We start from the raw sequence: 72,089 nt of genomic DNA on the forward strand, positions 1-72,089 counted from the left end.
ATTTTTAATAATTTATTAAGAAAAAATAATTTTTAGCCACGTGTGGCTGTCTTTACAGGTTAATTTGATGAGAGGCATGTGATTAATCAGCACAAAAGGGTGCAATTAATTGTGATTTAAAAAAATTTAATCTATTGATAGCTCTAGTAAAAATATTTGGATCAAGTAAATGAGGGATTTCTGATGGAATCTGTCTTAAACATCCTGCCATATTGTCCAGTGTAGTTTAGTGAGAGCGTTTATATCAGTGGTCTTAAACTCAGCTTCTGGAGGGCCACGGTTCTGGAGAGTTTAGCTCCATTCAGCTTTAACTCACCTGCCTGAAAGATTCTAGTAACCATGAAGACCTTGGCTGCATCCGAAAACGTAGGTAGCTGTCTTGCTGCCTCGCTGTCTTATAAGAGAATGACTTGTACGGCAGAGTTTGTGCATGAAGGTACCTCACGAAACTGATTTTGGACTGACTTCTGAGGCAGCATAACAGTTTAATGATCTACAGCAAAATAGCGCAAGCTTTGGTGAGATCTATACAAATATTTAATTATTACAGTTGTAATTTCTCGAAATAAATTATATCAAACACAAACTGAGCAGCAAACGCAACTTTCGGACGCCATCTTTATTTTTCTAGCTCAACTGTCACAGAATGGAAAGCACAGGATTGTGGGATATCAAAGGCAGCTAAGGATACATCTATGCTTCCTTCAAAAATCGATCTGAGGAAGGTATCTCATGAGACAGGAAGTGAAGCTAACATTAGATTCGGACATGCCTTGATGCCTTCCTACCTTGAAATGTGTTCTCAGAAGGCAGCATTTTCCAGTTTTCCGACGCAGCCCTTGATTAGCTGGATCAGGTGTGTTTAATTAGGGTTGGAACTAAACTCTGGAGGACATTGGCACTCCAGGAGCAGAGTTTGAGACCACTGGTCTATAGACTATAGTAAGATAATACTTTCTTGGCCATAGACTGTTAAATCCTAATACATGTCCAACACCTTGTAAGAGCATGTAGCTGTGATCAGCATGATTGGGGACGTGCAAACCAACTTAAAGACTCAACTCAAACAAAGACTTTATTAACTACACTAAACAAACTGATCTAAAATAAATATATAAGCATACAGTTTGAGTTTCCTTCAGTCTAAACATTCTTCCTACATCAGAGTAAAGAATAAAAAATGTTAAATGTTATGTCAATTGTCGTTTTAACTATGAACGATTTTACTTCTAGGAACTCCTTTTGGGGGAACTAAAGTAGCTCCAGTACTGTCTAAACCAATACTATAGGAACTATCAGTGACATAAGTGTACGTTGATTGGTCAACCGCATGTGAAACACTGTCATTTTTAAAAAGCTGTGTAAACATATTTACTTCACAAACATGGAAAACAGCAATACTGGCATTTACCTGTTGTGTGCAGGGCAAGGAAACTGTGCCTAGTGTCTGATGCTTTGTGCCATTTAAACTGGGGATAACTTTTGTCTTTTTTTCCTTAGACCTGATGGTGCTGAGTCAAGATCTGAATGACATCAAAGAGAAACAACTGAATGAGAAACAGCGTGATTTCATAACTGAAGAAAAATCTTTTAGTTGCTCACAGACTGAAAAGACTTCCTTCAACCGAAAAGGAGACCGCATGAGAGTTCACACTGGAGAGAGCCTTTATGCCTGCCCACAGTGTGGAATAAATTTTACTCGAAAAGGAAACTTGAAAAGGCACATGGAAATTCACACTAGAGAGAAGTCTTACACCTGCCAACAGTGTGGGAAAGTTTTTAACCTAAAAAGAAGTCTTAATTGCCACATGAGTGTTCATACTGGAGAGAAGCATTTCAGCTGCCCTCAGTGTGGAAAAAGTTTCAAGGGAAAAGGAAAACTTAATTACCACATGAAAATTCACACTGAAGAGAAGCCTTTTACATGCCCTCAGTGTGGAAAAAGTTTCAAACTAAAAGGAACCCTTAAAGACCATATGATAATTCACACAGGAGAGCTCCCTTTCTCCTGCCAACAATGTGGAAAAAGTTTCAAACTAAAAGGACACCTTACAGACCACATGAGAATTCACACAGGAGAGAAACCCTACACATGCCCTCAGTGTGGAAAGAGTTTCAGTCGCAAAGAACAATTTAAAAACCACATAAGAATTCACACTGGAGAGAAGCCTTTCACCTGCCATCAATGTGGAAAAAGTTTCAACCAAAAAGCAATCCTTAACACACACATGAGAATTCACACTGGAGAGAAGCCTTACACCTGCCCTCAGTGTGGAAGGAGTTTCAAACTAAAAGGACACCTTAAAGACCACATGAGAATTCATACAAAAAGTTTCAACCAACCAGGAACCCTTAACATGCACAGAATTCACACTGGAGATAATCCATTCATATGTGATCTATGTGGAAAGAGTTTTAAATATAAAGGAACCTTAAAGTACCACATGAGCCTTCACTCAAGGTTCACATAAGAGTTTTGTTATAGAGAGGTCTTGTACCAGCCCTGAAAGCCCTGATATACTCACTGTAAAGTTCTTTTCCAGTCTTTGCTTAGTGGCAGCGGACTTAATTGAACATCTCAAGTGGCATTTATATGACTATGTAAATGTGTGCTGTGCATTTTCCTTTCAGTAACAAAATAAATGCGAGGGAAAAGGTACTCATTGATTCAATACCATTTTCATTGTATTTGTAATTTTAAAATATAAATTTACTTCAGTTATTTTCATGCTTAATTATGCCTGATAAATGTTTTGTACAAGCTTCTGTTACTTTCACTGTTCATTCTATTGCTCTATCATTCTACTTTCATTTAACTCTTTTCCTGCCATTGACAGAAATCGCTTCCCCGCCATTGGGAATTTCCGACTTACAGTGATTTCACTTTTATTTGATAGGGGGTGTTATTACACATCTTCTTACAAATTACTAAATCTCCTGATCAAAACACAGGTGAAGAAGCAGAAACAAGCAATAGCCTATGTAAGCATATGCATGTAAAATAATGTGATCATCAACATTAAACAGCATATATCAAAACTAATGTTACTGAATGAAATGTCGACCCAGGATGAACTGTGAAGCTTTAGGGGTCTTGATGGACCTGCCGATACCATTTTTTGCCGATTTACATTTTTATTTCTTAAAAATAAGAATTAATAGGAGAATTAATTAAGAATTACTACAGGACTGGAAATAATGAAATGTAAAATAAAGCTGGATGGTCTTCCTTGTAAAAATTAAATACAGATTAATGCTTACAATTTAAGTTACAAAAGTTATTCAGTCAAGAGCAGAGAAAGCGCGTATTAACATTCTCCTCTAAAAGTGATCGGGCAGACCAAACCGTAAGTCGTAAAGACCTGAAACTTTGAGTGCTGGTAGTACTGACACTAGCTACAACGTCATCAAGACTCACCCCGATCGGCCTGACGGGGGCGCTACAGTGGTGAAAAGTATGAAATCGCTCATAACTCTTAGGGAAGGATTTCAGATTGCGCTAGTGCAAACCTCTTTTGGTGTTAAGCTACTGTCAGGATGTACTAAAGACACACAGTACAAAATTAGTGCTTAAAAGGTATGATGATATGAGTTGTTTTTGCAGCTGACCATATTGCATATGCATTTGTAGGAGTTTCACTTTCAGACAAATGAATCACGCAACACAATTCATTAATGTTTGCACAAGTCAATTTACTGGTATTTGCGCCATTATGAGGAGACACCGCAAAGAACAGAGAGCACGTGGTAGAAGGGAGAAAATATTTTCCACTCGTATTAATTTCTTTGGAATGCCAGAGGAAGATGTTATCCGTATATTACATGTAACAAGTTGCGCATGTGTCAACCTGCAATGCTAATTTGCACTGCTCTTGTTAGATTGCATTGATCATTATGTAAATGATCTGACTGCGTCTGTGTTCTTTAAATTGCGCATCAGCAGTAGATTGTGCGCAAAACTTTCCACTCCCATCTGCTCATTTGTGGAATTGTACACTCATGCTAATTTGCCCATTTAGTAAATTTGGCCCTTAAACCATTAGGCGTAGGCTCAAGTGTGTTATATCATTGGAATCCTTGACTCAAGATGGACAAATTTTGTCTGTCATTTGTCCTCAGATTTGATCTCGCTCTGGCGAAATTTTCAGGTATTTGGGATTTTTTGAAAAACCTTTTGCGAACTAGTCTTGGCCCAATCGGAATAGCAAAACATGGGATTTTTCCAAATCCAGATCATTCTGATCCAGATTAAACTTCTTGAACAACTGTACCCAGGAGTCTGAATGTCAATAATTACCAGTAACTTGTGAATGGAAATATTTATTCACCAAACTAGACACACATACAGTGGGTACGGAAAGTATTCAGACCCCCTTCAATTTTTCACTCTTTGTTATATTGCAGCCATTTGCTAAAATCATTTAAGTTCATTTTTTTTCCTCATTAAGGTACACACAGCACCCCATATTGACAGAAAAACACAGGATTGTTGACATTTTTACAGATTCATTAAAAAAGAAAAACTGAAATATCACATGATCCTAAGTATTCAGACTAGAGGTCTACAAAGAAGACCCGAGGACCCGACCCGGGACCCATACGGGTTCGGGACTATATTTTAAATGGTCAGCCGGGTCCGGGTCGGGTCCTAATCTATTACTTCGGTTCCCGGGTCTGATTAACATTGTGTGTATACCCGAGCCGATTTGATTCGGAGATCACCTGGCCGTGTTGGGAGTCAGTCAGCGCTGTGCGTGTTTTGTAACTTGCAAAGTATGAGCCGGGAAATAAGGTGAAAAAACACGAGTGACCCCGGCAGAGCGGGCTGAGTTAATGCAAGCAAACGGTGATCATCGAGTTTTACTATTTCTATCGTGTGCAACAGTAATGCAAACAAACTTCAAATCTCAAGAACTGCTTGTAGCCTTGCACATTCGCATTTAAATAACATAGCCTATTTCAAATCATTAACAAAATATGAACTATCACACGAATGTCGAATCTGTGACGCTTAAAGCTATGTTTCAGGTTACTCCAGCTAACGCGCATGTCTCATGCGAGCGCACTTTCTTTCTCCCGTTTTTATAATAAAATTATGCCGTCTTGTTATATCTAAAGTTTTGGTCAGACTCGGCTCAGAAAGCACAGAAATGAACGCAAATAAGTAATGCTAACGTCAGCGGCCATGTCACTGAACAAGCAATCGTTATTATAGTTCAAAAGGGCAAACAGTCAAAGTTATTTTATTATGTGAGTTGACTCGAGTCTCTAGATACAACGAAATAATGCAATTGTCATCTGCATTTGTCATCGTGACAGCAAGTGAACTTTTAAAGCTGGAATAATGAGTGGATTAAGCATTTCAACCGGCAAGAGAGGAATAACGGATGGACTTTCTTGGCAAGTGCATCACAGTCAGGTAGAAGGGAGAAAGCTATAGCCTACTAATATTAGGTAAGACAACACATTTTATTTTCGCCACTTGTTTATTGACTTATTAATAGCAATTTGCTGTGGAATAGACCTATGTGCCGATCGGGTCCAGACGGGTCCGGTCAGGTTCGGGTCCAGCTTAGACGGGTCCGGGTAGTACATTTATGGCATTTCTCGGTTCTGCACGGGTTCGGGTCCAACTTTCAAAATAATAGTCGGGCCGGGTCGGTTCCGTGTAGCACATTTACGGGTCTCTTCGGGTTCGGGTATGAATTTTTGGACCCGTGAAGACCTCTAATTCAGACCCTTTGGTGCTGTCCATTTCTTCTGATCATCCTTGAGATGGTTCTAAACCTTCATTTGAGTCCAGCTGTGTTTGATTATACTGATTGGACTTGATTAGGAAAGCCACACACCTGTCTATATAAGACCTTACAGCTCACAGTGCATGTCAGAGCAAATGAGAATCATGAGGTCAAAGGAACTGCCTGAAGAGCTCAGAGACAGAATTGTGGCAAGGCACAGATCTGGCCAAGGTTACAAAAAATATTCTGCTGCACTTAAGGTTCCTAAGAGCACAGTGGCCTCCATTATCCTTAAATGGAAAACGTTTGGGATGACCAGAACCCTTCCTAGAGCTGGCCGTCCGGCCAAACTGAGCTATCAGGGGAGAAGAGCCTTGGTGAGAGAGGTAAAGAAGAACCCAAAGATCACTGTGGCTGAGCTTCAGAGATGCAGTCGGGAGATGGGAGAAAGTTAAGAAAGTCAACCATCACTGCAGCCCTCCACCAGTCGGGGCTTTATGGCAGAGTGGCCCGACGGAAGCGTCTCCTCAGTGCAAGACACATGAAAGCCTGCATGGAGTTTGCTAAAAAACACCTGAAGGACTCCAAGATGGTGAGAAATAAGATTCTCTGGTCTGATGAGACCAAGATAGAACTTTTTGGCCTTAATTCTATGCGGTATGTGTGGAGAAAACCAGGCACTGCTCATCACCTGTCAAATACAGTCCCAACAGTGAAGCATGGTGGTGGCAGCATCACGCTGTGGGGGTGTTTTTCAGCTGCAGGGACAGGATGACTGGTTGCAATCAAGGGAAAGATGAATGCGGCCAAGTACAGATATCCTGGACGAAAACCTTCTCCAGAGTGCTCAGGACCTCAGACTGGGCCGAAGGTTAACCTTCCAACAAGACAATGAACCTAAGCACACAGCTAAAATAACGAAGGAGTGGCTTCACAACAACTCCGTAACTGTTCTTGAATGGCTCAAGGTTTAATCTCAGATCTCAGACCAAAATACATGTTTGAGCTGTTTTAACTGAAAGCAACTTGCTCTGACATATCCTAAAATGTGTTGTTTTGTCTCACAATATCTCAAGAGTTACTTAAATGTCCTAATTGAAGTAAGGCCTTCTCCTGGCTTAATCACCTTGTCTGTGAAACCCTAGAGATTGTGTTTCTAATAAACTGCTTATTGCATTTTTATTTAGAAACTTAACACCATTCACTCTTAATAAGTGTAGATGAGGAGTAACAACTGAAGAAACCGGGCTATGACTTTAATGTAGTGAATCATATTCCTTTATACAGCTAAAAATATTTTAAACAAAACTGCTCATTATTAATAAGATCAAAGACGGATCATATGTTCATTTCTATCCAGTCCTTTGTTACTTTTCAGTATATACCTGTTATTGTGGGGAGAAAAAATTATGTTGGTAAATCAATGTCCGACCTTAATCAATGGAAATCTTAGAGCTTAATAGGGAACTTGTTTATATAAAAAAACAACTTTATATACAGCTTTATATATATATATATATATATATATATATATATATATATATATATATATATATATATATATATATATATATATTCACATTTTAGCACAAATTCCAAATCCCTACAATAAATAGTCAAAGGAAATGTAATCTACAGTTAATTACCATTTAGAAGAATTATTTTAACCATTTTAATTTAAGTACTCCATTCAGACAGACTAAATGAGTTATATTAAATACCAAATAAACTAATATTCTGTGGAGAAATTGAGATTGAATAAATGGATATAGTTAATGGATATAGTTATAGTTAGATCTCTCTGCAATCACACATTTAATTTTGATCCTCAAATTCTTAATGAGTTTAACACATTCTAAAGTTCTTTACAATCCTTTGTAATGTGAAGACCAAGAATTTTGACTTTTTGACTTTATTCTTGACTGAGACTTATTGAACTGAGAGCAGTTCACACTTGCTTAGATAAGCCAGAAACTCTTGAAAAACGGTTTGGTATTGATAACTTTTTGGAATCTCTGATTCATCCCATAAATCAACAATATGAATGTTTTTCTGTTTGAAGATTTCTATTAGTTTTAGCGTGCAGACAGGACATTTATTTTGGTGTTGGGGTGTGACGTCAAAAAACTGCGTCGCGCTCCTGCTGCATCTGATGTGATTCGACTGAAGAAAGGCTTGTGTTTGTATTCTTTTAAAGTGATGAATTGAGACAGTTTGTAGACATCTGTTATTATATACACACATACACAAGAATAAACAGTAAAGCGTATACACACATGAATAACTGAAAAGGAGTTTTTGAACCAAATGTAAACAAACAAACATTTGAAATGAATAATATAACTAATTAACTGCTGATGTTAATCTGTGTAATCTGATAAATGTAGTCTATAGAAAATGTAATAATACAAAATATAACTAAATACAGAGTTAGTATAATTTTTGTTCTTTTAATAATTTGTAATTCTAGTTTTGAGTGTTTTAGTCTAATCAGGTCATTTAAGTCCATTAACTCTGACTCTCTTTCCAGTGTGCTGAACTACTGAACTAGATATAATTGAGACACACCCAGAGATTTAGTGTGGATTTATTTTTCTTTGTTTTTTTTTTTTTCTTTTTCTTCTTCTTTCAGAAAAACTCCTGCTGAAGTGACTGAGATCCAGGTGACACTATTATAAAAATTGAGTTTATTAAAGAGAGTGCAGACATAAAGATTGAAGAAACATTCAGTCTGAAACAAGAAGAAACCGAGACACTAACAGGTTGGTTTCACTCTCTTAAAGCTGAACTCAGTCATAAACTCGCACATTAATCATTCGCTTTAGTTGAAACATGACGGCGTTTTATTGGGATAGTTTGTCCTTGTATTTAAATTCCACTGTAGTTAATTTGTGGCTAACTTTTAGCCTATTTTTTCATTTGTTTTTCAAGAATGAATTAATAGCCTAAAATGTTCTCCCATTTTAAGTAGATTGTGATTGGCAAGTTTAAAGTCCCCGTGAACCGTCTAACGAATTAATTAGCTCAAATTATGGGTGAAATCTATCAGTTTTCCTTATCGACTATTATAAAAGGAGATTATTCCTCTGGCCATGAGAAATAATTTCCTATTCTAGCATTAACGTGTAAAGCAGTTTGCAAAATCGAAACGTAGAAGTGACTTGATTTTCTGAATTAGCAACAGAAACAGTCGAGCATGAATATAATGGATTTAATATATGAAACTACGAATACATAGGCTATACGGCTAAATATACCAAAGAATAAACATACAGAAGTAAAAGTAAAGACAGGAAAAGAGAGAAGACAAATGGCAAAACTCACAGACAGTCCCTTAAAAGCCAGCAAAGAATCAGTCTCACTTGGTTAGGTCATGTAATTTATCGCATCTATTTTGAGCTGAAACTTCACAGACACTTTCAGGGGACACCTCAGACTTATATTACATCTTTTAAAAAGACGTTCTACGGCACCTTTAAAGCGGAGGAGAGGATGTTCACATTTGCTCATGCTGCCGCTTCTCTTTAACTGAGGCGCTAAAGCGATCTTCACGTCGCATTAAACAGCGCCAAAACGGTATTTATGTTTCGAATCTCATAATAAGATGGACGTCATTTGAAATCAGAGACTTTGCTTCATATCAAAAGTAACAAAGCACAAAGATTATTGTGATTTATTGGATGGGAGGCGCTACATATTCTGCTCACTCATCAACTGAAAACAGACAAATTTTTTCTTGGGATTTAAGAATCGATATCAGTTCGTAAAAATGAGAATCAATTAAAAAAAAAAATGTACCCAGCCCTATTGAACAGTCAATGTCCAGTGTGGATTTTGAGGAGGGAAAAGTTCTCTTTGTCTTGTCTGGTGGCTCAATTTGCATAATTTATGATGGTTTCAGAATTAGTAACTTTCACTTCAAAATACCTTAGGAATGGACTAATGCATGGTATCGTAACAGAACATACATAGTTATTTAAAGCATCCTGAGAGGGTTAATTTAAGACCAAACATGACAGTGTGAAAAAGACATAAAGACAGAGATACAGTCTTACACTCACATATAAAGGTTTGGGGGTACAACTCACACAACTAAAGTCATAACTAAGCTTATATAATATGGATACATGCATGCACACTTGAATACAACAATGGGTGCACTTTGGCATAATCATATTTTGAGGCTAAATGTAAATACAGTCTCCATACGTGTGTGTGTGTGTGTGTGTGTGTTTGTGATGTGTATTGGGGTTTTGGACAGTGTCTGTGGGTACATGGCCATTAACCCAACATGGGGTGATTTAGGGTGACTGTTTTGAAGTCCCCGGAGCTGGTGAGAATCTCTTCTGCTTAGCTTCAATGAGGCAACAAAGATGACAATGGGGCAATGTGACCCAGACCTGCCGGAGCCATGGTCTGTGAGTTATATGAAGAAGGTCAAACGTTAAAAGCTTTCTTTAATTTAAAGTTGTGTTGATGATCCTGATCCTGTGCAGACGATTTCCAACTTCCTCCACATATCCTTCCAGTGGGCATTCCCTGATGGTCCAATCAGACCCTCATCCAAGGCCTCCCAAAAATAAGTCCTCTAAGAGGTCCAGACGGCCCCAGAAACCAGCCTTCCTCAAGCCCGCTTCAGCCTTCCTCGAGCCCGCTCCGGTCTGTCACGAGCCCACGCCGGCCTTCCACGAGCCGCCAAAAGAGACTGAATGGCTGATAGAGTTTTGGGTGGAACCGGCAGTCCTTCCAGCCTTCCACGAGCCCTCTCCAGTCTTCCACAAAGCCTCTCCAGGTTTCCACAAGCCGCCAAAGGAGGTGGAATGGTTAATAGACTTTTTGGCAGAACCAGTGTTCCCAACCTTCCACGAGCCCACATCAGCCTTCCCCGAGCCTGCTCTAGGCTTCCAAGTGCCCGCTCCAGTCTTTGCCGAGCCCGCTCCAGCTGCCCACGAGCCCGGGGGGATGTGTTGGCAGTCCACTTCACATCCTGGGTAATATGAACTCCCAGGTATTTGAAACACTGCACCACCTTCACTCTCTCACCATTGATGTCTATGGGGCATTGGGCAGAGGGTTTCATTCCTCTGCTCTTCTCTGTCATCTTTGCTGCATTGAGGATCAAATTGTTATTTCAGCTCCAGCTCTCTTAGTTCTTGACCTCTGCTCTGTAGGCTGATTTGTTGTTTTTGCTTATTCTGCCTACAACAATTGTCGTCTGCAAACTTAATGATGGTGTTTGTCTCATAAGAGGATTTGCAGTTGTGTGTTTTAAAATTGCAGATCATACTAAACATGTTATACATGTGATCTTTGTTAACTACAGTAAGCAATTCTAAAACATTATTTCAAAAGAGTGTGAATTAATTCATAGGCAAAAACAATAAAAAAAGAAAATCTAGAGATGGGAAACTTAGATATATTTATCAATTTCTCAACTGTATTTGTCTGTGAAGTGAAGTGAAGTGAAGTGAAGTGAGAGTGCAACTCTCTAAAATTCATTTCGGTCACAGATTCCTTCGGTCTCATCTTGCTGATGTGTTTTTGCTGCTATGGTAACCAGTACTTGGTTTGGGGTTGCAGTTTGGGGATTACGGAGTTAAAGAACTGTAACTCATAGTTTGCTTGTTGAGTGAGGGGTATTAGGGCTGGATGATTTAATCAAATTCAGAACCTCTAACCAACATAATTTTCCCTTGTTGGTTATTTAATCCTGTTAATACTTTCCCCTTAAAACATACTACTACTACTACTAATAATAATGTTTATTTTATATAGCGCCTTTCTACAAACTCAAGGTCGCTGTACAGTATTATAACACAAATGACAACAGACAGGTAAACAATACAAAAGCATCAAAGGCCTCTGAGTGAGGGGGCTGAGATGTAAAATGCCTGACCACCAAATGATGAGTTTGTGATGTGGGATCAACAACAGACCAGTATCAGAAGATCTTAATGTGCGCATAGGAGAGTAGGTTTGAATGAGATCAGAAATATACTGGGGGGCAAGACCATGAAGTGCTTTGAATGTGATGAGGAGTATTTTGTATTGATTTCGGAATCGAACAGGTAGTCAATGGAGTCTGTGTAGAATGGGAGAAATGTGAGAAGATTTCTTTGAGTAAGTGAGAACCCTAGCTGCAGAGTTTTTAATGTATTGGAGCTTATTAATTGTTGTGTTTGGTAAACCATAGAAAAGAGAATTACAATAGTTGATTCTGGAAGTAATGAAGGTGTGAACTAGTGTCCCAGCATCATTGGTATGCAGCATTACGGAGGTGAAAGAAGGCAGACTTAATGAGTAAAGAGATGTGTGAAAGGAAGGAGAGTGATGAGTTGAAGATTATACCCAGGATTTTAACGGAGGTGGAAGGTTGAACCAAGACACCTGCAATGTTAACACTGTCAAGACAGAAATGAGATACAGATTTTGGTGAACCAACAGTTAGTAGATCTGTTTTATCTGTGTTGAGTTTGAGAAAGTTACTGGTCATCCAAGTATTAAAGGTTCCCAAGAACGTTCTTTCACAAGATGTAATATGAGTCTAAGGTGTCTCCTGAACGTGTCTGTGAAGTTTCAGCTCAAAATACCCCATAGATTTTTTTTAAATAAATTTTTTTAACTGCCTATTTTGGGGCACCATTAACAATGCACTGATTTACACTCGGCGCCGCCCCTTTAAGACGCGAGCTTCCTGTCACACGAGCTGCCGACTATATTACAGCGCATTTACAAAGTTCACACAGCTAATATAACCCTCAAATGGATCTTTACAAGATGTTCGTCATGCATGCTGCATGCATGCTTCGAATTATGTGAGTAAAGTATTTATTTGGATGTTAAAAGTTTTATTCTGAGTGAATTTGAGGCTGTCCTCCGTGGCTAACGGCTATTGCTACACTGTTGGAGAGATTTATAAAGAATGAAGTTGTGTTTATGAATTATACAGACTCCCAAGTGTTTAAAAAATGAAAATAGTGACGGCTCTTGTCTCCGTGAATACAGTAAGAAACGATGGTAACTTTAACCTCATGAACAGTACATTAGCAACATGCTAACGAAACTTTTAGAAAGACAATTTACAAATATCAGTAAAAATATCATGCTATCATGGATTATGTCAGTTATTATTGCTCCATCTGCCATTTTTCGCTGTTGTTCTTGCTTACCTAGTCTGATGATTCGGCTGTGTGCAGCTCCAGACGTTAACTGGCTGCCCTTGTGTAATGCCTTTTATAATGTTGGGAGCATCATGGGCTGGCATTATGCAAATATTGGGGGCGTACACCCCAACTGTTACGTAACAGTCGGTGTTATGTTGAGATTCGCCTGTCCTTCTGAGGTCGTTTAAACAAATGAGATTTACATAAGAAGGAGGAAACAGTGGAGTTTGAGACTCACTGTATGTCTTTTCCATGTACTGAACTCTTGTTATTCAACTATGCCAAGATAAATTCAATTTTTGAATCTAGGGCACCTTTAATATCATGAATATTGTTACGTCCCACATAAGTCTATGGGTAAATGTGGACACAACAAAAGTAAAATATTTTAAAGAGCGTTCATCTGAGTCCTGCCATAGCACCACAAGCAATAAATTTTCCAAAAAATACAAAGAAAAGAAAAAGGAAGCAATATCTGCAGGAGAGGGTAAAGCCAAAATAATAAACAAAAATGTAATCTAACTGAAACCTGTAACTAAACTAACAAAGAAAAGAAAAGAAAATAACAGAATTGTATCCTAACTCCCTTCCTGTCCCCAAAACAGGAGAAAATGGGGTTAAACAAAAATGGCGCCCGCCTCCCTACAGCTTCCAAATAAAACAAAAATGAGCAAAACACAAACAAGCAAATATTTAAGTAGCTGCTAAACCGGATGTTAATAGTAGCAGCTATAAACCAAACGATATAACAAACAGATAAAGGTGAAGGATAATATGAATGTTTAACTTTAACTCAAATAGCACCAGTAAGTGTTGGAGAATATCACAATGAGCAAATAAAAGAAAACACTACAATACCAAAGTAGAATATTAAGCAGCCCAACAACCACCAATTGTAACTGCAGCAACCAGCTAGGCAGGACAAAGACAACGCTCTGGAGAAAGCTCTTGGGGGAACGTTTTCTCAAAGTCTAGTAGCTGAAGCTACTAAGAAAAACACCACACATTAAAGAAAACAACTTTTCTAATAGATCAATAAAGACTTTGTCTCTGGACGTAACAATATAAGCAGATATGGAGTTGATGAGAGAAGGAGAATCGTGTTGAAAATTAATATAGAGTTGGGTGTCGTCTGCATAGCAGTGTCGTCTGCATAGCAGTGTAAGTTGAAATCATGATGATGGACAATGTTACCTAATGGGAGCATGTAGATGATGAACAGTAAAGGCCCAAGAACAGAACCCTGGGGAACACCGTGAGAAACAGGGGCAGTAGTGGACAGTGCACAGTTTTTAAGTAAAGCAGTAGGAGCAGGATCAAGACGACAGAAAGATGCATTTGATTTCTTGATTAGCTCAGAGATATAAGCAGGGGTTGGAGGGTTAAAGTCAGTACGAGTACCAGGTACAAAATCAGAGGGGAAGTCATGCAAGGGGTGAGAGGAGTTAGTAGGTGAAAAGAGATCATACATGCAATTTATTTTATTTTGAAAGAAGTGTAAGAATGACTCACAGAGGTCTGCTGAGTTACTCATGACAGGTCCAGGAGTGTTGGTGAGTTTATTGACCACAGAAAACAGTGTTTTGGAACGAGAGGATGCATTAGTAATTTAGTAAAACAGTAGTTTTCAGTTTGCGAAATGCAGGAGTAAACCAGGGAGATGTATGTGTCGAGGGTACAGGTCTACATTTAAGAGAAGCATGTATGTCAAGGGCATTGAAAATATTTTGGGCAAAGATTTCAGGGGCACTACAGTGTACAGTAATATTGGACAGGTGTGTTTGTACAGATTCAGAAAACGTTAATGGATTGATAGAATTGAGGTTACGGTAGGTTATGGTGGTTTTCACCCTAAGGCAGGGAAGAGGCATTACACAGTTTAGTTCAATGAAGAGGAGATCAAAAAGTCCCATTTGAGAGCCAAGCACGTGTACTACCGCGTGTGTAGTCGCATGACTCTGCTCCGTCCAGTCAGCAGCATGGAAGCAACAAGGAGGCAAACACTCAGACAACACACACAGTGTGTGAGAGGCGAGCCCCAAGGTGGGATAAATTTAACTTGCATCTTCACTAAACTTTTTTAACTGTATGTGTTTTAAGGCTTGCCAATTTGGACATTCAAGAGATTTTAGATGAATGATAGCATGTGTATAATTATATTGAGCTACTATGATTTATCAGTAAAGTATCTTTAGTATATTTTTCTAATTTTGAAGTAACTACTTGCAACCCACAGCTTCACAATTAAAACTGTAAAGCCCACTGTTGCAGAATTACAACATCTCTTTAAACAATTTAAAAAGAAGGTTTGGGTTCTATTGTTTGTCCTCACAATGCTATTGAATAGAAGAAGTGTTTATAGTTCCAGTCATCTGGCCATGAACTCACTCTACCTTCAAACTTTGCGTTGAGCTCATCTCCTTTTTTTACATGACTGGATTTGTCAAGATTCAAGTAAGTAAAATTCCTTACATATTTTTTGTGTTTATTACAATGTCTAGAACACATAGATATTTAGTTATTTTGGAAAACATTAATCAAATTTGATTTAAGGTGCGTTCACATTTGTCATGTTTGGTTTGATTAAAACGAACCCTAGTGTGATTGCTCGGTTAGTGCGGTTCATTTGAACACATGTGAACGCTGCCATCCGAACCCTGGTGGGCACTAAACAAGCGGTCCGAGACCGCTGAAAAAGGGTCTTGGTCCACTTCCAAATGAACTCTGGTGCGGTTCGAATGATATATGAACACAACACAGACCAAAGACATGTAAACGAAACAAAAACAGGAAGAGGAGACCCTAAAAAGGACAGAATCCTCACATATATAGTTTTTTTCTCGTACTAGTCGTCAGACGCGCGTCTTCACGCAGCAGATCGTTTGTGTGTGACGGATGGATTCCCGCCACTGTTTTGACTCCTTTACACATTTTATAAGCTCTTCACGAGTTCCCAGCTGGCCAAAATATCATCACATCATATACTTGTTGCATTGTTCAGAGATAGGTGTGAATGGTCTTGAACATGAACTTGTGCTCTGGGGGGATGCATGTGTACCTTTTAGTATGATAAGTAGAGAGAATAATAGGCCAGCCAGACAGTATTGTTTGAATGTAGTATTTTGATTTTTGATTAGCATTTGCATTGAAATTATAATACTTTGATGGATATAGATCTCTACCCTCGACACATGGTCTACCACCCTGTCTATTCCTTCAGTTTACTACAATATAAGACCCATATGTATTATTAACTTATTTATTTTTTTACCTTTTCCATATCAGAATGCCAAGATGTTATCGGACCAACCCTCACTGGATGTATGCAGACATGATTGCACATTTCCCAGTAAAGACGAAGAGAGGACGCTGCAGACCCTGCAATAATGGATACACAAATACACTGTGTAGCAAGTGCAGTGTAAGCCTGTGCTTCTCAGATTAAAAGAACTGTCTTAGGGACTATCACTGCAAAACACAGACTTAATTCAAACCACATTGAAAGTGATAGAAGTTTTATAAATATTTTTTTTCCCCTCAATATTTTTTTTATTAATAAATGCTTATTCTTAAAAATATGATTGTTTGTGATTATTACTCATGATATATACTGTTATGGGGGTAAGTAAGCAATCAACCCTGCAAATTAATGCTTAAATGCTCTGTATATCTGTTCAGACAAAGTGAGTATAACAAATATAGAAATTCTCCTCCTAATTAGGCCCAACGTTGCAACATTACAACATTTCCCTAAAAACTTACTAAAAAGTAAAAAATTTGTCAGAGGCCTCCTAAAACAATATCTGAGAGGTCAAAAAATAAATGTACTATTTTTTTTCTATATTTGGGTTTTACAAGGTTAATAGAAAGATGGTATGACTAATTCACACAACCACAATCTCTCTCTCATTAATGCATTCAAATAAATGTACTTGTACTGTGCTAATTTATCTGTATCTGGTTTACAACGAGCAGAAATCTGTAAGAAATGTTATGAACCATAACTAAAATAACTGCTTAAAGTGAGCTATGTCATGTCGGAGCACTCTTTCATTAAGAAAAAATATCATCCCACCATTAATAATCAAGCATATTTATGGTACAAAACTTGTCTGTGAACTGAGGGCAGAACAAAAATTGTTCATTATACAAAGAAACCATGCCTAGTGTGAGTACACCCTTAATGCCTGTTGCTTTGCATCATTGAAACTGGGGATAACTTTTTTTATTTGTCTTTTTTTTGCCTTAGACCTGATGCCGCTGAAAGAGGAGAGTCAAGATCTGAATGACATGAAAGAGAAAGATCTGAATGAGAAACAGCATGATTTCATAACTGAAGAAAAATCTTTTAATTGCTCAAAGACTGAAAAGACATCCTCACAAAAAAGAGAGACTAGAAGTCATTTCATCTGTAAACAGTGTGGAAAGACTTTCAGTCAGCATAAACACCTTAAAGTCCACATGGGAGTTCACACCGGAGAGAAGCCTTATACCTGCCAACAGTGTGGAAAGAGTTTCAACCGAAAAGGAACCCTTAAAGTCCACATGAACATTCACACTGGAGAGAGCCGTTATTCCTGCCAACAGTGTGGAATAAGTTTCACTCGAAAAGGAAACTTGAAAAGGCACATGGGAATTCACACTAGAGAGAAGTCTTACACCTGCCAACAGTGTGGGAAAGTTTTTAACCTAAAAAGAAGTCTTAATTGCCACATGAGCATTCATACTGGAGAGAAGCATTTCAGCTGCCCTCAGTGTGGAAAAAGTTTCAACCGAAAAGGACGACTTAATTACCACATGAAAATTCACACTGAAGAGAAGCCTTTTACCTGCCCTCAGTGTGGAAAAAGTTTTAACCTAACAGGACACCTTAAAGACCACATGAAAATTCACACAGGAGAGAAACCCTACACATGCCCTCAGTGTGGAAAAAGTTTCAACCGAAAAGGACGACTTAATGTCCACATAAGAATTCACACAGAAGAGCTCCCTTTCACCTGCCAACAGTGTGGAAAAAGTTTCAATATAAAAGGAAACCTTAAAGAACACATGAAAGTTCACACTGGAGAGAAACCCTACACATGCCCTCAGTGTGGAAAGAGTTTCAGTTACAAAGGACAATTTAAAGCCCACATAAGAATTCACACAGGAGAGAAACCCTACACATGCACTCAGTGTGGAAAAGGTTTCATTCGAAAAGGACGACTTAATCGCCACATAAGAATTCACACTGGAGAGAAGCTATTCACTGTCAACAATGTGGAAAATGTTTCAACCAATCAGGATCCCTTAACATGCACATGAGAATTCACACTGGAGAGAAGCCTTAAGTCCTAGATATACTTCAATTCACACAAAAAGTTTCAACCAACCAGGAACCCTTAACATGCACATTAGAATTCACACTGGAGATAATCTGTTCATATGTGATCGATGTTTAAAGAGTTTTAAATATAAAGGAACCTTAAAGTACCACATGAGCCTTCACTCAAGGTTCACATAAGAGTTTTTGTTATAGAGAGGACTTGTACCAGCCCTGAAAGCCCTGATATACTCACTGCAAAATTCATTTCCAGTCTTTTCTTAGTAGCAGCAGATTAAATTGAACATTCCAAGTGGCATTTATATGAATGTCTAAATATGTGCTGTGCGTTTTCCTTTCAGTAACAAAATAAATGCGGTGGGAAAAGTGCAGTTGTGAAAGCTTCAGTTCATAATGATGTGGATATGTTTGCACCAGATCTGCAATTCAGCTCCCCAGTCACATCACATCACATTTATACAGTAGATTGCTTTAAATTAAGCAGCTTTACAGTATTAAACATGAAAAAAGAGATCATGTCACTTTCAATAGAAATACAACTTAAATTTCTATAATGAAGCTGCCCTCATTAAAGAAGGTGGAGCCCCAGAGCACACCTACCTATTACATAATCACCATAGACCAATAGTAGGTCTACTATCGTAGACTTGTATTTGGCTGAGCAGTCTATTGGGTGGCTCGCCAATGTATTAGATTTCTCTAATACATATAATAAGTAAGCTTGACCAGAGGTCTTGTGGGGAGAAGAATTTATTGAAGGTAGTAGTGTAGCACAGTTCTTCAGCAGCAATGTCAGCGTGTTGGCCTTCAAAATATCTTAACCCAAAGTTCTCTGTGGGACAGAACTTTATACATGAAGACAAAAGGGCTACAAACAGTAGAACACTGTTAAGGCCCGTACACATCAGGATGAATATCATGTGCAATTATTGCGACATTTAACACCTCGTGACTAAACAAAGGGCGCCAATGTGAGTGTGCACAACGACACGAAAAACGGCATGCGTAAAAGCGTAATTCATTTAAAAAAACGCCTTGGTTAGTTTTTTTGGTTTGATACGCCGCATTAAAAACTGGCAGACCAATGAGAGTGGTGCTTTTGTTCAAGTGTCTGGAGATGCTGAAGTTACAGTAAAACATGTCTTTGTGATGCTCAAGCACAAAACGGTCTTGCTGAGCACACGTTGATACCAAAGCTGCATTCCATTCGACAGAGTCCCTATGCAGTGTTCACTGCTCCCTACTCCCTGAGCACGGTATATCCGTTGAAGTGGACTTCGCCGACAATAATCGCTCATTTGGAACGCCCTGGAAATGTCATCAAAGAAAGTCAATGACGGTGTCACGCAGATTATGATATCAAATAAAAAAATAGATATTATTATTTACTTTAGAATTTAAAATGACTCTTAACAGTTTTGAAGCTGTAACTGTCATGCCATGTGAAAATAAATTCTCATGTGGTTAACTGTAAATGTATTCTTAATCCATGGTCTGGGTCTCATGATCTTTTCACGTGCAGCCGCATAATAAACACTCATGAGGTAACATTAAAGGTGCTCTAAGCAATCCTGGGTGGAATAACTTTCTGTTGACGTTCAAAGTGTTGTCAAACAAAACAGACGCTAGCTAGACCCTCCCTCCTCCTCCTCTCCCTCGGAATGGAATCTCGCTTAAGATGGTGAAATACCCTGTGAAGTCCACTTTGCAGTCCACTTACGGTTGAATGGAACGCACCTCTTGACGACGAAGAGGAAGTAAGTAGATGAGGAAGACCCCTACAAACTATCCCTGCGTCTCAATCAGCTCCCTAGCTTTTTAGGTCGTGTATGATTATACCATGTAAATGAATGTGGCCGACTCCCTGATCAGTGCCCTGACTACTGAACTAGGGAGCTGATTGAGACAGTTCTTGGCCACACCAATAAATGTGTAAATATTTCTATATTGTTACTGTTTGTTTTTTTCTTTTACATTTAAGAAATATAGTTGAGAATGTCTATTTCATAAATGTGTTTATTTGCACTACCTTTCACTTGCACTACTGTCATTGTGACTTATTTTCAGTACTGTTTCTGACTACCATCTCTCATATGTCATATATATGCCATTTTATATCTGCATTTTTATCTTCTTCTTTAACTTTATTAATATCATAAATATGTTTATTTATACTACCATTAAGCACAAATGCCACATACTGTCAGGGATTGAATTTGCACATTCACTCTGTGCATCGCCAGTAAAAATGGGTATGAACACAAAAAATGTCTTGAAAAATGCTGACGATATTCGTCCCGGTGTGTACAGGCCTTTAGGACCTCCCACAGGAGATCGATCTACCCTGCAGTCTACTCTAAGCATTGCTGTTTCTTTGTCATTCACACCAGCAGTTTCTGTGGGCCATATGTCTGGGCCATTTGGTTCACACCTTTACAAACACCGACAGAGTTGATTTCATCTGAGGCACAGTCACAATGTAAATGCATCTAGCTAAAGATAATGAAAATACACAATCTTTCACTACCCACCAGAACATTTCAGGAAAGTTTACTTTAGAAAACTATTTCAAAGTCCAAATGAACTTCGTTTTGGCCTGATTTTGTTCTAAATGACATTACAGAGTTTGTTATTCTTGAAGTGTATTGAAAACCTCATTGAAATATGCAACACCACATTTCTAGTTTACAAAATAGAGCTGTTTAAAAAAAAAAAAAAAATCACTCATGTATTGACTCTGGAGGAAAACATTTTAATTTTGTTCAGTATTATTAAAAAAAAAATACTGATTTACAAAGTCATGCAAATGTTCAACCCTGATAATGTTGTTTGTGATGTCTAGAGCAGAGAGTGATACACATGAAATCAAAATCGACCCTATTTACTTTTATATTACTAGTCTTGTGGTGAACAATTAATCCGTGCAAGTTAATACAAAAAAAAAGATAGGTTGTCGCGGTAATCTTTAATCAAAATCTGAAAAGTTAATGGCGTTCCTTCTCAGATAACGTCAGTTTGGGTTGGCTTGGGTTGAAAACACGTAAACCACTCCCCTTCAACCGTTCGTCTACTATGAGTGAGAGATGGAGAGGAGGAGTGCTGAAGTAAAACGGTCCGTGTACGTTTTGATAGTTTGTTTTCCAAATTGAAATGAAATACGCAGAAACGAGAAAACGGTCGTTTCCCGTTTTTTCGTTTGTTAAAAAAAACGGGAAACCGAGATTTTGACTCGATTTTCTTTTTTTCGGGTCACGGATAGAAAACAGAAACACGACTTCAAAACTCGTTTTCCACATGTGGGCGGTCATTACACGCCCCTTTCAGCCGATTGGATAATTAAATCTGAGCCATTGACGTCATCTTCAGTTCGTTCAACAAAATAACAGTCCTCTGCCGCTATATCAGTAGATGTCATAAATCGGCTTTCTTCTGTGCAACCTAACGCGTATTTCACAGAAATATTTATTTCAGAAATGTTAATCAGCACACAGACTGTTATAATGCTGTTTGCAGTTTAATATGCATAGTGAAACTGCACTACCCACACAGAGGAGCGGATGAAAAGCACAGATTAAAAAACAAAACAAAAAACAAACAAACAAAAAAAAACTACAGTTTTTATTTTATTCTATTTTGAATAAATAGAATAAATCACAATAAATAAGTAGTGTGAGCAATTTCGAAAAACGAACAATAGCTCATCTCTTTATTTATTTATTTTATATAGGCTAGCCTAACATTGCCTGCTGAATATAGGCTAATGTTAATAACCCTTTGGTTAAAAGATTGAGGGAATATGTAAAGATCAAACATTAAAGATCAAAATTACAGCTACATAGGCTAGCTATTTTAGCTATGACAAAAATAATATATAAATGTTAAGCCAAAACGAATTAATTTAAAGCTGAACTGAAACAGAAACCGGCGTTATAACTACTCTCTAATTTGACACAAATCCAAATGTTTCAATATTCACGATTTGGAGGCTAAACTATATTTATTATTTAAACGCTTTTATTGTAGCCTACACAGACTAGCCTACTTAAAATGAGCAGTATAACTTTTTATATATTTGGTTGAATGTATGTTATTTTGACAGTTAACAGGCTGTGATGTCAAGTTACTAAAACTGATGTTGTGCGCGTGAGGCGCCGACGCGTTCACTTGAAATTTCTTATAAAAGCGGAAACAACTTAAAATACTCAGACATTTATGGTCAAATGTATGTAACACCATTCGAATCTGTGAAGGGTAAATAGGCCTATTATTTTGTACGCTCACAATAAATTCAAAACATTGCTCGTAAAATAAGAAATGTTCTGCCGTCTCGGTTTCCTTTCTGTGAACTTCTCAAAAATGAACCGACACATATTGTCACATTTTTTCCCCTTTCATTTTGGTAATGTTAATTACTTAAGTGAAATCAATTTCGCGCACAGACATAGGCTATTTATTCCTTTTATATAATTGAATCCTTTGTTCTCCGTTCACAGAAGCGCTGCAGGTGCGTGATGATGATGAATCCTCATGTTCTGTTGTTTATTCTGCTATTTGTTCATGTAGGCTAAAAGTAAACCCCTGGGATTTGTTTAATGATTCACAGACATTTATCAAATTTCGTTTAATTCTAATTTAATCTTGTCGCTTAATGAAATGATGATCGCACCAGTTGAAAGTCAGGGGGAAAAACAGAAATTATATTGACATGGCAACAATAATTTTTCAATAAGTTCAATAAGTTTTTCAAAACATCCAGAACTGCATACAGTAAAATTTCCCGCTGTTTAAGCCACGAATATTTACAAAATAAAACAATTACAAAGATGATAAAAGATAATAAAATAATTACATAGATAATAAAAGTTCTATGTTTAATATACGAGAGTTTTTGTTTTGCTGTTGTCCACTAAAGCAACTGACGCAGAATCGCCAATAGCCGTTAAATCGAAATTGAAAGTAAAATGTTCAGGGCCATTTATAGCTAATTCATTCAAAAGCGAAGGAAAGACAGAAAAAGTGAGGATAGCAAGTAAACCGTGACATATGATAATGTTCACTGTGTTCATAAAAGTGTTTAATTTAAGAGATAAAATCAGCATGGCCATTTATAAGCTAAGGAAAACTAAAAAGCCATGGTGATACCGTTATTAGGTGTTGCCACCTAATAACCTATTATAATCTGCCACCTATTTTCTAATATGACTGCATAGTCTACTGCAAGGAATGCATCTGCTAAATGATTGAATTTAAATGTATAAAATATAAACACAACATTAAAATAAGAAAAAAAGAAAAAAGAAAAAAAAATGAGTGCAGTAGCCACTGATCTATAATAGAGAATAGTCTGTCATTATGTATAGCCTATTGATCGGTCATGTCATTCGCTTGGTAACAGATGTAGAGGAATTTACATTTTAAAAACACAATGCCAGCTTAAAAACAGACTTAATTAAATTTACTGTAGTTTTACTTTTATCTGTGCAAACATATTTCTGTGAAATACGCGTTAGGTTGCACAGAAGAAAGCCGATTTATGACATCTACTGATATAGCGGCAGAGGACTGTTATTTTGTTGAATGAACTGAAGATGATGTCACTGGCTCAGATTTGATTGACTAATCGGCTGAAAGGGGCGTGTAATGACCGCCCACATGTGGAAAACGAGTTTTGAAGTCGTGTTTCCGTTTTCTATCCGTGACCCGAAAAAACGAAAATCGAGTCAAAATCTCGTTTTACCCTTTTTTTTAACAAACGAAAAAACAGGAAACGACCGTTTTCTCGTTTCTGGGTATTTCATTTCAAATTGGAAAACAAACTATCAAAACGTACACGGACCTAAAACTCTGCCCTCTATTCAATATTCCGTTTCACTTGGACATACACCACAACACTGGAGAAAAGTCGTTTGCAACTTCCGGTTCACGCAGACTTAAAGGGTTCAAGCGTGTATCAGCATTCTTCTCAAAAAGTGATCGGCAGACTGAACTGTAAGGCCCCATTTACACTGCACGGCTCAAGGGACACAATTCCGATTTTTTCCTCCCATGTGGCACAGATCGGATATGAGTCACAACCGTGTAAGCAGGAAAAAAGCGCATGGATTCCGATTTTCACAGATCGGTTTCAGGCCTCATTCATATGTGGTTATAAATCAGATATGAATCGGATACGTGCGTTTGCGCCTGCAGTGTAAGTGGGCAGATCGGATTCCCCTGTAAATGCGACTCCTGCGTCATTGAAAAGTGAGGGTTTTTTAACATTTCGCGGTACAGACATACCTATAACAAACGGAACATCTCTAGTTGACTGGCAGATTATTAATTGCATTTGTTTGTTTTAAATAAAAGGCGATCTGACTCTTGACATCACACTGAGTGTTCGTTGTCGCTGTTGTCAGTGACGCCGGTTCGTGCACAGACGCGCGCTTCAGTCCCTATTCGTTCCATTGAAACCACAAAATAAAAAGCACACAAACTTGCAACTGCCCTTGATATACAATCACTGATGAATGCATTTGTTTTAATGACAAAAAACAAAAAACACTAGTATAGAATGGCGGATTCGAGCCCATGAAGCTGTGAATATCTACCCGTGCCCGAGTATTCTTCAACTCGCACGCTTCCAGAGGAGCTGCGTACGTATAGTCTCGTGAAGAATTTGTATTATTTTTATGCAGGGATGTAACTATTGCATTAAAAGGGTTTCTATATGAATTCATGTCAATAAATTAAGCTCAATGTACCACTGAAATTGATTTGTGATGTCAAATAGGCTATTTTTGGTACGTTTCGCCAAGTGCAGTGTAAAAAGGACACATCCGATACAGGTCACTTTTAAAAGAAATGTAAGCACGTCGTCCAAAAAAATCGGATATGGTCAAAAGATCGGATCTGTGCATTAAGACTTGCAGTGTAAATGCGGCCTAAGTCTTAAGCCCCGTTCACACTGCCAGCGACAAAGTGACAGGATCCCATTCATTTCAATGGAGCGCTGGCGACTTCTGGCGACAAGAGCGACAGAATGTAGGTGTGTCAAGCTACGGGAGACACGACAAAAGTTGAGATATTTCAAATTTATGCAAATCAGGAGCGAATTTCACGAACGACAACCAACAGGAGTGAATAGTCTCTCTGAAGCTCAAATCACAGTGTCGGCAAGACAGACAGGACATAGTTCCAGTGCGATTTCACTGTTTTATATGATTTGACTGTACATGGATATAATAAACTGATGCATGGAAAAGAATCTGGCGGCAGTCGTGTGAGTTTGATTCATACATTGATAGTTTGTGTTGTTAATTATATGATACTGTGAGCAGTTTAGCACTGCTTTAGATTTATTGCACTGAGCTCTGCAGTCACAAACACTCTACAACAGCAGAACATTACTTTGAATTATTTTAAACCTAATTCCTTGTCAAATTAGAATGATTTCTTAGTTTTATAATATCATTTGTGATTGCATTTTCTATAGTTGTGATCAGACGTGCAGTCTACCAATGATATTAAAGTGACAGCACTAGGAACACCCACAAGCGACTTCACAGTACAGAGACTAGCGACATGCAGCGAAAAAGTCGCTGGCGGTGTGAACGGGGCTTTAAGGCAGGAACACACCAAGCCAACTTGTTCGTCAGCCGACTAAGTTTTCTCAGTGTGTTCTGCACAGTCAGCTGAAGTTGATCCTCGTCAGCTTTTTTACATAGGCGTCGGAGCTTCTTGTTCCATCTGATCATTCTGATTGGCTGTTCAGATACTGCCACCTGCTGGTTCAGACAGGCATTTCATCTTACGCAGACACAGAACGGACATGCAACTTGGCCGTCGAATGTTGGTTTGGTGTGTCAGGACAACTTTGGACACAGACGCTGCTGACATGAGCCAACCCCCCAGTCTGCTTTTGCCGCCACTAGTTCGTCAGCGTCGGCGTCGGCTTGGTGTGTTCATGCCTTTAGAGACCTGAAACTTTGAGGGCTGGTATTACTCACACTGCTTATCGTTTGAATCCTTGACGGACAAATTTTGTCCATCTTTTGTCCTCAGATTTCATCTCGCTCAAGCAAAGTTTTTATTTTAGAAACCTACTTTTGCAAACTAGACCTATGTTTGTGGCCTAATCGGAACCAAACCAGTGCCGCAAGATTTTCAGTGCCAGTTATACAAAAGTAATCTGATTGGATTGGATCAAATCTTGAAAATGAGTTGGTCAAAAGGATTTTGAAATCAGATTAGATCACAAAATCCAATCTTGGTTTTGATCTAAATAAAATCATCAGTTTGTGGTATTCAAAACGTTTTGGTAAGATTGGGATACCTTTGATCCAAAAAAATCTGGATTATACTGATCCTATCAGAAGGCTGGATATAAACTTACAAACTGGTAAATATATATTTAATTGACATAAACATTTTTTATTTTGTTCTTGATTAGTTTAACTGTTGAAGTAATAAATTAGACATCAACCTTTTGGTAACCTGTAAAGTAAAAAAAAAAAAGATTTTGGTGCCATTAAATGATCCCCAAACAACTGTAAATATCAAACCAAAAAATATTACATTTGATTACATCCAAAGTGTTTTTACCACTGTTTGTAAACTACACTGGCACAATCATAAGAGATGAACCAGTCAAAAGTTCTGTATGAGTGAACGCTAAAGAATGCAAAAAGCATTGAAATGTTTTTCCTCCATATCCTCATATTCTTTTACAGGGGCTCCGTAGAGCACTAGTAATCCAGATTTGGTAATCAGAAAAATTGTTTATCTGGATCAGGGGGATCCAATCCAATTTGCTTTGATAAAAACCAAGACAAAACTAAGATGGATTATCTGGTACTGGATAGCAAAACATTAAACTTCTTGAACAACTGGCTGCAGGAGTCTGAATAGAGGTATGAGGAAGATGTACATTTAAAAAAAATGTACATAAATAAACTTTTGAGAATGACACAAGGACATCAGACATGACAAAATGAAAATCGAAAAAAAATCGAAAAATAAATTTACACACATGAAAACACCAACCAAAATCCTTATTTCCAATTATATACTAAGAAAAGAAAAATAATAAATTGAAAAGCCACAGAGAAAAAGAAAATGAGCAGTGCTAAACAAATGAAAACAAAACCAAAACGTTCCCCGCCCTATCCGCTTGTAAATTATAAATTATAGTAAATGATCAGGAAAAGTTTATTTAAAACTGAACTAATCCTTTTACAACATTCACTCTTAATAAGTGTAGATGAGGAGTAACAACTGAAGTAACCGGGCTATGACTTTAATCTAGTGAATCATATTCCTTTATACAGCTAAAAATATTTTAAACAAAACTGCTCGTTATTAAAGGGATAGTTCAACCAAAAATTAAAATTTGATGTTTATCTGCTTACCCCCAGGGCATCCAAGATTTAGATGACTTTTGTTCTTCAGTCGAACGCAAATTATGATTTTTAACTGCAACCGCTGCCGTCTGTCAGTCAAATAATAGCAGTGATTGGGAACTTGAACAATAAGAGTCGAAAAAACTTCCATAGATATCCAAATTAAACCCTGCGGCTCGTGACGGCACATTGATGTCTTAAGACACGAAACGATCGGTTTGTGCAAGAAACCGAACAGTATTTATATAATTTTTTACCTCTAATACACCACTATGTCCAACTTCCGGCTATTGAGGTCTGATCGCGCTCTGACAACGGAAGTAATGTTTCGCGCTCATTGAAGTATATGGGCGAGACATCACTTCCGTCATCACAACACGTTTTTTGACCTCACTAACAGGAAGCTGAACGAAGTTGGACATAGTGGTGTATTAGAGGTAAAAAATATATAAATAATGTTCGGTTTCTCGCACAAACTGATCGTTTCGTGTCTTAAGACATCAATGTGTCGTCACGAGCCGCAGGGTTTAATTTGGATTTGTCTATGGAAGTTTTTTCGACTCTTATTGTTCAAGTTCCCATCTACTGCTATTATTTGACTCACAGACGGCAGCGGTTGCAGTTAAAAATCATAATTTGCATTCGACTGAAGAAAAAAAGTCACCTACATCTTGGATGCACTGGGGGTAAGCAGATAAACATCAAATTTTAATTTTTGGTTGAACTATCCCTTTAATAAGATCAAAGACAGACCATATGTTCATTTCTATTCAGTCCTTTGTTACTTTTCAATATGTACCTGTTATTGTGGGGAGAAATAATTACATTGGTAAATCAATGTCCGACCTTAAAGGCAGGGTAGGCAAAAAATTTTGTTCCAAATTTGTTTAAACTTTCTATATATATCCATGCATAATTAAAATGTAAGAACTCTGATAAAAAGAGTATAAAAATCGAGTGACTCTAGACCGTTTAATCTGTATTTAACACAGCTCATTATTTCCATCCGGGACGAAACGTAGGATTGGCTTAGGCGACTGTCACTCTCTCGCAACCATGGCAACCACCCTTTTGACACACATGACCTGCCCACTTGCGCGCGCACGTTTGATTTGGGGAATTCAAGAGGCACGCGATCCTAGGAATACCAAAACAATGGCAGAGAAACAGCAAGCAAAATTCACAGTACCGGCCTATGCAGTTAGTGAAGGCAAACCAGGCAAAAAAAGGAAGACAGTAACAGTACAAGAAAAGGCAATGAACAAAAAGCCTTTGGATAAACAAAGAAATAAAACGAGTTAATATCGGCGTGGCTTTCCAGCGATGGCGAGAACTGAGAGCAGGATTGTGCACAGTTTGCACGCATGCATCAATCGGCATTTATCATATATGCATCATATAACAGTGGCAGGTCCCGAGGCAGGCGCGCATAACCGCGGCAGCTCCCCCTGCCACGCAAAGATTTTACTCCCTCTCAACTGAGGGAACTCAAGGGGCTGAAAAGTGACTCCTTGATGGCTTTATTTCTGCTGGACAGGTAAATCTTTCTTTTTGTATTTTGATCATACATATTTTTTTGTTTATTTGTTCATGAAGCATGTGTCATTAGCACACGTAGCTGCGTAATATAGCTAACATAACATTACTTAGCGAGCCGTAGTAGAGACGATAAATAATCTATAGGCCTAGCTCAAGATGATAGCTATAGTGTTGAATTGTGCATAATTTTGCTTTAGATAACTAAATACATGTTTAACAGATAGTAGGCCTAACGTTACTCCGCATCTAGGAACTTTTCTTAGAACTATATTTACCCTCTGTCTAACTCTTTTACCATGTTCACCTGTAAGTTTACCTGCACGTTTTTTTCGCCTTTGTTTTGTTTTTATATTCTCTACCTATGTTTACTGATGTCTTTATCTTGTATCTGTGTGTGTCGTACACACTTTGTTGTATGTGTGTGTTATTATTTTGTCTGCAATGCAGTTGTGAGTTGATATTTGAGTGTATGTTACTCTGTTTATCTGTAGAACAACGTATATGTTATGAATCTTAGACGAAATTCATCTTCATCACAGTGTAAATGATGGTAATGGAAAAACGTGTATCATGCAACCTGTTTTTAGCTTTGCCTTATAGATAACTAGCTCGTTAGCGAATCAAAAAATATATATTTTAAACTTTACCAATATCAATATGCTAGCTTGATAGTGAGTACTAAAATACATCTTGTTTGTTTATCTTCATAATTATAAAGTTATTTTTATTACATGTGATTCTGACAAGATGTCACTACATGCACTGTGCTCCTTCCTCTCCGCTCGTCTCAGGTAAATAATGCGTCTTCCAGCTCAGTGGTCGGAGTCGCGCGTTCATGCGTTTTGGGGGCGTGGCTTTGGAAGGAGCCCAGAAGGGAGGGGGTGGAGTGAATGGAAATAATGAGCTGTCTTTAAAACAGTCGTGAGAGGTCTACAGACACTCGATTTTTATACTTTCTTTTTCAGAGTACTTACATTTTAATTATGTATTGATATATAAATAAAGTTTAAACAAATTTTGAAAAAAAGTTTTTTTATACATTTTTTACCTACCCTGCCTTTAATCAATGGAAATCTTAGAGCTTAATAGGGAACTTGTTTATATTATAATTACATTTCAGCCATTTTAATTTAAGTACTCCATTCAGACAGACTAAATTAATTATATTAAATACCAAATAAATTTGATTTTATTTAATTGCCCTTATATGTGAAGAAATCTGTGAAGAAATTGAGATTGAATAAATGGATATTTCTATTAGTTAGATCTCTCTGCAAATTAATTTTGATCTAAAACTGTACAATTTTAAGTTTAACATATTCAAAAGTTCTTTACAATCCTTTGTAATATGAAGACCAAGAATTTTAACTTTATTCTTGACTGAGAATATCAGTGCTTTGTAGATTATTGAACTGAGAGCAGTTCACACTTGCATACATTTAGATATAAGCCAGAAGCTCTTGAAAAACGGTATGGAAAATCTCTGATTCATCCCACAAATCAACAATATGAATGTTTTTCTGTATGAAGATTTCCATTAGTTTTAACCATTGGTTTTAACGTGCAGACAGGACTTTTATTTTGGTGTGGGGGTGTGTCGTCAAAAAACTGCGCCGTGCTCCTGCTGCATCTGATGTGATTCGACTGAAGAAAGGTTTGTGTTTGTTTTAATTTACAGTTTTTACATTGAGACACTTTATAGACAACTGTGATTGTGTGTATATAATAACAAGATTAAACGTTGTTTTTGTTAGTAAAGTGTATTCACAGTAACAGAAAATGTGGAGTAATAGAAAAGGTTCGTCTCATTTCGCTCAAAAGTCCGAGTCAATTGAAACAAATGTAAACAAACAAACACGTGAAATGAATAATATAACTAATTAACTGCTGATGTTTATCTGTGTAATGTAATACATGTTGTCTATAGAAAATGTAATAATACAAAATATGACTAAATATAGAGTTTGTATAATTTTTGTTCTTTTATGAATTTATAATTTTTAGTTTTGAGTGTTTTAGTCTAATCAGGTAATTTAAGTCCATTAACTCTGACTCTCTTTCCAGTTTGCTGAACTACTGAACTAGATATAATTGAGACACACCCAGAGATTTAGTGTGGATTTATTTTTCTTTCTGTTTTTTTTTTCTTTCAGAAAAACTCCTGGTGAAGTGACTGAGATCCAGGTGACACTATTATAAAAATGGAGTTTATTAAAGAGGAGAGTGCAGACATAAAGATTGAAGAAACATTCAGTCTGAAACAAGAAGAAACCGAGACACTAACAGGTTGGTTTCACTCTCTTAAAGCTGAACTCCGTCATAAACTCACACATTAATCATTCGCTTTAGTTGAAACATGAGGGCGTTTTATTGGGATAGTTTGTCCCTGTATTTAAATTCCACTGCAGTTAATTTGTGGCTAACTTTTAGCCTATTTTTTCATTTGTTTTTCAAGAATGAATTAATAGCCTAAAATGTTCTCCCATTTTAAGTAGATCGTGATTGGCAAGTTTAAAGTCCCCGTGAACCACCATCTAATGAATTAATTAATTAGTTTAAATTATGGGTGAAATATATCAGTTTTCTTTATCGACTATTATAAAAGGAGATTATTCCTCTGGCCATGAGAAATAATTTCCTATTCTAGCATTAACGTGTAAAGCAGTTTGCAAAATCGAAACGTAGAAGTAACTTGATTTTCGTAGAAGTAACAGAAACAATCGAGCATGAATATAATGGATTTAATATATGAAACTACGAATACATAGGCTATACGGCTAAATATACACAAAGAATAAACATACAGAAGTAAAAGTAAAGACAGGAAAAGAGAGAAGACAAATGGCAAAACTCACAGACAGTCCCTTAAAAGCCAGCAAAGAATCAGTCTCACTTGGTTAGGTCATGTAATTTATCGCATCTAAGAGAGAGAGAAGCAGAATCTGCGTGAGTTTGCGTACTGAGTTTCAAAAAGATATGTGTGAAGATTCAGCGCGTCCGTGGCTGCAGTTTGTTGGCTTCTTCCGTCTCTGCGGGAAGTTTTGAACTGAGGACTTGAAACTTTGTTTCGCCAAAGGTGGTCATCCCGAAGAGGAGAGTGATTGGAGCGCAGTCACCGAGACGTCCAGGAGATCGATATTTTTTTACCCAGCCCTATTGAACAGTCATGTCCAAGTGTGGATTTTGAGGAGGGAAAAGTTCTCTTTGTCTTGTCTTGCAGCTGAATTTGCATAATTTATGATGGTTTCAGAATTGGTAACTTTCACTCCAAAAGATCATAAAAATAGACTGATGCATGGTATCGTAACAGAACATACATAGTTATTTAAAGCATCCTGAGAGGGTTAATTTAAGACCAAACATGACAGTGTGAAAAAGACATAAAGACAGAGATACAGTCTTACACTCACATATAAAGGTTTGGGGGTACAACTCACACAACTAAAGTCATAACTAAGCTTATATAATATGGATACATGCATGCACACTTGAATACAACAATGGGTGCACTTTGGCATAATCATATTTTGAGGCTAAATGTAAATACAGTCTCCATACGTGTGTGTGTGTGTGTGTGTGTGTGTGTGTGTGTGTCTGTGTGTGTGTGTGTGTGTGTGTGTGTGTGTGTTTGTGATGTGTATTGGGGTTTTGGACAGTGTCTGTGGGTACATGGCCATTAACCCAACATGTGGTGATTTAGGGGTGACTTTTTTGAAGTCCCCGGAGCTGGTGAGAATGTCTTCTGCCTATCTGTGTTTAAAGGGTTAGTTCACCCAAAAATTAATTAATTAATAAGTCATTAATGACTCACCCTCATGTCGTTCCAAACCCATAAGACCTCCGTTCATCTTCGGAACACAGTTTAAGATATTTTTTTAAGATATTAAGTGTTTGTGCTGTAGACTGTCCATGTCCAGAAAGTTGATAAAAACATCATCAAAGGAGTCCATGTGACATCAGTGGGTTAGAAGTTTTTGAAGCATTTAAAATACATTTTGGTCCGAAAATAACAAAAACTTCGACTTTATTCAGCATTGTATTCTCTTCTCTTTCCATTGAATTGATTCCATTGAATCCTTTCATCTGTCGGCGTTGGTAATGCACTTTTACGTCGTTGTTTTTGGCGATTAGGACATCCGCGACATGCACACTTACGCACCATTTTAAAAAATATAGCAATACCAAAATACAAACAATGTAGAATAGCTTGAATACAGCATGTGTCTCCCTCAGACTGTAAACGAAGCTCTGGCGCACCAGATAACACGTCAGCAGCGTCACTGCGAAGTCGTGAACCCGGATGAACAACAGACCCGGAAGAGAATACAATGCTGAATAAAGTCGTAGTTTTTGTTATTTTTGGACCAAAATGTATTTTCGATGCTTCAAAAACTTCCAACTAACCCACTGATGTCACATGGACTACTTTGATAATGTTTTTATTATCTTTCTGGACATGGACAGTCTACCGTACAAACATTTTCAAAGCTCTCGGAATAAATCTAAAATATCTTAAACTGTGTTTCGAAGATGAACGGAGGTCTTATGGGTTTGGAACGACATGAGGGTGAGTCATTAATGACATAATTTTCATTTTTGGCTGAACTAAACCTTTAAACCGCTGGTCCTCTTCGTTAGGAGTCACACTTGACATCCTCGTGGTCAAAAATGACCAAAGCTTTAAAATGTAACTCCCAGTGTAACTGAAGATAGATTAGTGCCATCTGGTGGGAGTAAAAAAAAGAACTTTTGTAATGCCATGTTGTAACTACTCGATTCCTATATAGTTCTATATAAAGTGGCTTTTAAACGATTTAGTGTTTTTAGACAAAAACTTGTTTTTATTGAGTTGTGGATTTGGATTTATACTTTGGCATTCTCAAAGACTACTATTTGTCAAGGTTTTTTGTTTGAAATGTTAATTGTCAGTGTCAATTTTACTACAGTCAAACCTGAACACACAGGTGGACATTTTGTTACACATAACATAGCCTACATAATGCATGGCAGTTAAGTGCACAATGTCTATGATTAAGTGCACTAAGCAAGGAGTGAACGAAATAAAGCGAGGAATTCGGACACTGACGAATCGCGTGAGAGAGCTGTCACAGAAACTTAGTCACATACATTTATGTAGCTTACTTTAGAAATAGATAACAGTCATAGTGATTTTGTAATTATACATACCTCAGTGTCAGCTTTGTTTTGGCTTATTGATTGTAGCTTATATTATTGCAATAAATAGTTTAATGAACATGGTTAACTACAGAAAATCAAATCTAACCATACATAAAAATAATAAAAAAACTTGCATAAATAATAAACGCATTGATAAGTGTACATTATTGTATGCTTTTTTTATGTATTGTATTAATTTTAGTATCTTTAATTCTGGTGTCCAAGCACTTTTAAGACAATGATCATGTGCGTTTAGCGCCATCCTCCAACCATTATAAGATGAATTCATTAGTAAATTTGGTAAGTAAATTTTATTTATAGAGAACATTTAAATTCAGCTTACACTGACCAAAGTGCTATACAAAAACGATCATAAAATACAATAAAATATAAAAAGAAATAAAATTAACAAAGAAAACAATTACTAATCCATAATTTAATCATCAGGAAAGGCTAAGGAATAAAGATGGGTCTTCAGTCTAGATTTAAAAACAAAGATGGAGGAAGCACTCTTAATGTCAGGTGGCAGCTCATTCCATAGCTGTGGAGCAGCAACTGCAAAAGCTCTTCCACATTTCGATTTTAGACATGACCGTGGGACATGCAAGAGAGCTTCATTGGCAAATCTGAGGGACCTAGGAGCAATTAAAGAATCCCTGCTTTCTCGTTTATTTAATTCTGACATAATATTCAACCACAGCTGTTTTCTGTGACTTTTCTCTTGGTAAAATTAGGTATCGGCAATTAGCAACATTGATAGGCTACTCATCAAGTCATCTCTAAATTGGACTAATTTGGACAGTCTTGCTAAACAGGGGAGGGATTTTAAGATGAGGGGATTTGAAGGCTTCGCGTGGGGGAAAAATAAATTTAGTCATCTGCCATCTCCCATTAATTTTCTATGGCGGTAATTTTTGACCATGAAGGAGCCAAGTGTTTTACGACCCTTTAACATATCCGAAAAATGTCCGTGATTTTTTTTGTGTTCACATAGCTAATGTGACAAAACCAAGTTTCATCCCATTCCAATGAAACAAACAAAAAAAAATAATAATATTGAGCAATCACAAATTTCCCTTCAGTGATCTCATCATCTTCATCAAAGGAGTCATTCCATTTAGGTTGGTGCTGAGTAGTAGCACTGTCTCCAATCTGTGGAGCATTTCCAAATTTTTTTTTTTTTTTTTTTGGTTTATGCCAAGAGCATACTTTGGGATATGTACAGAAACAACTCATGTCTCTATACAGGATCACTCCTGGAGATGATGACAACACTTGGTCTGTATTGACGATTGCATTTTTCTTCTGATTTCTTCAATTTTGATGTGTTCTTTCAGTATTTTATTTTCCCTCTGCAGTCTAGCTAGTCTTCTTTATTTTTGTTTGGCTCTTACATCTTGTTGGTGTGGCCTTGGGTAATGGAGGAGTATGTCTTTCCACATGCCACTTATTGAAGAGGTAACACTGCTTGAGGAGGCTCCACTCTTTGCCATTTTTATAATACGCTGAAGAGACTTCCTGTTTTCTAGAGTACAGTATCACGCTGCAATACAGTAGGTGATGACAGATTCAATAACTGACCTGTAGAAGTTCACCAGCATTTGTTGTGCAAGTGGAGCTTTCTTCAATAACCTCAAGAGGTAGTTATAGATGACCTTTTTTAACCATCTTTGAGGTGTTGGCAGTCCACGTCACATCCTGGGTAATATGAACTCCCAGGTATTTGAAACTCTGCACCACCTTCACTCTCTCACCATTGATGTCTATGGGGCATTGGGCAGAGGGTTTCAGCCCTCTGAAGTCCAGGATCTTCTCCATCATCTTTGTTGCATAGAGGATTAAGTTGTTATTTCAGCTCCAACTCTTTTAGATCTTGACCTCTGCTCTGTTGGCTGATTTGTTGTTTTTGGTTATTCTGCGTACAACAATTGTTGTCTGCAAACTTAATGATGGTGTTTGTCTCATAAGAGGATTTGCAGTTGTGTGTTTTAAAATTGCAGATCAACATGAAACATAAACATGTTATACGTGTGATCTTTAACTACAGTAAGCAATTCTAAAACATTATTTCAAAAGAGTGTGAATTAATTCATAGGCAAAAACAATAAAAAAGGAAAATCTAGATGGGACACTTAGATTTGTTAATCAATTTCTCAACTGTATTTGTCTGTTTGAAAGTGAAGTGAGAGTGCAACTCTCTAAAATTCCTTTTGGTCACAGATTCCTTCGGTCTCATCTTGCTGATGTGTTTTTGCTGCTATGGTAACCAGTACTCTGTTTGGGGTTGCAGTTTGGGGATTACGGAGTTAAAGAACTGTAACTCATAGTTTGCTTGTTGAGTGAGGGGTATTAGGGCTGGATGATTTAATCAAATTCAGAACCTCTAACCAACATAATTTCCCTTGTTGGTTATTTAATCTTGTTAATACTTTCCCCTTAAAACATACTAATAATATTAATAATAATAAGTTTATTTTATATATTGCCTTTCTACAAAATCAAGGTCGCTGTACAATATTATAATACAAATGACAACAGACAGGTAAACAATACAAAAACATAAAAGGCATAACACATAACATCTTACAATCAGAGGTCAGAAAAGCAAGAAACAAAAAGATCAGTTTTAAGGTGGGTTTTGAAATCATGTAATGATGAGAGATCTCAAATGTGCTTGGGAATGGAGTTTCAGAGTGAGGGGGCTGAGATGTAAAATGCCTGACCACCAAATGATGAGTTTGTGATGTGGGATCAACAACAGACCAGTATCAGAAGATCTTAATGTGCGCATAGGAGAGTAGGTTTGAATGAGATCAGAAATATACTGGGGGGCAAGACCATGAAGTGCTTTGAATGTTATGAGGAGTATTTTGTATTGATTTCAGAATCTAACAGGTAGTCAATGGAGTCTGTGTAGAATGGGAGAAATGTGAGAAGATTTCTTTGAGTAAGTGAGAACCCTAGCTGCAGAGTTTTTAATGTATTGGAGCTTATTAATTGTTGTGTTTGGTAAACCATAGAAAAGAGAATTAAAATAGTCGATTCTGGAAGTAATGAAGGCGTGAACCAGTGTCTCAGCATCATTGGTGTGTAAGAAGGGATGTAAACGTGCAATATTACGGAGGTGAAAAAAGGCAGTCTTAGTGAGTGAAGAGATGTGTGGAAGGATGGAGAGTGATGAGTTGAAGATTATACCCAGGATTTTAACGGAGGTGGAAGGTCGAACCAAGACTTCTGCGATGTTAACATTGTCAAGACCGAAACAAGATACAGATTTCGGTGAACCAACAATTAGTAGATCTGTTTTATCTGTGTTGAGTTTGAGAAAGTTACTGGTCATCTAAGTATTAATATCATGAAAACAAGCAGATATGGAGTTGACAAGAGAAGGAGAATTGTGTTGAAAACTAATATAGAGTTGGGTGTCGTCTGCATAGCAGTGGAAGTTGAAATCATGATGACTGATAATGTTACCTAATGGGACCATGTAGATAATGAACAGTAAAGGCCCAAAAACAGAACCTTGTAGTGGACTTGGATTGGTGAATAGAGATGTAATGCTGACGTTCAGACAGGTAAGAAATGAACCAGGATAGAGCAGTACCAGAAATACCAAGAGCAGAGAGTTGTGAAATGAGAATACTATGAGAGATTGTGTCAAAAGCAGAGGAAAGATCTAACAGAGTTAAAATGATAATGGTGTCAGTGGCCATAAGGAGGTCATTGACAACCTTGAGAAGTGCTGTCGCAATGCTGTGGTGAGTGCGAAAGCCGGATTGGAAACAGTCATAGAGGTTGTGAGATGACAAATACCATTGAAGTTGAGCAGCAACAACTTTTTCAAGCAGCTTTGAAAGAAATGGAAGGTTCGAGATTGGTCTGTAATTGACCATGTCAGAAGGATCAAGACCAGGTTTTTTTAAGACGGGTGTGACAGCTGCAGTTTTTAATTCCAGAGGAACAACAGCTCTACTGAGTAGTTGAGAAATGAGAAGTGAAATAGGCAGTGAAATGACAGGTGCACAGTTTTTAAGTAAAGCAGTAGGAGCAGGATCAAGATGACAGAAAGATGCATTTGATTTCTTGATTAGCTCAGAGATCTAAGCAGGGTTTGGAGGATTAAAGTCAGTAAGAGTACCAGGTACAAAATCAGAGGGGAAGTCATGCAAGGGGTGAGAGGAGTTAGTAGGTGAAAAGAGATCATATATGTGATTTATTTTATTTTGAAATAAGTGTAAGAATGACTCACAGAGGTCCGCTGAGTTACTCATGACAGGTGCAGGAGTGTTGGTGAGTTTATTGACCACAGAAAACAGTGTTTTGGAACGAGAGGATGCATTAGTAATGAGGGTAGAGTAATAGCGGGAGCATGCAATGTTTAGTAGGGCTGTGCTCAGAATATCGATACAACGATACATCGTCATGAACTCCTGACGATGCGCGTATCGATACAGCAGCTGCCGTATCGTGTCCGTCTTGCTTTTAAATCTAGCCAAACATGTGACGTCACGTGACGCTCTCAAACGGAGAAACACGTGATCTCCAAATCATCGATCAAAGCGTGCTAACGTTTTAGGACAGGTCGATGGTATATAAATCATGGCCGAACGTTAACGTTTGTCAATCAAGCCAAACCGTCCATTCAGAAACCGAGAAATTTGAAGGCCGATCTCTCTGGTTGAGGCGCGAGCTATGGGCGCGAGCTGGCTTGACTGACGTTTTCGTGACGATATAGTTTATGGACTGTTTTGATTTCGGTAATTACATCTAGAAAGATAAAAGCAGTGATGGCATATATAATAGAGATATCTGAAAGCGAAACGAAAGTGATATTGGCCTCGTCCAGTGGGGAGGACGCACGAGAGGAGACCTGCGCATTTAATTAGTATGTGTATAGCTAATACAGTAACAAATGTATTGCTCATGGTTGGTTCATGTTAATAAATTATCTGATGTTTAATAAATGAACCTTATTGTTAAGTGTGTATTGTAAACTCATGTAGCGCATATTTTGTAGACCACGTTAATAAAAACGTATGTTGTTCTAGAACATATTTTTAGTTGATATCCAAAAAAATCATTTTTACAGATGAAAAAAAACAACAAAAAAAACAGGCAGTATAGACATTATTATAATATTATAGCCGATATAATTAACTAACTTAGTTTTCTTACAAGTCAACTTACTGTTGCAAGTGAAATTAGTCATTGAGCTTTGTTGATATTCTTCAGTGTCACTATAATTGTCAATTAGGTTACTGAGGGAGTGACTTTAAAAGCAAGCTTTTAAAAGAAGCTTTTTGTGACATTTTTTATATTTAATTTAAATCATTGTTTTGTTTAATGACAAAAACAATAAACACATATTACTGTTACTAAACTCTGCTCAAAAGAAATGTAAATTCTAAATTTAACCATATCGTGATACGTATCGTATCGTGGCTTTAGTATCGTGATGCGTATCGTATCGTGACATTGTTGGTGATACACAGCCCTAATGTTTAGAGCAGATTTGTTTGACTGTATGTGTTCCTTGAAGGCAATAAGATGCATATTCAAACTGGTTTTCCTGTAAAGGTGTTCAAGGCGGCAACCAGTAGTTTTCAGTTTGCGAAATGCAGGAGTAAACCAGGGAGATGTATGTGTCGAGGGTACAAGTCTACATTTAAGAGAAGCGTGTATGTCAAGGTCATTGTAAATGGAGGCATTATATTTGGCAAAGATTTCAGGGGCACTAGTCTGTACAGTATTATTGGACAGGTGTGTTTGTACAGATTCAGAAAATGTTAATGGATTGATAGAATTGAGGTAACGATAGGTTATGGTGGTTTTCACCCTAAGGTAGAGAAGAGGCATTACACAGTTTATATCAATGAAGAGGTGATCAGAAAGTCCCATTTGAGAGCCAAGCACGTGTACTACCGCGTGTGTAGTCGCATGACTCCGCTCCGTCCAGTCAGCAGCATGGAAGCAACAACACTCAAAAAAATAACTTGTTGGTCTAACTTAATTCAATTATGACACCTATTTCCACACAGTTGAACTGATTTATTTGAACTTAAGCTAGGTTAATTGTACTAATGAGTGAAATTCATCCTAATTGAATGAGATCACACCAGTTTCATTTGACGTATTCTGTGTATGTTTCCTGAACATAATTCATTCTTGTTGATCCAACCAGTGCTTTTTTTTTTTTTTTGTTACCATCATGGTGAAGATGTGCGCTTGTGCTTAGGTTTTGAGTAGCTGTTGTACACAGACATACATGTTTCATTACCATTGAGAGGGGAAAAGCTGATGACCATATGTAGACTGTGTAAAATTTGTGCTGGCCCTCCAAGTAATTTATTTAAATTTCTATAAAAACTAAACTAAAATAACACTTATTCATATGCTAAGTAACATTTATAGCATGCAAGTAATGATCAGATAAAGAACTTCTCATTACTGGCTTGAGCACAGTTAATGCTCGTTGAAAACAATATAAATTTGTTTTACATAGCCACCTAGAGCCTAACCACAAGGTCTACACTTCAGCATAATGGTAACCTCAAAAAATCGACATAACATAAACTCTTTTAAATGTCAAATATAACTGAACTTCAAACTTTAAAAGGTATTTCCCTTTACTAAAAAACACATTAAACAGCACTTAAGTTCAACATTTACTGTCCCAATCTTTCCCTATGCAAAGCATGCTGGGAACTAGGTTCAATCAATGCAACATAAATGATTCATGTAGTCCCAACACAAATGGTTTAGGTTGACCTAACATTTTGCAAATTTAATTTCATTTAACATAATACAATTGAGTGCGAATGCCAATTAAGTAAAAAACTAAAGATTTGTGTTGGTTCAGCTCATTTTATTTAAATAAACTGAACAAGCAGCTAGAATCATTTTTTTGAGTGAAGGAGGCAAACACTCAGACAACACACACAGTGTGTGAGAGGCGAGCCTCAAGGTGGGATAAATTTAACTTGCGTCTTCACTAAACTTTTTCAACTGTATGTGTTTTAAGGCTTGCCAATTTGGACATTCAAGCAATTTTAGACCAATGCATGTGTATCATTATATTGAGCTACTGGCCTATGATTTATCAGTAAAGTATCTTTATCTTTAGTATATTTTTCTACTTTTGAAGTAACTACTTGCAACCCACAGCTTCACAATTAACCCTGTAAAGCCCACTGTTGCAGAATTACATCACTTTCAACAATTTAAAAAAAGGCTTGCGAATGTTATTTTTTTCTCAAGACCACATTTACATAATCAATGGGTTCTATTGTTTGTCCTCACAATGCTATTGGATATAAGAAGTGTTTATATGTCCGGTCATCTGGCCATGAAGTTACTCTACCTGCAAACTTCGCGTTGAGCTCATCTCCTTTTTTTACATAACGGTATTTATCAAGATTCAAGTAAGTAAAATTCCTTACATATTTTCTTGTGTTTATTACAAAATCTAGAACACATAGATATTTAGTTATTTTGGAAAACATTAATCAAATTTGATTTAGGGTGCGTTCACATTTGTCATGCTTGGTTTGATTAAAACGAACCCTAGTGCGATTGTTTGGTTAGTGCGGTTCATTTGAACATATGTGAACACTGCCATCCGAACCCTGGTGCGCACCAAACAAGCGGTCCAAGACCGCTGAAAAGATGGGTCTCGGTCCGCTTCCAAACGAACTCTGGTGCGGTTCGAATGATATATGAACGCAACACGGACCAAAGACATGTAAACGAACCAAAAACAGGAAGACGAGACCCTAAAACAGACTGAATCCTCACGCATTTTGTTTTTTCTTGTCATAGTTGTGAGTTTGCCCTTGACAGGCATCAGACGCGTGTCTCCAAGCAGCAGCTTGTTTGTGTGTGATGGATGGATGGATTAGATAATTCATTTTAACAAGTTCTAAGTGTGCTTTTCTGTTAAATTTGTACTCAGTTTAGTTTAGACCATAATTAAACACAGGAATAAATTGCATTATGTGAAACTCTGTCATCTAGAGCAGTAGCTGAAACTCTCTGTATCTTTGTAGTTTTTTTTTTTTTTACTTCTAAAAGATCCTGAGTTTTTTTTTTATTTTATTTTTTTTATGAGTGTTGCTTTAGTAGCAGTTTATAGCATTAGGAGCTTTGAATGATTTTGGGGGTTGCCTTTTGCATTCTTCAGGAACAGGTGTGAATGGTCTTGAACACATCTTTTAGTATGATAAGTAGAGAGATAATAGGCCAGCCAGACAGTATTGTTTGGATGTAGTAGTGGAATTTTTATTAGCATTTTCATTGAAATTATAACACTTCGATGGATAATACTTCTCTACCCTTGATACATGGACTACCCAGTCTATTCCTTCAGTTTATCTAATACAATATAATACCCATATGTATTATTAACTTATTTTTTTACTTTTTCCATTTCCGAATGCCAAGATGTCATCGGACCACCCCCCACTGGATGTACACAAAGACATGATTGCAAATTTCCCAGTAAAGACAAAGAGAGGATGCTGCAGACACTGCAATAATGGATACATAAACACACTGTAGCAAGTGCATTGTTCGCCTGTGCTTCTCAGATTAAAAGAACTGTCTTAGGGACTATCACTGCAAAACACAGTGATTTTTTTTTTTTATTATTATTATTATTATTATTAATAAATGCTTATTCATAAAAAATATTATTGTTGTTTGATTATTACTCATGATATACTGTTATGGGGCTAAGTAAGCAATCAACCCTGCAAATGAATGCTTAAATACTCTGTATCTGTTCAGACAAAGTGAGTACAAATACAGAAATTCTGCTCCCAACTAGGCCCAACGTTGCAATAATACAATATTTCCCTAAAAACTTATTAAAAGTAAAAAAATTGACAAATTATTTAATTTCTACATCAGAGGCCTCCTAAAAAAGATCATTTTTTTATTATATTTGGGTTTTACAGGGTTAATAGAGAGATGGTATGACTAATTCACACAACCTGCAATCTGTCTCTCATTAATGTAACTTTTTTTATTTGTCTTTTTTTTTGCCTTAGACCTGATGCCGCTGAAAGAGGAGAGTCAAGATCTGAATGACATGAAAGAGAAAGATCTGTATGAGAAACAACATGATTTCATATCTAAAGAAAAATCTTTTAATTGCTCACAGACTGAAAATACTTCCTCACAAAAAAGAGAGACTAGAAGTAATTTCATCTGTAAACAGTGTGGAAAGAGTTTCAGTCAGCATAAACACCTTAAAGTCCACATGGGAGTTCACACCGGAGAGAAGCCTTATACCTGCCAACAGTGTGGAAAGAGTTTCAACCGAAAAGGAACCCTTAAAGTCCACATGAACATTCACACTGGAGAGAGACGTTATTCCTGCCAACAGTGTAGAATAAGTTTCACTCGAAAAGGAAACTTAAAAAGGCACATGGGAATTCACACTAGAGAGAAGTCTTACACCTGCCAACAGTGTGGGAAAGTTTTTAAACTTAAAAGAAGTCTTAATTGCCACATGAACTTTCATACTGGAGAGAAGCATTTCAGCTGCCAACATTGTGGAAAAAGTTTCAACCGAAAAGGAAGTCTTAATTACCACATGAAAATTCACACTGAAGAGAAGCCTTTTACCTGCCCTCAGTGTGGAAAGAGTTTCAACCGAAAAGGAACCCTTAAGGTTCACATGAACGTTCACACTGGAGAGAGCCGTTATTCCTGCCAACTTTGTGGAATAAGTTTCACTCGAAAAGGAAACTTGAAAAGGCACATGGGAATTCACACTGGAGAGAAGTCATATGCCTGCCAAAAGTGTGGGAAAGTTTTTAACCTAAAAAGAAGTCTTAATTGCCACATGAGTGTTCATTCTGGAGAGAAGCATTTCAGCTGCCAACAGTGTGGAAAAAGTTTCAAACAAAAAGGACACCTTACAGACCACATGAGAATTCACACTGAAGAGAAGCCTTTTACCTGCCCTCAGTGTGGAAAAAGTTTTAAACTAAAAGGAACCCTTAAAGACCACATGAAAATTCACACAGGAGAGAAACCCTACACATGCCCTCAGTGTGGAAAAAGTTTCAAGCGAAAAGGACAACTTAATGTCCACATAAGAATTCACACTGGAGAGAAGCCTTTCACCTGCCAACAGTGTGGAAAAAGTTTCAGTATAAAAGGAAACCTTAAAGACCACATGAAAATTCACACAGGAGAGAAACCCTACACATGCCCTCAGTGTGGAAAGAGTTTCAGTCACAAAGGTCAGTTTAAAGGCCACATGAGAATTCACACTGGAGAGAAGCCTTTCACCTGCCAACAATGTGGAAAGAGTTTCAACCAATCAGGAACCCTTCACGTGCACATGAGAATTCACATTAGAGAGAAGCCTTATGCCCCGGGTATACAGGTGCTGGTCATATCGTGAAAAAGTTCTTTTTTTTTTATTATAAATTATATATATATATATATATATATATATATATATATATATATATATATATATATATATATATATATATATATATAAAAAAGAAACTTTCATATATTCTAGATTCCCTACATGTAAAGTATAACATTTTTTTTGTTGATTACAGTGTACAGCTAATGAAAGTCCAAAATCCAGTATCTCAAAATATTAGAATATTTACAATTGAGTTTCATTACATGAAAGTTGACTGGAAGGAAGAAATTGGGTAGGCAAAGGTATAAGCAACAGGGATGACCACAAGCTTGAGAATACTGTCAAGTAAAGCTGATTCAGACACTTAGGAGAGCTTCACAATGAGTAGAATGAAGCCGGAGTCAGCGCATCAAGAGTCACCACACTCAGACATCTTCAGGAAATGGACTACCAAGCCACTTCTGAAACAGAAACAACATCAGAAGCATCTTACCTGGGTTAAGGAGGAAAAAGAACTGGACAGTGAACAGTGGTCGAAAGTCCTCTTTTCAGAAAAAAGTAAATTTTGCATTTCATGTTGAAATCATGGTCCCAGAGTCTGAAGGATGACTGGAGAGGCATAGAATCCAAGCTGCTTGAAGTCTAGTGGGAAGTTTCTGAAGTCCGTAATGATTTTGGGGGGGCCGTGACATCTGCTGGTGTTGGTCTATTGTGTTTTATCAAGTGCAAAGTCAATGCAGCCATCTTCCAGGAGATTTTGGAGCACTTTATGCTTCCATCTGCTGACAAGCTTTATGGAGATGCTGATTTCCTTTTCCAGCAGGATTTTAGCACCTGCCCACAGTGCAAAAACCACTTCCAAGTGGTTTGCTGACCATGATATTACTGTGTTTTATTGGTCAGCCAACATGCCTGACCTGAATCTATGGGATATTTTCAAGAGAAAGATGAAAAACAGTCGATCCAACAATATACAGATGATCTGAAGGCTCAATAGTGCCTCAGCAGTGCCACAGGCTGATCACGTCCATGCCACACTTCACTGATGCTGTAATTTGTGCTAGGAGCAAGTCATTTAATATGTGCTGCCGACCAAGTATTGAGTGCACAAATGAACATACTTTAAAGAACTTGAACTTTTCTGTTTTGCAAATCCATTTTTTGATTGATCTTAGGAAATATTCTAATATTTTGAGATACTGGATTTTGGACTTTCATGAGCTGTATGCACTAATCAAAATAAAAAAACTTTTGAAATGTTTTTGATTTACATGTTGGGAATCTAGAATATATGAAAGTTTCATTTTTAAAAATAATTTACAATAAAAAAATGAACTTCTTGATGATATTGTAATTTATATGACCAGCACCTCTACTTCACTTTCCACGCCCGGATGCATCCGCACATCTTTCAAAGTATACTAAACCACGGATGCGCACGGATAACCAAGTTTGACATATGCACAGTACACGGTTTCTATACTTTTAACAGACATTGTGTCATCAAACGGACATTCCCTGGGCAGGATCAGAGAAGAATAATAGTGCATCCACCATTGCAACATAGTTCAGAAGATACACCAAGAGAACAGGAATCAAAAACGATGGAGAAGGCATGCTTCTGAGTTTACTCGTTTTATTTTTGAATAGCTCTTTACACACTCTTCTTCGACGAATGTATTAGATTTCTCTAATACATAAAATAAGTAAGCTTGACGAGAGTTCTGGTAGGGAGAAAAATTTATTGAAGGTAATAGTGTTGCACAGTTCTTCAGCAGCAATATCAGCGTGTTGTTCTTCAAAATATACGGGACAGAACTTTATACATGAAGACAAAAGGGCTACAAACAGTAGAACACTTATATCATCTAGATTCTAGATTATGATATAAAAAAATGGATATTATTTACTTTAGAATTGTCATACCATGTGAAAATAAATTCTCATTTGGTTAACTGTATAAATGTATTCTTAATCCATGGTCTGGGTCTCATCTTGTGTACTTTCTTTTCCACATGCAGCCACATAGTAAACACTCATGAGGTAACGTAAAAAAAAATAAAAAATGACAGAGCCTCAGTTGCTTTTCAACACTTTTACTTTGTCATGCCTATTCATACAATAAAATCTGCAAATATAACACCCATCGCCATAACCCTTTACTTTTGTTCGTATAAGAATAACAAAATGTATGAATACTCAAAACACATACATAAATTCCTCAATCAGAGAGCTGTTTAAAAAGTTTCAACGGCTCTGCTCCATCGTAGTTCTGACTGGTGACGTGGTGCACAATGACAGTTGGGTAATTTTACTTCTCTACTTCCTGTGAAGTGATGCATCGATGTTCCCTTATTCCCTATGCCATTCACAGTGCCCTTCGAAGTTCGAACTGAACATGTTCGCTCCCTTTCGGAATAGAATGTTACTTAAGGTAGCAAAATACCCTATGAAGTCCACTTTGCAGTCCACTTATGGTCAAATGGAACGCACCTCTTGACGACGAAGAGGAAGTAAGTAGATGAGGAAGACCCCTACAGACTATCCCTGCATCTCAATCAGCTCCCGAGCTTTCTAGGTTGTGTATGAGTATATCATGTAAATTAATGTGGCTGACTCCCTGATCAGTGCCCTGACTACTGAACTAGGGAACTGATTGAGACGCACACTACAATAAGATTTTCTGGTCTGATGAGACCAAGATATAACATTTATATCAAGAACTGGCAGAGGACCCTAAGAGCACCATCTTGGAGTCCTTCAGGCGAGCTTTCATGTGTCTTGCACTGAGGAGAGGCTTCCGTCGGGCCACTCTTCCATAAAGCCCCGACTGGTGGAAGGCGGTTGACTTTCTACAACTTTTTCCCATCTCCCGACTGCATCTCTGGAGCTCAGCCACAGTGATCTTTGGGTTCTTCTTTACCTCTCTCACCAAGGCTCTTCTCCCCCGAAAGCTCAGTTTGGTCAGACGGCCAGCTCTAGGAAGGGTTCTGGTCGTCCCAAACGTCTTCCATTTAAGGATTATGGAGGCCACTGTGCTCTTAGGAACCTTAAGTGCAGCAGAATTTTTTTTGTAACCTTGGCCAGATCTGTGCCTTGCCACAATTCTGTCTCTGAGCTCTTCAGGCAGTTCCTTTGACCTCATGATTCTCATTTGCTCTGACATGCACTGTGAGCTGTAAGGTCTTATATAGACAGGTGTGTGGCTTTCCTAATCAAGTCCAATCAGTATAATCAAACACAGCTGGACTCAAATGAAGGTGTAGAACCATCTCAAGGATGATCAGAAGAAATGGACAGCACCTGAGTTAAATATATGAGTGTCACAGCAAAGGGTCTGAATACCATTTGTTATTTTAGTTTTTCTTTTGTAACAAATCTGTAAAAATGTAAATTCTGTGTTTTTCTGTCAATATGGGGTGCTGTGTGTACATTAATGAAGAAAAAAAATCAACTTTAATGATTTTAGCAAATGGCTGCAATATAACAATGAGTGAAAAATGTAAGGGTCTGAATACTTTCCGTACCCTCTGTATATATGCCATTTTATATCTGCATTTTTATCTTCTTTAACTTTATTAGTTTCATAAATATGTTTATTTGCACTACCGTTTAGCGCCACATACTGTCAGGGAGTGAATTTGCATGTTCACTCTGCGCATCGCCAGTAAAAATCGATTGGGTATGAACAAAAAACGTCTTGAAAAGTGCTGGCGATAAACATATGTGATATTCGATATCCGGTGTATACAGGCCTTAAGGACCTCCCACAGGACATCGATCTACTCTGAACATTGCTGTTTCTTTGTTATTCACACCATCAGTTTCTGTGGGCCATATGTCTGGGCCATTTGGTTCCCACCAAGCCGACGTTCGGCCATTAGGCCATTTTTGTTTGTCAACCGACTAAGTTTTCTCAATGTGTTCTGCACCGTCAGCTGAAGTTGATCCTTTTTACATAGGCGTTGGAGCTTGTCGTTCCATTGTGCCATCTGATCATTCTGATTGGCTGTTCAGCTACTGCCACCTGCTGGTAAGGACAGGCATTTCATCTTACGCAGACACAGAACGGACATGCTACTTGGCCGTCGAATGTTGGTTTGGTGTGTCAGGACAACTTTGGACACAGACGCTGCCGACATGAGCCAACCCCCCAGTCTGCTTTTGCCGCCACTAGTTCGTTGGCGCCGGCTTGGTGTGTTCATGCCTTTAGAGACCTGAAACTTTGAGGGCTGGTATTACTCACACTGCTTATCGTTGGAAATCTTAAGGGACAAATTTTGTCCATCTTTTGTCCTCAGATTTCATCGCGCTCAAGCAAAGTTTTTTTTTTAGAAACCTACTTTTGCAAACTAGACCTATGTTTGTGGCCTAATCGGAACCAAACCAGTGCCGCAAGATTTTCAGTGCCAGTTATACAAAAGTAATCTGATTGGATTGGATCAAATCTTGAAAATGGGTTGGTCAAAAGGGAAAAAGGATTTTGAAATCAGATTAGACCACAAAATCCAATCTTGGTTTTGATCTAAATAAAATCCTCAGTTTCGTCTGGTATCATTTAAATCTGCACTGAAACTGTAATTTTGACCTTCAAACATTGGGAGGCCATTGAAGTCCACTATATGGAGAAAAATACAAGAATGTTTTCATCAAATGAGGAAAGAAAGACATGGACATCTTGAATGACACGGGTTGAGTAAATTATCAGGAAAAGTTTATTTAAAAGTGAACTAATCCTTTAACAACATTCACTCTTAATAAGTGTAGATGAGGAGTAACAACTGAAGAAACCAGGCTATGACTTTAATCTAGTGAATCATATTCCTTTATACAGCTAAAAATATTTTAAACAAAACTGCTCATTATTAACAAGATCAAAGACAAACCATATGTTCATTTCTATTCAGTCCTTTGTTACTTTTCAGTATGTACCTGTTATTGTGGGGAGAAAAAATTACGATGGTAAATCAATGTCCAACCTTAATCAATGGAAATCTTAGAGCTTAATAGGGAACTTGTTTATATTATAATTACATTTCAGCCATTTTAATTTAAGTACTCCATTCAGACAGACAAAATTAATTATATTAAATACCAAATAAATTTGATTTTATTTAATTGCCCTGATATTCTGTGGAGAAATTAAGATTGAATAAATGGATATTTCTATTGGATCACTCTGCAATCAAACATTTAATTTTGATCTAAAACTTTAAAATTTTAAATTTAACATATTCAAAAGTTCTTTACAATCCTTTGTAATATGAAGACCAAGAATTTTAACTTTATTCTTGACTGAGAATATCAGTGCTTTGTAGATTATTGAACTGAGAGCAGTTCACACTTGCTTACATTTAGATATAAGCCCAGAAGCTCTTGAAAAATGGCATGGAAAATCTCTGATTCTCTGATTCATCCCACAAATCAACAATATGAATGTTTTTCTGTATGAAGACTTCTGTTAGTTTTAACGTGCAGACAGGACTTTTATTTTGGTGTTGGGGTGTGGCGTCAAAAAACTGCGCCATGCTCCGGCATCTGATGTGATTCGACTGAAGAAAGGTTTGTGTTTGTATTCATTTACAGTGTTTACAATGAGACACTTTATAGACAACTGTGATTGTGTGTATATAATAACAAGATTAAACGTTGTTTTTGTTAGTAAAGTGTATTCACAGTAACAGAAAATGTGGAGTAATAGAAAAGGTTCGTCTCATTTCTCTCCAAAGTCTGAGTCAATTGAAACAAATGTAAACAAACAAACATGTGAAATGAATAATATAACTAATTAACTGCTGATGTTTATCTGTGTAATGTAATACATGTTGTCTATAGAAAATGTAATAATACAAAATATGACTAAATATAGAGTTTGTATAATTTGAGTTCTTTTATTAATTTGTAATTTCAGTTTTGAGTGTTTTTAGTCTCATCAGGTGATTTAAGTCCATTAACTCTTACTCTGACAGACTCGGACAGACACACCCAGAGATTTAGAGTGGTTTTATTTTTCTTTCTGTTAATTATTCTTATCTTAAACAGTTTAAACATACAGAACTCCTGGTGAAGTGACTGAGATCCATGTGACACTATTATAAAGATGGAGTTTATTAAAGAGGAGAATGAAGACATGAAGATTGAAGAAACTCTCAGTGTGAAACATGAAGAAACTGAAGAACAAACAGGTTGGTTTCATTCTTTAAGCTGATCTCAGCCATAAACTCACACATTAATCATTCGCTTTAGTTGAAACATGAGGGCATTTTATTGGGATAGTTCATTTGTGCGTTTTAATTCCACTGTAGTTAATTTAGCCTATTTTTTTGTTTATTCGTTTTTCAAATCATAAGAATGAATTAAAAACCTGCAATGTCATTACATTATAAGTAGATTGTGATTGGCGAGTTTAAAGTCCCCATGAACCAAAGTTGGTTGACTAAGTTTACTAAGTTGACTAAGGCTGAGCGGTTCCATGCCCGGTTCCATAGAGAGAGCGGCGCGGTCAGATACATTTTAGGCGCTGCCGCATATTAAATATATGATAAATAGTTTTTCTGTGTGAGAAATACAATGTGTGCCGGGAGCAGAGATGTTCACAAGTCTTTTATCTGGAGTCTGAGTCAAGTCTGGAGTCTTTTGTCACGAGTCCGAGTCGAGTCTTGAGTCATTAAAAAAAATAATAATAAAAAAAATTCTCATAATCAAATCCCATATTTTATCCTAGTTGTGTTATATAGACAAAATTATATGATCTTTTTATAATCTGTTTTATTTGAAATTAAGGTCCTATAATGTAAGGGATAACGTACATCCTGTTTGTTACTTTATAATCCATTACAATGTACAAAACAGTCGTCCTGGCAACACGAGTAGTCATTTTCAATATAGTCGCTAAACGGACACAAGATGGCGCCTGTGAGTCACGGTTTGTTATACAGCAGATTGTTATACAGCTTCTTGTTATTGATGACATTATCAAAAAATATCAAACTTCGAAATGTTTAAGAATGTCAATTGGAAACTCTACACATGCTGATTGTGATACGTTAAAATATGAACTTTAAGTAATAAATGGATTAACATCTCTTTCTATCTCTCTTATGGACACACATTAAGAAATAGAAAAGCTGCAAATAATACGAAGATTGATAAAACGTAGTGCTAGGTTTAAAATCTAGATTTTTTTGTTCACATTTTAACCGGCTGACAATTCAAAAGAGCTTTGCAGCTACACCACAGTATAATAGCTAGCTGTGTGAGTTTATGTGACTAACCTTTGTGGATGCAATGTCTCATAAAATTTGATGATGATGTTCCAGTGTTTTTAATTGTTTTCCCACATTCTGTGCGTCTAGCTGATCTGACGTGATAATAAACCAAATGAAAGAATCTATGGCACAGTGGCTCCCGTCATGTTGTACGGGACTCCTATTATGACATTTCAGAGTTTACGCGCACGGACATATGTAATCAAATTCTATGACAAGAGTCCAATCTACCACGACACATAAGGAAATATATGTGACGCAGATATTATAAAACCATTTAAACAACACAAATTCTTTATTTATTATATCAGTAGTTAAGGGTAAAAGACTTGAGTCGTTTTTAAAATATTCCGAGTCTTTTGTGCTGAGTCGAGTCTGAAGTAATTTCAGGCCGAGTCCGAGTCTGAAGTCTGTTAAAATGTGACTCGAGTCAGAGTCTCTAACTCGAGTGCTTATCTTTGGTCGGGAGTGCGTGACAAAAGATCGAAATGAGTGACTGTCATGCTCAAAACGTGACACTTGAGAGCCCAGTAATGCCGCAGCTGGAACATGTGGTACATTCAGCAGATGAGATGACATTACGTCAGCAGCATCACTGCGGAGTCGTGAACGCAGATTGACAACAGACCCGGAAGAGAAGACAATGCTGAATAAAGTCATAGTTTTTGTTATTTTTGGACCAAAATGTATTCTTGATGCTACAAATAATTCTAACTAACCCACTGATGTCACATGGACTACTTTGATTATGTTTTTATTACCTTTCTGGACATAGACAGTATACCGTACATACATTTTCAATGGAGGGACAGAAAGCTCTCGGACTAAATCTAAAATATCTTAAACTGTGTTCCGAAGATGAACGGAGGTCTTATGGGTTTGGAACAACATGAGGGCGAGTCATTAATGACATAATTTTCATTTTTGGGTGAACTAACCCTTTATAATGTAGCTCTGAATGTAACTGAAGATAGATTAGTGCCATCTGGTGGGAGGAAAAAAAAGAAAAACTATTGTAATGCCATATTGTAACCACTAGATTACTATATAGTTGTATTTAAAGTGCCTTATAAATTATCTAGTGTTTTTAGACAAATACTTTTTTATTGAGTTGTGGAATTGGATTTATACTTGGACATTCTCAAAGACTATTTTTTGTCAAGGTTTTTGTTTGAAATGTTAATTTGAAGTGTCCATTTTTGCCTTAATTTTACAACAGTCAAACCTGAACACGTGAACATTTTGTTACACTTAAAATAAAAAAAAATAATAAAAATGTAACAAAAATGAACAGGTATGTTTTATCACATCTTAATGCTGGGTATGATCTCACATTTTTTGACCGCGAAGGAGACAAGTGTGACTATTTTTTTATGACCCTTTAACATATCCGAATCACATCCATTATTTTTTTTGTTCACATAGCTAATGCAACAAAAGTCACCAAGTTTCATCCCATTCAAAATGAAGCAAAAAAAAAAAAAATTTTTATTTCAAAACATAAAAAAGAACCATAGGGTTAAACTAAACTCATTTAAGCCTTGCCAATTGTAACATTTAAGTGCAAGACACATGTGCTGTGAGAAGATTGTGCACTCATCCAAAGTGCAACACACAGACGCAGACAGTAAATTTCACTTGCGTCTTCAGTAAACTTTTTCAACTGTATGTGTTTTAAGGCTTGCCAATTTGGACATTCAAGTGATTTTAGACCAACGCATTTGCATAATTATATTGAGCTACTGTCCTATGATTTATCAGTAAAGTATCTTTAGTATATTTTTTTACTTTTGAAGTAACTACTTGCAACCCACAGCTTCACAATTAATAGAGAGATGGTATGACTAATTCACACAACCCGCAATCACTCTCTCATTAATGCATTCAAATAAATGTACTTGTACTGTGCTAATTTATCTGTATCTGATTTACAACGAGCAGAAATCTGTAAGAAATATCACAAACCATAGATAAAATAACAGCTTAAAATGAGCTATGTCATGTTGGATCACTCTTTCTTTAGGAAAAAATATCACACCTTTAATAATCAAACATTTACTAGGGGTGTGACGAGACGGGTATCTCACGAGACGAGACAATATTTTTACACACTATTTTTAAGAAATTCTCAATGGCGAAATACATTACTAGGAAAAATATTTTGCAGGTGTATTTGAAATGTTTTAACTAATCATCTTGTAATGAATGTCATTCAGTTCTACTTTGAGTATGAATTATCATATGCAGTAAAAGACAAAAATACTCAAGTACTGTAAAAAGTTTTGCCACTAACTCAACTGACTGACTTCTCTTCTGTATGATTTCAGTCTCTTCAGACCTTACTGTACATGATTTATGAGCTTCTACAACTTTTGACCTCCTAACTGAACTATTTTCCACAAACTGATCATAGAAATAAAACAGTATAAATAAAAATAGTAACACTTTACAATGACTAACAATGAGCAACATATTTGCTACAGTAATTATTAATCTTTATGTTAGTTAATAAAAATAGTCATTCATTGTTAGTTGATGATAGTTCATAGTGCATTAACTAATGTTAACAAATGAAACCTTACTGTTTGTGCTTAATAAGATTTAGAGAAAACTGTTATTCGTTTTTATAGTAACACTTAACAATAAGTGCAACCATAATCGCACCCTCTTTTAATATTCAAAGTGCAAATAAGACTAACTTTTTCTTTGATACAGAGCTAAGAGATGGTTACAGCTACACTGCCCAGCCTAAAATAGCTTTCATATTGAGAGATATTTGCATGCATCGAAATGCCGCTTTCAAAATGGAGGTATTGAAATATCCCCGTGCGTTTGAATGCGCGCTCGGGTTTACTTTCAGCAATTGCGCGTAACTCTTTAAATATGGAGCAGCAGCGACCGTTATCCAACTTAATTAAATGTTTTTTTTTTTTTTTATTTAAACACAAAGCAAAAGGACAGTGGGGGCGTAATGTAAATGTAGCGGTGGCATATTCTTTCCTAATCCTCCTAACACTCAGACAAGACATCACAAGACTACTTTTCGCCTCGACGAGAAATCCCGTCACACTTTAGTCTCGCGAGATCTCGTGACACCCCTAATATTTACAGTACAAACCTTATCTGTGAGCTGAGGGCAAAACAAAATTTGTTCGTTATACAAAGAAATCATGCCTAGTGTGAGTACACCCTTAATGTCTGTTGCTTTGTGTCATTTAAACTGGGGCTAACTTTTTTTGTCTTTTTTTTTTGCCTTAGACCTGATGGCACTGGAAGAGGAGAGTCAAGATCTGAATGACATGAAGGAGAAAGATCTGTATGAGAAACGGCATGATTTCATAAATGAAGAGAAATCTTTTAGTTGCTCACAGACTGAAAAGACTTACTCACAAAAAAGAGAGACTAGAAGTAATTTCATCTGTAAACAGTGTGGAAAGAGTTTCAACCGAAAAGGAAACCTTAAAGTCCACATGAATGTTCACACTGGAGAGAGCCGTTATTCCTGCCAACAGTGTGGAATAAGTTTCACTCGAAAAGGAAACTTGAAAAGGCACATGGGAATTCACACTAGAGAGAAGTCTTACACTTGCCAACAGTGTGGAATAGTTTTTAACCTAAAAAGAAGTCTTAATTGCCACATGAGTGTTCATACTGGAGAGAAGCATTTCAGCTGCCCTCAGTGTGGAAAAAGTTTCAACCGAAAAGGACGACTTAATTACCACATGAAAATTCACACTGAAGAGAAGCCTTTTACCTGCCCTCAGTGTGGAAAAAGTTTTAAACTAAAAGGACACCTTCAAGTCCATATGATAATTCACTCAGGAGAGCTCCCTTTCTCCTGCCAACAATGTGGAAAAAGTTTCAAACTAAAAGCACACCTTAAAGACCATATGAGAATTCACACTGGAGAGAAACCCTACATTTGCCCTCAGTGTGGAAAAAGTTTCAGTCGCAAAGGACCATTTAAAGACCACATAAGAATTCACACTGGAGAGAAGCCTTTCACCTGCCAACAATGTGGGAAAAGTTTCAAGCAAAAAGCAATCCTTAACACACACATGAGAATTCACACTGGAGAGAAGCCTTACACCTGCCCTCAGTGTGGAAGGAGTTTCAAACTAAAAGGACACCTTAAAGACCACATGAGAATTCACACAGGAGAGAAACCCTACACATGCCCTCAATGTGGAAAGAGCTTCAGTCGCAAAGGTCCGTTTAAAGACCACATGAGAATTCACACTGGAGAGCTCCCTTTCTGCTGCCAACAATGTGGAAAATGTTTCAACCAATCAGGAACCCTTAACATGCACATGAGAATTCACACTGGAGAGAAGCCTTACAATTGCCCTCATTGTGGAAAAAGTTTCAGACTAAAAGGACACCTTAAAGGCCACATGAGAATTCACACAAAAAGTTTTAACCAACCAGGAACCCTTAACATGCACAAGAGAATTCACACTGGAGATAATTCGTTCATATGTGATCTATGTGGAAAGAGTTTTAAATATAAAGGAACCTTCAAGTACCACATGAGCCTTCACTCAAGGTTCACATAAGAGTTTTTGTTATAGAGAGGACTTGTACCAGCCCTGAAAGCCCTGATATACTCACTGCAAAGTTCTTTTCCAGTCTTTGCTTAGTAGCAGTGGACTTAAGCGAACATCTCAAGTGGCATTTATATGAATTTGTAAATGTGTGCCGTGCATTTTTATTTCAGTAACAAAATAAATGGAGTGGGAAAAGTGCAGTTGTGAAAGCTTCAGATCATAGTGATGTGCATATGTTAGCACCAGATCTGCAATTCAGCTCCCCAGTCACATCACATCACATTTATACAGTAGATTGCTTTAAATCAAGCAGCTTTACAGTATTAAACATGAAAAAAGAGATTGTCACTTTCAATAGAATTACAACTTCAATTTCTACAATGAAGCAGCACTCATTAAAGAAGGTGGAGCCCCAGAGCACACCAACATAATACATAATCACCATATTGTAGACTTGTATTTGGCTGAGCAGTCTAGTGGGTTGCTCGCCAATGTATTAGATTTCTCTAATACAAACTTATTTAAATATGAATCAAAGATAACACAAGTACACACACCATGCAGTTTTTAAAATTAAGGTTTTTATTATGAAGGGAAAACTAAATCCAATCCCACATAGCCCTGTGTGAAAAAGTGCTTTTTAAAACATAACTGTGGTTTATCACACCTGAGTTCAGTTTCTCAAGCCACACCCAGGCCTGATTACTGCCACACCTGTTCGCAATCAAGAAATCGCTTAAATAGGACTTGCCTGACAAAGTGAAGTAGACCAAAAGATCCTCAAAAGCTGCACATCATGTTGAGATCCAAAGAAATTCAGGAACAAATGAGAAAGAAAGAATTTAAAAAATGTATTTAGATACCACTTGTAGTACATTTGAACCCATAGTGTACTACAAGTGGTATCTAAATATATTTTTTAAATACAGAGATAGTATATAAAAAGCACATTTTAGTTCATATTTCTTGCTCTCTCAAAATAGCACAGTTGAGTACACTTAGATGTTTTTAAGATCATCTTAAGTAGTATTAAAGAAGAATGTTTAGTATATTAAATAAAAAAATAGTGCGTGAAAATAGAGGACTTTAAGTACATTGTTGAAGTGTACTTTTTTTCACCTGGGTACTTGTGCAGCAGATCCTCCAGACCTTTTCTGCAGAATGTAATAGAAATGGACTGAATAAGCACAAGGGAGCCATCACATATAATCATGACTGGCCTTTTGTTTGCCCCATTTCCATACATCCTGATAAGGTCAATTTGAAAAGCTTGCAGGAAGTGAGTCACAGATGCTGTTGTGTGGTCGTATGTGACATAAGTTGCCACAGGTAAAGGTGATGCACCCTTGGATGGATTTCTTCTAACCAGCTCATACACAAAATATGTTGGACCTTCTGCTCCCTCTCTTTCTGAATTACACACTGTTGCATCCAGGTACTCTATATCCTACATCTTTTGTAGAAGACAGAGAGTGTCATGATGACCAGTTGTGGAATTGTTTGCATAGACTCCAAATGAAACTCAGGTCATTTTGTTTCCAGGTGTTATTGTAGAAATCACCTCCAGAGAAAACCACTACTGCTTTCAGGGTGCTTTCATCAGCGACTCAACATGTACATTAAATGGGCAATCTTCAAAACGACAGTAGCCCATAGTTTTGAAAACGTCTCGGTTACGTATGTAACCCTCGTTCCCTGAAGGAGGGAACGGAGACGTACGTCAGTAGTGACCGACGAATTGGGATATCGCTTAGAGAGCCCTATCATCTTTGTGTAAACTAAAACAAGCCAATGGAATTGGCGTGCGATATTTGCATAATGCGCACCGCCCCCGACAGGTGTATATAAATAGGAAGCAGATGCAATCGCACTCTGTTTTTCGCTGAGGAGACAACTGGTGTCCGCGCTACAGCGAGGGTACAGAAACTGTGGCGACGGGACGTACGTCTCCGTTCCCTCCTTCAGGGAATGAGGGTTACATACGTAACCGAGACGTTCCCTTTCAGTCGGTCACGTTCGACGTACGTCAGTAGTGACCGACGAATTGGGATCCCAACTAAAGCGCCACAGTTACGAAACCCCTTCCAGTGCCCAGCGCAAGCTCAGCCGCCCATAGCACCGGCTGGCGGTGAAGGGGGCGAGCTTACACCGAGAGAAACTAGACACACTGGGGAAGCGAACCCGTAAGGGACGCTGCGGAGACCACTACCTACCCAATGGGGGAGGAGTTTACGTGGGAATACACATATGGACTGGCTCGGGGGGCAGTACGCATATGGAGTCCCTGGGATGGCTCCACCTGGTAGGGGGAGACTCATCTGACAGGTGACAGCAGAGCTGGCTCTGCTAAGGGAAAGACACGGACTCGGCCCGTAGGGAGTTTTAAACCGTGGATAATTACACATATGGGACCGCTCACGTAGAGGGGTCACGACATATGGGCCCCAGCCAACAGACAGCGTCAGCGACGGATGTAGGCCTGGCATCAGACACTCCGCAATGTCCGAGCCGAAGGGGGAGGCGGAGGAACTCGACAGGGTTCGCCAAGCGGGGAACACGACTGGAGTGAAAGTATGCACGTATCCGGCCAGTGGCGGGAATGGCATTGCAAGCCGACACTTAGAGTGGGTACAACACGTCTATCGACTAGTGGATGCGAGTACACGTGAGGATACCGGCTCTACACGTAGGCTATAAAACCTAGCGAACGTGTTTGGTGTCGCCCAGCCCGCAGCTCTACAGATATCTGTCAGCGAGGCGCCATGAGCCAGCGCCCAGGAAGAGGCCACCCCTCTGGTGGAGTGGGCTCTCAACCCGAGCGGGCAAGGCACGCCCTGGGATTCGTGCGCCAAGGCGATGGCATCCACTATCCAGTGGGCCATCCTCTGCTTGGAGACAGCCTTTCCCTTCTGCTGGCCTCCGTAACAGATGAAGAGCTGATCTGAGGTCCTGAAGCTTCGCGTTCTATCCACGTAAACGCGCAGAGCGCGGACGGGACAGAGCAAAGCTAGGGCTGGGTCTGCCTCCTCCGAGGGCAGCGCTTGCAGGTTCACTACCTGATCTCTGAAGGGAGTGGTAGGAACCTTGGGCACGTATCCAGGCCGGGGTCTCAGGATAACGTGAGAATCACCGGGCCTGAATTCTAGGCACGTTTCGTCGACCGAAAATGCATGCAGATCCCCTACCCTCTTCAGGGAAGCCAATGCAACCAGAAGAACCGTCTTAAGAGACATTAGTTTCAGGTCGACTGATTGCAAAGGTTCAAAGGGATGACCCCGGAGAGCTGTGAGAACCAGGGTCAGATCCCAAGAGGGTACGGAGGAAGGGCGAGGAGGATTCAGTCTCCTGGCCACCCTCAGGAATCTGACGATCAGATCGTGTTTCCCCAGGGACTTACCCTCAACTGCGTGGTGATGTGCGGCAATAGCGGCAACATACACCTTGAGGGTGGAGGGAGACAGCCTTCGCTCCAACCCATCTTGCAGAAAGGAAAGCACGGATCCGACCGAACATGATCGGGGGTCCTCTCGGCGAGAGGCGCACCATTCGACGAACAGGTTCCACTTCAACGCATAGAGACTCCTAGTGGAAGGAGCTCTAGCGGAAGTGATGGTGTCTACGACCGCTTGCGGGAGATCACTCAGAACCTCCGCATCCCGTCCAGGGACCACACGTGGAGGTTCCATAGTTCCACGGGTGCCACAGGGTGCCCCGTCTCTGAGTCAGGGGGTCCTTCCTCAGAGGAATCGGCCAGGGAGGGGCTGTCGCGAGGAGAATGAGGTCTGAGAACCAGGTCCGAGTGGGCCAGTACGGAGCCACTAACAGAACCTGCTCCCCGTCCTCCCTGACCTTGCACAGGAGTTGTGCGAGAAGGCTCACTGGGGAAAACGCATATTTGCGCAGACCCGGGGGCCAGCTGTGTGCCAGGGCATCCGTGCCGAGCGTGCCACCGGTCAGGGAATAAAACCACTGGCAGTGGGCAGTTTCTGGGGAGGCAAACAGGTCTACCTGAGCCTCGCCGAAATGCTGCCAAATCAGCTGGACCGCCTGGGGGTGGAGCCGCCACTCACCCGCAAGTGGAGGCTGCCGTGACAGCTCGTCGGCTGCACGGTTGAGCACACCTGAGACACGAGTGGCCCGAAGGGACTTCAGATCCTTCTGACTCCACAACAAGAGATGGCGGGCGAGTTGCGACATGCGACGGAAGCGTAGACCACCTTGACGGTTGATGTACGCAACGGCCGCAGTGCTGTCTGAGCGGACTAGAACGTGCTTGCCTGACAATAGCTTCTTGAAGCGGGCCAGCGCAAGACGAACCGCTAGCAACTCGAGGCAATTGATATGCCAATGCAGCTGAGGCCCCGTCCAAAGACCTGCCACTGCATGCCCGTTGTACGTGGCCCCCCATCCCGTGGCAGAGGCATCTGTGGAGACCACAGCATGCCTGGACACTTGTTCGAGGGGTACTCCGGCCCGCAGGAACGAAGGGTCCGACCACCGGACAAGGGTGGGACGGCAGCTCGTTGTCACGGGGACACGGAGCGTGCCGCACTGCCACGCCCATCTCGGGACCCGGCCGCGGAGCCAGTGTTGAAGCGGTCTCATATGAAGCAATCCGAGCGGCGTTACCGCGGCTGCAGATGTCATATGCCCCAGGAGCCTCTGAAAATCTTTCAGTGGAGCCGCTGTCCTGCACTTGAGCGAGCTCAGGCAGTTCAACACCGACTGGACGCGCGACTCGGTGAGACGCGCAGTCCGTGCGACCGAGTCTAGCTCGAGACCGAGACGAGATCCTCTGCCCGGGGGCGAGTTTGCTCTTGTCCCAGTTGACCTGAAGACCCAACCGGCTGGGAGCTAAAACCATGTCGGGTAGGACTTTGTACTGACATGCCCAACCCTCGAACGAAGACCGGAGGAAGGGTCTATGTCGAGGCAGAATCGAGACATGAAAGTACGCGTCCTTCAGGTCTATTGCTGCAAACCAATCCTGGAGACGGTCCAGGATTGGCCGTAGCCCACCGCCCTTTTTCGGTACAATGAAGTAGGGGCTGTAGAACCCCGACTTCATATCGGCTGGAGGGACCGGCTCGATTGTATCCTTCGCCAGGAGGACAGCAATCCCCGCCCGGAGAACAGGTGCACTGTCCAACGACACCTGAGTGAAGTGGACAGCCCTGAAGACCGGGGGATGCCGGGCGAACTGAATCGCATAGCCGAGTCTGATAGTACGAATGAGCCAACTGGACAGGCTGGGGAGCGCTATCCACGCTTCCAGACACTGAGCCAGCGGGACCAAAGGCACCACAGACGCACCGGGGGTGGGGCAGCAAGGCAGAGAGGGACCCGACCCGGACGGCTTGGGAGCGGCCCGGAGTGGGGTCGGACTCTGCGAGGCAGCAGTGTGCATGGGAGACGGCGCACGGGACGCGGTCTGCGCCATCACATTGCCGCCTGCTGGCGAATGGGGAGGGAGCTGCCAGCGGCGAGGCGGGGCCTGGCACACTGGCAGACACACCTAGTTGTGACCTGGAGTTTGAGGAAACTGCTCTTTTTGTGGCAAAGTGGGTACCGCTGGACTCCGGAGAGCCAGCGGCGGTAGATGGACAGCCACCACAAAATCCCCCCGGCCCTCCTCCGGGGGTGGGAGAGCAGATGGAATACTCTCCCAAAGGGCAGGAACCTTCCGCTCCAGGTCGCCCGTCTCAGGGCCGAGTTTTCCCTGACCGCTTGCCACCTGGGTTGGCAGAGACGGGCTGGGCACCACGTCCGCGACCGGCACCCTGCTGTTTGGCTGGTGTAGGCTGCTGCTTTGCCGACTTAGCAGGGGCGGAGGAAGACGCAGGCGGGCGCCCTCGGGAACGAGCGGGCTGAGGCTGAGCCACGGGCGGCTGGGTGGAGGCAGCAGCGGACCGCCGTGGCATGACATGTCTGATAGCCTCAGCCTGCTTCTGTGCAGCGGAGAACTGTTGGGCACAGCTCTCCACCGCGTCGCCGAAAAGGCCGACCGGAGACACGGGGGAATCCAGGAACCGATGTTTGTCGGTCTCCCTCATGTCTGCCAAGGTCAGCCAGAGGTGGCGTTGCTGGACTACCAGAGTAGACATCGCCTGGCCAACAGAACGCGCTGTCACCTTCGTTGCCCGGAGGGCAAGGTCAGTGGCAGCGCGCAGCTCCCCAAGCAGCTGTTGGTCAGGACCTTCCTGGGGCATCTGCGACAGCGCTTTTGCCTGATAGACCTGCAAAAGGGCCATCGCGTGCAGGGCAGAGGCAGCCTGCCCACAGGCACTGTAAGCTTTCTCAGTCAGACCGGCTGAGAATTCACAAACGTGGGACGGGAGACGCGGCTCACCGCGCCAGCCAGCGGCCGTTGGACACAACTGCATCGCAACAGACCGCTCGACTGGCGGGATCCTCGCGTATCCCCTGGCTTCCCCGCCGTCCAGGGAGGTGAAGGCGGACGAGGGACCAGGCCCTGTACGAGCCCCATACGGAGCTTGCCAAGATCTGGTCTCCTCATCGTGTACTTCCGGGAAGAAAGGCATTGGGGCGGGACGCTGGATTTGACCAGCGCGACCCCCCCCCCCCCCAAGTACCAATCGCTCGGGACCCGACTCGGGCAACGCTACCGTCCCGGGCGGCAGCGCGTCCGAATCTTCCTCCCCCGAGGACTCAGGCTCACCTTCCGATGCAGCGATCGACATCCGATCCGCCGCCGGCACACCAAAGGTAACGGCTGGACAGTTCGTAGAGGGCCCAGCGGAAACCAACGGTGGCACAATGGGTTGCGGTGCTGATGAGGCGGCAGGGGCCCGAGGAGCGTTTCCGCTCGGCGGGGGAGCCCTGACCGTTATCCTCAGGTCGCCCTCCCTATACAGCGCCGTACCGTCATTCCGGTTCCCGGGGCCGGAAAAAACGGTCGTACGCGGCATAGGAGAGGGGACTCCCGCTTCCTGAGACTTCAGGAAGGAGAGCCTCGACCTCAGCACCGCGATGGTCATGTTCCCGCAATGGGAACATGAACCATCCACAAAAGCTGCTTCAGCGTGCAGAATGCCCAAACACAAGATGCAGCGATTGTGCCCATCAGCAGGGACCAGGGAACGACCGCACCCAGTAACGCACAGACGAAATGACATACTGTCAGGGTTCGTCTGTAAAGCTCTTTTAGAAGGGGAAGTCAACTCACTCGTGCTGGAGCACCCAGGGAGCGACGCGATGTGTCAGGTACACCACTCCCTGACACACCGAGGAACTGGCCCAAATCGCTACACACACACACTCTTTGTGTTGCTGTGAAAACAGCAGTTTTAGAGCTTATAGCTCAGCTCCTCGGACACTCGCGACCTCGCTGAACGTGCCCTCTTCACCAGCACTGAAAGCTCGCTGTAAATCCTCTTCTGAGGCAATGTTTTAGAATAAAACAAACGAAGAAAGGAGTCTTCTGAACAGGACACCAGTGAATGGCTCCGAAGCGAAAGACAGAGTGCAATTGCATCTGCTTCCTATTTATATACACCTGTCGGGGGCGGTGCGCATTATGCAAATATCGCACGCCAATTCCATTGGCTTGTTTTAGTTTACACGAAGATGATAGGGCTCTCTAAGCGATATCCCAATTCGTCGGTCACTACTGACGTACGTCGAACGTGACCGACTGAAAGGGAACTGTTGCCAATGTCTCTGACCACAGGGTTTTCACACCGTGATGCTTAAAACAAAATCTGTAGTAGGGTTTGATGGATTTCATGCCCTTGACCAAGGGTCTCCAAACTCGTTTTGAAGGGCCACTGTCCTGAAGAGTTTAGCTCCAACTTGCCTCAACAAAGACGAGTATAATGATCCATGTACCTCTGGGTATTCCATCTGAAACACAAACCCTGCATCTCCATGTCAAGGCACACATCACCAACAAGGCTCACTGCCCACACCTCTATTGATGGCATTTTGCTGTTACTGTGTACCTCCCAGAAATCTTTGAAATTCCAGCTCACCTTTTTATTACCCTTGGCACTCCAGTACCGCAAAGCTGGATAGTAATATAGCTTGCGTTCCTCAAATCCAGCCTTCAAACGTAAGAGCACATCATGGCCTGCTTTTGCAACAATTTGTTTTGCCCTGCAGAAAGTGTGAGGGTACACAAAAGCAGCTAAAGTAATTTATTTCAAATCACATTCATGATTTTTAAAAAGTTCTGAAGAAAATGGCAGCATGATTGTTTGCTTAATTGTGTGAAATGTAACTAACATTTCTTTGCTTTCCTCTTGTCCTCAGAACGACTACTCCAGCAAGACTGACTTGTAAATGCATTCAAACTTGTATAAGCAATAAGGCTAAAATATATGTGTGCCGAGGTTTTAAAATTGAGCTTCATGTAAGGAAAAGGAGCAAAATTAGCTCAAATGAAATAATTAATTTATAGGGAATTATAAAGAGTCATTTAGTTTACGAACGGGCAACTGAACCGTCCAGCGTTCATCTACTCAAACCATAATAAGCTCTGTAGCGGATATGAATATCCACTATCGCGACAACACCGATTAGAGTGCAGTAACTTTAAGATCGACAGTTTAAGACATTAAATTGTACAAGCACATAATACAAGACACTTTCTTTTAAAATCTACAAGTGACTATTTATTCTAACACAAACTAATCTAACACAAACACACACACACATAAGAAGAGAAGAGAGTGAGAGAGAGAGTGATATGATGAACAGGATTCCTAGCAAAATATGCACTTCAAAAGACCTGACCTGAACAAACTAGCTTTAGAATCTGGAGGTACTTGCTTGAGTCGACTTTAAATCTGAATCTTCTCGTCGGCGTGGAGAGAAGGGTTTTCCAAGTCGATGATTTGTCTTTTCAGGTCCAGATGGCGGTTAGGTAAAAACCAATCCCATTTGAGCGTGCTGGCAAAATTAAAGGAAGTCTCTTTGTCGTGGCTGGAGTTAAAGTTGAATCGGCAAAAGTAGTTGGTTGAACTTTGCTGCACACAAGACTCTCACAGAAAAGAAAAGTGAGTGAAAGTTGGATGGCTTGAATGAGCTGCTTGTCTGTTCTTCTTGTTACTCCATGGTTACTCTTTGTTCTTAAGTTCACTAGTTCTTTGTCTTGTGATGTGACTATTTAAACTTAGGTGTTTGTCCCACCTCTGAGAGGAGTTTTGGCCAATCAGATATCGTCCTGTTTCAAAAGGTGTATTTTCTCTGCCCCAATCATACATAAGTGTTACCTCCGGTACTGCCGACTTCGGCAGAGAGTACCGTTTTAGACATAATTTTTATTAAATGGAATATGATACATTTTACACAGATTTCATTCAAGCCATGATTTAGACATACATTAGATATTTAAATTCATTCCAAATTAGGCAAACTTTCAATCAGTCATTCAAGAGTTATCACATTTACATGAATTGTGGGTGTTCTAAAGCATAACTGGTTACAAGTAGTATGTTTTGACATGTTATAAAATGTATGTAGTTAAAAGATGTTTGATAAGTCCATTTCAAAATGTTTGGAACAATTTTAATGCAGTTTTAGTTGTAGAAACAGTCTTCGTGGGTTTTCTGTAAAGTTAGGCCTGCATTGTCTCTTTTGATCTGGAGATCTCTTTATCTTATGGTGACATTTGGGTTGTCACCTCTCCTTCTGTCAGGAAGCATGGGGGGTCATAAATGTAATTAGCAAGGATTTTTTCTGTAGATGGACTGGAGCCAAAAATTTGATTCTCTGAGTTTGGGTTTCTGGAATTATGTTTTGAAAGAATCATCTGAATGATTCATTTGTCTGGTTTGTCCACGTTTCCTACATCATACATAACATCTTCAATCTGTGCGCTCACTGATAATGACAAGGCCTATCTACACATAAAGAATTGTCTAACTCCTGAATTCGATTAGGGAACTACCTACAAAGAATGTCAACATCACTAACAAGAATGGCCAACCACATTTGCTAGTGGGGCCAGCAAAAAAAGTTAGAACAGCTCCATTAAGTGTAACAGCTGCTGCAGAGAAAGCTGGCGAAAAAGTCAAGATATATTCAAGCCATCAATATAGCCATCTGGGGCAGGTGGGGAAAAGTACATACCTTTTATATTGTACTTATTATATTGAAAAATGATTCTGGACCTATTGCTGTGGCTTTTATTATTTCTTCCATTTTTGTAAATAACATCCATTTTGTAAACAGCATCCTTCACATGCACAAAAAAGTGTTTGGAAAAAACACCATTGCAATGGTAATTGCTACAGGTTTGCATAAAATTCTGAGATTGCATTTCACTGTTTTTATTTATTTTGAGGAATACTGAATGTTTTCATGCAAGTAAATGCAAGTTCATATTTTTCTAGAAGTACAATAATCATGTTTACACAGGGCACACAACACCTCTGCACTTTCTCTCAACATGAGGAGAGCTGTCAGTCAATAAATGTGAAAAAGTAACTTATTTGAAGAAGTAACAGATTTTTTGCTGTTAACTGAAAAGGTAATGTGTTTCAAATAAGTTATCTGATTACGTAACTCAAGTTACTTGTAATGCGTTACCCCCAACACACGTCCTTCACTGTAGTCGCTCCTCCTTTTATGCTCCCGGAGCTCCTCCGTGAGGGACTCAAGGCTGGTGTGCCTCCCAGGTGAAGCTCATTAACACTCGCGCCACCGGCCTCGCGCCGTTCTCTCACGGCTCTCGCCCGCCCTGGTCGCCACATACCCCCAGACTGCACTCTACTCCCCCCCGGGGCCTGTCTCAGCGGCCGCAGCACCTGGGGTAAGGATAGACGAGACGAGAGAAAGGAGACGGAAGCAAGGGGAGCGACAGGACGAGAGAGGGGAGAGAGGAAAAAAAAAATTCTGGGTCCGGTTCCCAGACACACTGCCGCTCGGTCCTCAGCCTGCCGAGAGGCTTTTCCTCGCGGTGCCACATGCGATGGCACTGGACGCTTGGTGGACGGCCCGATCCTCGACCGCCTCCTGGCTGCCGGCGATGGCTCCTCCGGCTGAGGGCAGCCAGCAGCGAGTCCCCCGTCCCCTGCTCCTCCCCTTAATGGCGGACGGCAGCAGGCTCCGGCGAACGGCGGCGACTCCTCCGCTCCCTCCTGTACGGCAGCCACCCCACCTCGTCCCAGGAGCACGGCATCTGGGTCTCCGTCCCACCTTTCACAAGGCTCCAGTACCCCCGCCTCGGGCAGCCTCTCGCGGTCTTCACACTCCCGTGCTGCCCGAACTCCGCAGCACCGCGATCCCCCTCAGCAGTGAGGGCTCTCCGATACGTTCAACAAAAGTTTAATACCAAAATAAACAAATACAAAATGAAAGTAATGCCGGAAGACCCTCGCGGACGTCTGCCGGCCATACAAACATAATAAAACATAAAATAAAATCCAGGATCGACTCTCGGTGTCGAATCTGTTGCTGTGTCCGGAATCACTTACTTGTTTACTGATTCTCGAATCCATAGCCTACATAATGCATGGCAGTTAAGTGCATAAAGTCTGGTTAAGTGCACTAAGCAAGGAGTGAACAAAATGAAACAAGGAATTCGGACACTGACGAATTGCGTTAGAGAGCTGTCGCAGAAACTTTGTCAAATACATTTATGTAGCTTACTTTAGAAATGGATAACAGTCAGTGACTTTAGTTTGTAATTATACATACCTCCGTGTCAGCTTTAGTATTGATGGTAGCTTATATTATTGCAATAAATATAGATTTGATTTTCCATAGTTAACCGTGTTCATTAAACTAACCATACATATAAAGAATAAAAAATTCACATCAACAATAAACTCATTAATCACTGTACAATCACTGTACATTATTGTATGCATTTTTTATGTATTGTATTAATTTTAGTATCTTTAACTATCGTCTCCAAGCACTTTTAAGACAATGATCATGTGCGTTTAGCACCATCCCCCGACCATTATAATGAGATGAATTCATTAAAGAATCCCTGCTTTCTTGTTTATTTAATTCTGACATAATATCGGACCACAGATGTTTTTCCTGACTTTTCTCTCAGTAGGTATCGGCAATTAGCAACATTGATACTACTCATCAAGTCCTCTCTAAGTGTTGTTTTAATGATGGGATTTTAAGGCTTTGCGTCGGGGAAACATATATTAAGTGTATAAGGACTGCCATCTTGGCTTATTTATGACCCTGTTTTGATGTACAGTAAATGAAGTCGAGGAGTCAATTCCATTAACTCCTACAGTGGGAGTCGGGAGTCGACTCCAAAAAACCTGGAATCGAACACCCCTAGTGAAGATGACTCGCTCCCATATTCCTATTCTGTGTGGTCCCAGGCTACTTGGCTGTGGAGGGATGAAGTTCTCTGTGATCTTCACATTGGAGACGACCTAGAAATCACCCATCTTTATAGCGACATGCTGGCACGGTGAAGAGGAAATTTTCATTCCATTTTCAATAAACAACTGTTAAGGTACTCATTACACTTCTCATTACATAAATATTTTATAATAGTCTCTATCTATCCATCCAGCTGTATCTATCATCACATACTACACAAACTATGCACTACTTTCATGCATAGTCTACCCCTCTACAAATAAATATGACAAAGCTGTACACTGCTTTAACATGTCTTTGTGCACTCGTCTTCATTTTTGTTGAACTATACCTACAAATGCCTTTTGGTTAATGATATTTCTTTTGTTGAATTACAGATCGCAGAGTGTGCAACTGCAGAACAAGACATTCAAATTCATGGACTGACAAAATCTGAGGATGCCTGCAAGTGACGATGAGATCTATACAGTTCCTGCACAGTTCTTCTCTGGAGACCTAATGCCAATTTCATTGATGTGTTACCCATGAAACTGTTCGTGCTATATATCAACATATATATTTTCCCTTTGTTTACTTTTATTCACTATTTTTTTCTCTCTGCACTGGATTACACATTCCAGTAATATTGACTTGGCCTCATGTTAGTATTGCAATTAACCAGATCGAACATTTTCTCACATTTATCAATAAAGTAGCTTAGAAACTGAAAAGATATTGCATATATCTTTCTGCTTTTGAAGTGTATTTGCTTTACATGCTCATTTGTAGTTACTTTAATTGTTTTAATTTGATGGCAATACTGAGCTAAACTGCAAACCGTTTTCCCTCTCCATCCTGTTCTCACTGTCACTGTTCCCACATCTCATCTTTTCTGATAATCCGAGACTCCAAACTACAATGTATGAAAACATGACTCACAGTAAAAATAATCCCTAATTATCATTTAAAAGACCAAATATTTAATGATACTCAAAGTGAAAACATTCATGAGGTATTAATGTCAGAATGAAATATTAGTTATGATAGTCATTTGTTCGCTGTTGTGACATATATGAGTGAAACGGCTTCTGGATCAAGAACAAATGTAGGATTGGGCTTGATATTGTCCATGGGGAATTGATAGAATGGATTGGTGGATCTCATGTGAGTGACAGGTTGCCCCGCCCTCACACTGGTAAAAACATTATCAGAGAAGAGATGTCGCTGCAAGAGGGAGAGAAAGTTATTTTGATTCAAGATTACAAGCAGACATGAATTTAACAAAATGATGTGCATGGATAAATCATTTATAATAAATACTGCGATATTCAAGAATAAAAAAAAGATTTGGTAAATTTGATTTCATGGAGACTTTAAGGAACAATAATTCTGTCTCGCTTCTCTCTAACTTATAGTGTTTCTGAGAATGATTAAACACAATGTGTGTGGAAACACCCATTAAAACTAAATTCTTAGCAGGAATGAGACTCTTCAGGACCAGGAATGAGGAAGCTGCTTTACAAACACACCTGTTTTACAAACATCACTCAAACACAGAACCAGGAAACAGGAATCACATGACTTCAGAGAAAGTGAAACTGAAGTGTAGTTGAGCTGTTGTGTGTTTGTGTCTCTGTGTTCATGCTGTAAAATGGCAGAAGCCAGAATATCTCAGGATGAGTTCATGTGTTCAGTGTGTCTGGATCTCCTGAAGGATCCAGTGGCCATTCCCTGTGGACACAGTTACTGTAAGATCTGTATTACAGACTGCTGGGATCAGGAGGATCAGAAGAGAGTCTACAGCTGTCCTCAGTGCAGACAGACCTTCAGTCCAAGACCTGCTTTAGCTAAAAACACCATTCTGGCTGAAATGGTGGAGAAACTGAAGAAGATTAAACTTCCTGCTGACTGTTACGCTGGAGCTGGAGATGTGCAGTGTGATGTCTGTACTGGAGGAAAACACAAAGCCGTCAAGTCCTGTCTGGTGTGTCTGAACTCTTACTGTCAGAATCACCTTGAACAACATGAGAGTTTCTTTAAAGGAAAGAGACACAATCTAACTGAAGCCACTGGACGACTGCAGGAGATGATCTGCAAGAAACACGACAAGATCCTTGAGGTTTTCTGCCGCACTGATCAGAAGTGTATATGTTTGCTGTGTACGATGGATGAACATAAAAACCACGACACTGTATCAGCAGCAGCACAGAGGACAGAGAAACAGGTTTGAACTTAAAAGAGTCCCATTATGTTCATTTATAGGTTCATCATTTTGTTTATGGGGTCTACTGGAATACACTGTTTTAGTTTGTTTGTTTAAACCCACCTTTCGAAAATTTGGCTTAAAGTCCGCTTAAATAAATAAAAGTCTGCTTAAAATCACAGTCTGCTCTGATTGGTCAGCCGGTCCCAGTCTGTTGTGATTGGTCTACTACTTAGCTTGTGTGTCGGGAATGTAACACGCTTTACCATAACCAGCGATGGGGAGGTGGGGTAATGCCGGAAGAATTGTCACTGGGACGGCACAATGACTGCTGATTATATATGCTTGTAATGATGATTGACAGGACTGAATGATTGGGCTACTTAAGAGGACCCCTTTAAACCAGAAGTTCACATACATCATTTACTCATGTTATTCCAAACTGGAGTGACTTTCTTTTCTGAGGAACACAAAAGAAGGTATTTTAACCCTTTCAAGTTGTTTGATAGGGTTTAAAGAAAAACCTCCTTGCTCATCTAGAAACAAATTCCAGCATATTCAGTTGGACATCTCTATCACTCAGTTACACACATCATGTCACAGTTTAAACTGTGACAAGATGTCAATCATCTTGTCACAGTTAACGTCCTCTACATTTAATTTAATTTACTTTCCTACCGTTTCAGGGAGAAAGGTAGTATCAGGTTGATCTGCCAGCAGAGGGTCTTTCACGAGTTGACTCTCCTCTTGTGTTTGCATAATGATGCATTTAAAAGTTAATGACAAACAAATCATTACAAAAGTTCACAATGTTGTTGCAGATGAAAAATAACATGGATAACATTGAATAAAGATCTTTTTGTCTGATTATATACTGATTATTAATCACTCAAACATATTTATCTAAACCTTTCTACTTAACCAACAGACTCGTCCATCCACCATGTTTGTCATTTATAACACTTTTTATTCATGTTTTTTAGTTATAATCAAATCCACATCCATCGCACAGTGGGTTGTGGTCAATATTATCCATTAGAGTCTGCGCCGATCTTCACTTCGG

At 39.3% G+C, this 72,089-nt stretch overlaps 3 protein-coding genes across 6 annotated transcripts in view; all 3 read left to right on the top strand.

The window, feature by feature from the left end:
• The first annotated feature begins 1,504 nt into the window (after positions 1 to 1,504).
• Positions 1,505 to 44,735, top strand: LOC137025316 (zinc finger protein 420-like). The gene is made up of 6 exons (XM_067393316.1): positions 1,505 to 2,461; positions 10,235 to 10,704; positions 17,151 to 17,446; positions 17,615 to 18,160; positions 43,539 to 43,705; positions 43,865 to 44,735. The coding sequence occupies exons 1-6, from the start codon at positions 1,506 to 1,508 to the stop codon at positions 44,733 to 44,735; spliced, it is 3,306 nt and encodes a 1,101-aa protein (XP_067249417.1). The 5' UTR covers position 1,505.
• Positions 44,736 to 50,224: 5,489 nt separating this feature from the next.
• LOC137024067 (oocyte zinc finger protein XlCOF6-like) lies at positions 50,225 to 56,690 on the top strand. The gene is made up of 3 exons (XM_067391227.1): positions 50,225 to 50,273; positions 50,754 to 50,896; positions 55,238 to 56,690. Exons 2-3 carry the CDS (start codon positions 50,812 to 50,814, stop codon positions 56,533 to 56,535), a joined length of 1,383 nt encoding a protein of 460 aa, XP_067247328.1. The 5' UTR covers positions 50,225 to 50,273; positions 50,754 to 50,811; the 3' UTR covers positions 56,536 to 56,690.
• Positions 56,691 to 70,427: 13,737 nt separating this feature from the next.
• The window catches only part of LOC137024068 (tripartite motif-containing protein 16-like), a 5,581-nt gene continuing 3,919 nt past the window's right edge, over positions 70,428 to 72,089 (top strand). For all 4 annotated transcript variants that reach the window (XM_067391228.1, XM_067391230.1, XM_067391231.1 and 1 more), the window contains exon 1: positions 70,428 to 71,047. In XM_067391228.1, the coding sequence (XP_067247329.1) occupies positions 70,475 to 71,047 (573 nt within the window). In that variant the 5' untranslated portion in view covers positions 70,428 to 70,474. The remainder of the gene's footprint in view (positions 71,048 to 72,089) is intronic.

The sequence above is a fragment of the Chanodichthys erythropterus genome, chromosome 8, assembly GCF_024489055.1.
Source record: "Chanodichthys erythropterus isolate Z2021 chromosome 8, ASM2448905v1, whole genome shotgun sequence".
NCBI classification, from domain to species: domain Eukaryota; kingdom Metazoa; phylum Chordata; class Actinopteri; order Cypriniformes; family Xenocyprididae; genus Chanodichthys; species Chanodichthys erythropterus.

Excerpts from the sequence above, each read along its gene's own strand:
- LOC137025316 (XM_067393316.1), top strand. The coding sequence starts at position 1,506 with ATGGTGCTGAGTCAAGATCTGAATGACATCAAAGAGAAACAACTGAAT. Across the intron at positions 2,462-10,234 it reads CACATGAGCCTTCACTCAAG|ACGATTTCCAACTTCCTCCA; the intron begins GTTCACATAAGA and ends GATCCTGTGCAG. Across the intron at positions 18,161-43,538 it reads AGCTATTCACTGTCAACAAT|TGTGGAAAGAGTTTCAGTCA; the intron begins GTGGAAAATGTT and ends ATCTGTAAACAG.
- LOC137024067 (XM_067391227.1), top strand. The coding sequence starts at position 50,812 with ATGGAGTTTATTAAAGAGGAGAATGAAGACATGAAGATTGAAGAAACT. Across the intron at positions 50,897-55,237 it reads AGAAACTGAAGAACAAACAG|ACCTGATGGCACTGGAAGAG; the intron begins GTTGGTTTCATT and ends TTTTTGCCTTAG.